The sequence below is a fragment of the Homarus americanus genome, unplaced genomic scaffold, assembly GCF_018991925.1.
Source record: "Homarus americanus isolate GMGI-L3 unplaced genomic scaffold, GMGI_Hamer_2.0 scaffold32757, whole genome shotgun sequence".
NCBI classification, from domain to species: Eukaryota; Metazoa; Arthropoda; class Malacostraca; order Decapoda; family Nephropidae; genus Homarus; species Homarus americanus.
The window spans coordinates 205,086-276,935 of record NW_024752489.1 but is presented as its reverse complement, the minus strand read 5'-3'; the positions used below and the strand labels follow the sequence as shown (position 1 = coordinate 276,935).

Below are 71,850 nucleotides of genomic sequence, written 5' to 3'. Positions count from 1 at the left end.
TTGTATTTGGCTTATTTCACCGTTGTAGTGCAGTACCTGTATGTGTTTTAATTTTAAACAGGTGCAGGGCTGAAATTGTGAAACAATTATGTAACTAATGTGGTATTCACATTCAGCCAAAAGCTCAGTGGTTAGTGTTGGTTCGTATTAATGTATACCCGCATTTGGCAAATAATTGAATCTCATCATTCATAATTTTTCTTTTGTCGTATTGTAATACTGGTAAAATGTAGGCTATGCACTATATGGTTGAATATAAGGTTGCGACCACGGACTGGAATGACAAATTAAGGCCTCTAAACTAATTTTTCTTCTATATGGTGTTTCAATTAAGTTTTCTAGTTGGTCTCGGTGTAATACTGATGTTATTTTGGTAATATTTTTCTTTGTTATAAGCGTCTTCTTTACTTCATTTTCAGTTACAAGGAAAATACGACGTATGGACTTTACAGAAATTTCTTTGACAGTTACAGAAATTTCTTTTGACAGTTTCAGAATGCGTATTTGCACTAAAAAGTCTAAAAAAAAAAAATACTAGCTTATATAAGTTGAGGATACGAGAAAGTTTTGTTGTGTAATATTTCTCTACTTTCTTGCCGTTTTCTACATTTTTCTAATTAGGTTAATGTTCCCCTTGATCTCCGCAGACAAGTAAAAAAATTGATCAAAGGTAGATAACTAGAAACAGATATCCCAAATAATCTAACGTATTCGTAGGTTGCAGTGGTGGTGATCATCGACCAGGATGTTGCTGATAGCTCTAGTGGTGTTGCTACTTGCTCGCTTTACCTACCGCGCGTACTCTGGAAGGTGCACCAGCAAAAGGACCCTCCGAGGCTTTACTGCCATCGTCACCGGCGGCTCTGCAGGTTCCTAAAATTTATCCATTTTGTTCATGTTTCCATTGTGTGTCTTGACTGTTTAGTTGATGCTCATTGTTTTAGATATAGTATACGTTTGTTCAATATTTGTTGTCCTCCCTCAGGTATTGGGAAGGAGGCAGCACGGGACCTAGCGGGGCGCGGAGCTCGTGTTATTCTTGCTTGTAGAAACCAGGTGAAGGCACAGATGGTGGCAGGTGGGTGTAGATGTCAAATGAGTGAAAGAACGTAGGTGGTTACAGTCCAGTGTAACCCATAGTAAGATTTACTTAACATTTAATAAGAAAAGTTTTAATTATTATTACAATAAAATAAAATAGAGGTTTGTACAGTACTGTACTGTACTTGGCAGACTTACCTGGGTAGTAAAGGCAATGCTGACTAAAAACAAACATATCTAACAGATGAAATCATGAGCGCCACAGGCAACAAGGAGGTGCTGGTGAGGAAGCTTGACACGGCAGACCTACAGTCAGTCAGAAGTTTCGCACAGGGGATTCTAGAGACGGAGGAAGCCCTCCACATCTTGGTGAGGACACCTCAGTTAAGAATACTTGAGTTTTCCGTTACTTTATGATATTTCGTAAATTATTTATAACGAGTACTGTACAGTATTTTTATTCCTATATCATACTGTACTGTACAACTTTTGTTCCAAAAAATAGCTGTACCTGGGCTTGGTAGATATACCTGTAGGTCTTGTGAATTATTTAGCAATAAAAGAAACTAAAATCTCAAAAGCCTTGATGAATATTTTTTTTATATGGGGAAAATAATGCCACAGTTCTAATTAAAAATAATGTGTCTGTCTCAGCCAGGGGTTTGGTAGTGGATTTAAAGTTCAAGTGCAGCAAATTTTTGTGGCCAGTTAATACCTAACAGAACCTGACCTTACCACCAATTAATTTAATTTTTCTTTGAGGTCGCAATTCATTTTGATTGTCACAGTGTTTTCCGTTTGATGTACAACTGTGATAATGCTTCACATGACACAATGCCAATGCAGATATAAAAAGCCAGATGTGTGTGTGTTTGTGTTTCAGGTGAATAACGCAGGTATGTATGGTACTGAGGAGCGGGAAGTGTCACCTGATGGACTGGAGATAACCATGGCTACCAACTACTACGGCCACTTCCTCCTTACCAACCTCCTCCTCGGTCAGTATCACACACCTCCTCTTCCTCCTCAGTCAGTATCACACATACCTCCTTCTCTGCCTCCTCAGTCAGTATCACACATACCTCCTTCTCTTCCTCCTCAGTCAGTATCACACACTCCTTCTCTTCCTCCTCAGTGAGTATCACACTCTTCCTCCTCAGTCAGTATCACACCCTTCCTCCTCAGTGAGTATCACACCCTTCCTCCTCAGTCAGAATCACACCCTTCCTCCTCAGTCAGTATCACACTCTTCCTCCTCAGTCAGAATCACACCCTTCCTCCTCAGTCAGTATCCCTCCTTCTCTTCCTCCTCAGTCAGTATCACATACCTCCTCCTCCTCAGTTAGTATCACACATACCTCCTTCTCTTCCTCCTCAGTCAGTATCACACATACCTCCTTCTCTCGTCCTCCTCAGTCAGTATCACACATACCTCCTTCTCGTCCTCCTCAGTCAGTATCACACCTCAGTCAGATCACATACCTCCTTCTCGTCCTCCTCAGTCAGTATCACACACCTCTTCCTTAATCGATATCAGACATCTCTTCATCCTCCTCCTCAATCAGTATCACACACACACACACACACCTCCCCTTCCTCCTCAGTCAGTATTACACACCTTCTCTTCTTCCTCAGTCAGTATCACACTTATCCTTTTTCTCCTCAGTCAGTATCACAAATCTCCTCTTCCTCCTCAGTCAGTATCACACATACCTCCTTCTCTTCCTCCTCAGTCATTCACACACCTTCTCTTCCTCCTCAGTCAGTATCACACACCTTCTCTTCCTCCTCAGTCTGTATCACACACCTTCTCTTCCTCCTCAGTCAGTATCACATACCTCCTTCTCTTCCTCCTCAGTCAGTATCACACATACCTCTTCTCTACCTCCTCAGTCAGTATCATACATACCTCATTCTCGTCCTCCTCAGTCAGTATCACACACACCTCCCATTCCTCCTCAGTCTGTATCCCTCCTCTTTCTCCTCAGTCAATATCAAACACCTTCTAGTCCTCCTCAGTCAGTAAAACACTTATCCTTTTTCTCCTCATTCAGTATCACACATCTCATCATCCTCCTCAGTCAGTATCACACACCTTCTCTTCCTCCTCAGTCAGTATGACACACCTTCTCTTCCTCTTCAGTCATTATCACACCTTCTCTTCCTCCTCAGTCAGTATCACACACTCCTTCTCTTCCTCCTCAGTGAGTATCACACTCTTCCTCCTCAGTCAGTATCACACCCTTCCTCCTCAGTCAGAATCACACCCTTCCCTCTCAGTCAGTATCACACTCTTCCTCCTCAGTCAGAATCACACCCTTCCTCCTCAGTCAGTATCACACTCTTCCTCCTCAGTCAGTATCACACCTTCCTCCTCAGTCAGTATCACACACTCCTTCTCTTCCTCCTCAGTCAGTATCACACCCTTCCTCCTCAGTCAGTATCACACTCTTCCTCCTCAGTCAGTATACACCTCCTCCTTAGTCCGTATCACTTCCTCCTCAGTCAGTATCACACCCTTCTTCCTCAGTCAGTACCACACCCTTCCTCCTCAGTCAGTATCACACCTTCCTCCTCAGTCAGTATCACCTCTTCCTCCTCCGTCCAACACCTTCCTCTCAGCAGTATCACACTCTTCCTCCTCATTCAGAATCACACCCTTCCTCCCAGTCAGTATCACACTCTTCCTCCTCAGTCAGTATCACCTTCCTCCTCAGTCAGTATCACACTCTTCCTCCTCAGTCAGAATCACACCCTTCCTCCTCAGTCAGTATCACACTCTTCCTCCTCAGTCAGTATCACCTTCCTCCTCAGTCAGTATCACACTCTTCCTCCTCAGTCAGTATCACTCTTCCTCCTATTCAAATCACCCTTCCTCCTCAGTCAGTATCACACTCTTCCTCCTCAGTCAGTATCACACCTTCCTCCTCAGTCAGCATCACACTCTTCCTCCTCAGTCAGAATCACACCCTTCCTCCTCAGTCAGAATCACACCCTTCCTCCTCAGTCAGTATCCTCTTCCTCCTCAGTCGGTATCACACTCTTCCTCCTCAGTCAGAATCACACTCTTCCTCCTCAGTCAGAATCACACCCTTCCTCCTCAGTCAGAATCACACCCTTCCTCCTCAGTCAGTATCACACTCTTCCTCCTCAGTCAGTATCACACATCTCATTATCTTCCTCCAGTCAGTATCACACCTTCTCTTCCTCCTCAGTCAGTATCACACACCTTCTCTTGCTCCTCAGTCAGTATCACACACCTTCTCTTCTCCTCAGTCAGTATCACACCCTTCTTCCTCAGTGAGTATCACCTTCCTCTCAGTCAGAATCACACTTCCTCCTCAGTCAGTATCGCACTCTTCCTCCTCAGTCAGAATCACCCTTCCTCCTCAGTCAGTATCACACTCTTCTCTCTCAGTCAGTATCACCCTTCCTCCTCAGTCAGTATCACACACTCCTTCTCTTCCTCTCAGTCAGTATCACACCCTTCCTCCTCGTGTATCACACCTCTTACCCTCAGTGGTATCACACCTCTTCCTCCTCAGTCAGAATCACCCTTCCTCCTCAGTCAGTATCACACCCTTCCTCCTCAGTCAGTATCACACTCTTCCTCCTCAGTCAGAATCACACCCTTCCTCCTCAATCAGTATCACACCCTTCCTCCTAAGTCAGAATCACACCTTCCTCCTCAGTCAGTATCACACTCTTCCTCCCATTCAGAATCACACCCTTCCTCCCTCAGTCAGTATCACACTCTTCCTCCTCAGTCAGAATCACCCTTCTTCCTCAGTCAGTATACACTCTTCCTCCTCAGTCAGTATCACACCCTTCCTCCTCAGTCAGTATCACACTCTTCCTCCTCAGTCAGAATCACACCCCTTCCTCCTCAGTCAGTATCACACTCACCTCAGTCATTATCACCCTTCCTCCTCAGTCGTATCCCCTTCCTCCTCAGTCAGTATCACACTCTTCCTCCTCAGTCAGAATCACACCCTTCTCCTCAGTCAGAATCACACCCTTCCTCCTCAGTCAGTATCACACTCTTCCTCGTCAGTCAGTATCACACCTTCCTCCTCAGTCAGTATCACACTCTTCCTCCTCAGTAGAATCCACCCTTCTCCCAGTCAGAATACACCCTTCCTCCTCAGTCAATCACATCTTCCTCCTAGTCGGTATCCTCTTCCTCCTCAGTCAGAATCACACCCTTCCTCCTCAGTCAGTATCACTCTTCCTCCTCAGTCAGTATCACATCCTTCCTCCTCAGTCAGTATCACACTCTTCCTCCTCAGTCAGAATCACACACCCTCAGTCAGAATCCACCCTTCCTCCTTCAGTATCACACTCTTCCTCCTCAGTCAGTATCACACTCTTCCTCCTCAGTCAGAATCACACTCTTCCTCCTCAGTCAGTCACACTCTTCCTCCTCAGTCAGTATCACACTCTTCCTCCTCAGTATCACACACCTTCCTTCCTCCTCAGTCAGTATCACACCTCCCCTTCCTCCTCAGTCAGTATCACACTCTTCCTCCTCAGTCAGTATCACACCCCTTCCTCCTCAGTCAGTATCACATCATTCCTCCTCAGTATCTTTCCTCCTCAGTCAATATCACACCCTTCCTCCTCAGTCAGTCAGTATCACACATCTCTCATCCTCCTCAGTCAGTATCACAGTCAGTCAGTATCACACCTTCCTCCTCAGTCAGTATCACACTCTTCCTCCTCAGTCAGTATCACACTCTTCCTCCTCAGTCAGTATCACACCCTTCCTCCTCAGTCAGTATCACACCCTTCCTCCTCAGTCAGAATCACAACCTTCCTCCTCAGTCAGTATCACACTCTTCCTCCTCAGTCAGAATCACACCCTTCCTCCTCAGTCAGTATCACACTCTTCCTCCTCAGTCAGTATCACACCCTTCCTCCTCAGTCAGAATCACACCCTTTCTCCTCAGTCAGAATCACACCCTTCCTCCTCAGTCAGTATCACACCCTTCCTCCTCAGTCAGAATCACACCCTTCCTCCTCTTACACAAAGTTTTTGCTCAGGTCTTGCTTGGGTTTACAGTATTTGTAAGGGGCAAGTACTCAGGGTTTCATAGTTACTCAACTCATTCAATCAGGATTGCCTTAAATGTTGGTGAATTTCTTAGTGAAGAATAAGTTTCTATTTAGTGCTGAAAAAAAATGTACAGTACAGTAGTTTGTTTCATATATCAAACTCCAAGAAGAATCTGTGTCACTTCTTCTACAGAAGCCAGTTTATCATCATAAGGTTTTCAAGTATCTTGCAATATAAAGCAAAAATGTTTTGTATGTGCCACTTGTAATACTGTTTTTACTTTGCTAGCCTCTATTCATATTCAGGTTGACATGTGTAAGGAGTGGTGGGTGGAAGAGTGATACTGTATATGACAAAAGTGTTCTCTTACCAGCAGAGCTCCTCAAGAAGAGCGCTCCCAGCCGCATCATCAATGTGTCTTCAGCTGCTCATTTGTTCACCAGGAATATTAACATCAAAGATCTTAACTTCGAGAAGAAATCTTATGGCGCCTTTTCAGCATACTCCCAGAGCAAACTGTGCAACATTTTGTTTAGCCTCGAGCTGTCCAAGAAACTACGTGGCTCAGGTAGTGTGGTTAAGAATCAGTAACTTATTTCTACATGAGAAAAAAGACAAGTGACTTACCAAAGGGATAATGAGTGGCTCAGGTAATATTCAAGAAGTGGTAGATAACAACTAGCAGTTATTACAGTATTATTGTCTGTAATAAAGGTGATAATTCATAAAACGATACAGTATATGTACTGTACAGTGGTCCCTTGGTTAACGAGCACAATCCGTTCCAGCAGGTTGCTCGTTAACCGAAACCATTGTTTCAATGGGTTTTTGGGTAATTGGTTCCAGCTCACCGAAAATTGCCTAAATTCAACAAAAAGGTAGAAAAGTACACTTACTTTGAGGTGTGTATGTAGAAGGCTCCTGGATGATGATGATGTTGGGAATTAGAATGGGGGTGGAGGAGAAGGGAGAAGAGAAGGCATTGGGGTGGAAGAGAAGTCACCCCATGGTGCTATTTCACCCATAAAATTTTAGTTTCTCTTGGTGTAATTCAAGATTATTTTCTTTAAATCAACACTGCACTGCATTATATATTGTCAACATGTAAAATGAATTTCAAAATGGCCAATAATTTGCTTGGAAACACAGAAAAAAAGCGTTTAGTTGAAGAGAGTCTCAAGCAATATGTTATGTCCACTGAAAAGAGAGAGAGACTAACGCCTGTTTGTGTGTTAACAGGCTGGATGGCGCGCCAGAAACTAGTTTCTTTACCTTCAATTACGTTTACTTTTATCCTCTTCGCCACTGATCGGCTCGCTAGCCACCCGGGCGATCGGTCACGTCTCTGTCACGCACTGTTGGCAAATACTGGGCATGCACCGGCTTCTGAATGTACCTGAACCCGCTCCAGTGTTGGTCAAGTCTTGTCTTGTCTTGAAAGAGCTCACACTCGGTGCCGTCACAACACACTCTGGTAGATTGTTCCAAGAGTTTACAACCCTCACTCCGAAAAAGTTTGCCCTCACGGTTTTCTGGACTTGCGGCTTCTTCAATCTTGAGCTGTGACCCCTTGTGGGGCGAGCTTCCGCCAGCTCCAAGTAAGGACACTCAACTGAGTAGTGCCCCCTGAGATGCTTATACACCTCAACTAGGTCCCCCCTTGCCCGTCTGTAGTATAAGCTAGGCAAGTTCAGGCGCTCCAATCTCTCAGGGTAGCTGAGGTGCTGAAGTGCAGGCACCAGTTTGGTGGCCCTTCTTTGAACATTTTCAACCAACTGACAGTCCCTAGCATATCTCGGGGACCAGATGGGGTGACAGTATTCCAGATGGGGAAGCACTTCACTCCTGAAGATCGTTACGAGGGACGGACCGTCTAGATATCTGAACGACCTTCTTATAAGACCCAATAATTTATTTGCCTGATTTACCTTCTTCTCACAATGGCCCGAGAACTTCAGCTCATTGTCAACATACACACCTAGGTCCTTCTCACACACAGTCTCAACTAGTGCAGTTTCTTCATCCCGTTGGGACATATGATATGCCTCCTTACCGTTGGTACGCCCCAGGTGCATCCTCTTACACTTCGTGACATTGAATCTCAGCAGCCATTTCTTCTACCATTCCTGGAGCCCACAGAGGTTATGTTCAATAATTGTTAAAATGACTAAAAAATGTTAATATTAAACTTTTAAAATTATTGAATAGTATAAACTTCTTGATATTTACTGAAATAGTAAGGAATTTAAGCCGTAAAACCGATTACTGTATTGGCGGACTAATACTACAGCTGGTGGACCGCCAAATGCAAGCGAAAACATGTTGAGGTCGGCTTGTAAAAAACTTGTCAATCGAGGGATTGCTCGTTAACCGAAGTTAAGAATCTTATGGAAGGTAAATCGTAAACCAAGGCGTTCGTTAACCAAGGGATCACTGTATTTGATGTACTTCATCACTCTTCCCCAGTACTGTACTGTATAGTATTTGTGAAACAGGTAGAATTGAGGTTATGTGTACCTGTATTAATGTTTAATTATTTTAAAGTTTATGTATTCAGACCAACAATTATACTGATGCTGTTCAGGTGTGATGGTGAACAGCCTGCACCCCGGTACTGTGTCAACAGAAATCTTTTTGAAGGAGGAGAGGACCCGCAGCTTGCCCATAAAAGTGATTTGTCACTTACTTAATATTATTGTCAAGGTTGCTGGCAAGGTAAGTACTATACAGTACTCACCCATGTCTTTAGACTGTAGTTATCTAATGTTGTTCACCATTAGAAGGATAAAAAAGAAAAAAGAAAATTACATATCTCTTGGTCACTACAGTGTTAAAATTACAATAAAGGGTAATAATTATATTCACACATGTATGAATTATACAGTATTTGTAATCACTGACCCCATAAAAATTATTCCATTTTAGGGAATGAGTCAAGATATTTCAGTACAGTAGTTAAGTTCCCCTGTGATGCCTCTATGTTATCCATAGTCAAAAGAAGTGTTATCAGTACAGTATACTGTATATAACATCTGTCTTAGTAACTCCATTATCTAGAATTTAATCAAATATAACCTACACTTTTTTGCAGGACAGTGAACTGGGGGCTCAGACCATCATCCACTTAGCTGTGTCAGAAAAAGTGGAGCAAGTGTCAGGCAAATACTTTGAAGACTGTAAGGTATAGCTGTCAAAAATTCAGTACTGTACTGTTATTGCCTGAACAACAAAGTTACATCTCAACATAACTGTCTCTTACAGATCTTGTGGTAAAATTATTTACAGTAGGAAATAATTCCTCTATCATAAGGCCTTTTAACTTCTGCAGTATAATAATTGTTAATTTTGGCTCTTTTAATATTACAATTGTACTTTTACCATTGGTTTTACAACTTATACATCAGCAGCCACAACAATAATACAATAATTGGATTACAGTGTAGTACTTCTTCCTGTAATACAGTACTATCAATAGAAATATATGTACTACTGTATTACAGTACAAGTAGTACTACTACCACCACTACCACTAATACTGTTGCTGTACCCTCTCCAGGAAGTGGGAAGCTCATGGTTGGCTCAGGACAAAGCAGTGGCCAAATCACTGTGGGAAATAAGCGAAGTAGATGTACAGCTTCGCCCCTCAGAAATGTACTATTAGAATCAGGCTGTATGAGATGTATTTGGTGAAGGGTGTATGGAGACTATATGCTGTGTGGAAGAATTTATTGATTTATTTATTTTATACTTTTAATGGGGAGCCCACCCGGGCACGGGTCAATGACCCACACCAGGGCCTGGAGGACAAAAATATAACAATAATAATAATAATAATAACTAACAAAATCTATTAAAAAAATAATATTAAAAATAAATAATAATAATAATAATAATAATAATAATAATAATAATAAAATACCCTGCATCATAAAAAAAAAAGATCAACAGTAAGAAACGATGTACTGTACTGTATGTATGTTGTGTTGTCAAAGTAGGAGAAACAATTGAGACCCTGCAATTGTGTGTAAATGAGGCAGAAAGTCAGATCAGCAACCTGGGACTTGGTCAATTTTTGTGATGCCATATGGCAGCAAGGTATACCATTAAACAACACATTATGTTTCCAATAACTTACCAGGCGGTAGTACCTCCGTTTGATAGCTGCCTACTACCTGTTAATTAAATAAATAGGTAAATATTTCATAATAAATTGTCTTTATGTCAAAGATAAATGCTAATGATTGCAAGAAATCTTATTTGCATAAATTTGTCAAACAGTAGAGAGGAAACAATAGTATGAGTAGAAGTAAACTGTAAGAAAGCTGGTTCAAATAGTTGTTGGATTTTATACTGAATAAGGAAAAATATGGAGACTTCCTGGATTTCTCAGGATCTGAAGAATTTTTGAAGAACAAGATGGGAGGCTGTCCCCTGCAGGCCACAGATGCTGCAAAACCTATAAGACAAGCACGAAATCTTAATTTACTTAAAAACTGTACTACAATATAAAGCAAAATGTCTCATAAAATGTTCTTGACATCTGTACATTCTAAACAGAATCCATGTACATGTATACAGTATTGTGTAAATATTTTTTTTTTAATTTAACACATTCTAAACTGATACTGCACTGTTAATTGTGTGACCTACCTCAGGAAGCAAAATGCTCACTGCAGGACAAACATGGACTCTGTATAGACCGAGTCAGGTCATGAGACTGTGATGGCCATGTAAAATTTAGACTGCCAGAAATCCCCAATGTTTAAAGAATGATAACCAACCGGCATGAGATATTACGAGGCCATGGAGTTCAAGAACCAGTCTCGTGATCTCGAGAGATGACTGGGGGTCCCAAAGGCTCCAGCTGTCTCTACCTAGTGCACCACTGATGGTGTCCAGCCATGGGACCACAGGTTCAATAGTGTCATTGTGGCTGACCATCACTTGCACACACTTTTGCAAACATAAGGTGAATATATACAGTACAGTATTAGTATTTAGCATATTTTTATGCCCCCCCCAATATGAATTAAGGTGCATAGTTCACTGATTACAACTAAGTACCTAGATAAAAAAAAATTCTTTAGCCGGTGTAATGTAATTTAAAATTTGCTTCACATTAATACAAAAGTAATTTGGTAATATCACCATTGGTTCTACTAACATTATCCTTGTAAATGAATTATAAAGACAGTACAGCACACAAGAGCTACCACAAGATCCATAATTATTAGTCTTTACATAGGTTGATATGAAAAAGGTACAGAATAAAATATCGTAACGTACCGTAGTGCTACTCCTACTCTTCGGTCACACAATTGTCATTTTTCTCAAAATGCCTTAAAAATAATGGTTAGGCCACAACTCATCCATTTTATCTAGTGTACCTTATTGTAAACTATCTTCCTTTGTTCTTAAATAATTAATCATCAGAAATAATGTCATCTTCTTTGTGATCATTTGATAGTCTCCCACAGGAAGTATGCAGTACAATGCTGGACCTTGAACAGTATACTGTATACAGTATAGATGTACTGAGGAAATAACTAGAGACAGGCTTCAGTAAGATGAATCATTATATAGTCCTCCTTTTCTGATAAGCATTTAAGTAGCTCCATTATGTACTTAATGAAACAGTTTTTACTGGTTGTGCAGCAGATTGAAGGTTCAGTAGATGCTGACAGTCAGATTTCCATTGAAATAATGTTCAAAATTATGCTGACTGTCAGGACATGCAAGTGCTAAGAATATGCATGATAGGCTACTGACTGTCAGAGAACACTGAATGGGCATTGTTTATTTCTGACTGTCAGGCCAGTCTGGATGAGGTAGAGGACTACTGTATTTACACTATACAAGTAACCAAGAATGTGATAAGGAGCTTAATTGAGAAGGATGTCTTGGTATGTTTATACCTGTACTTCCAGATTACTAAAGTACCGGTATGAAATTCTCCAGGATGACAAAATTATATTGTCCAGTGATTTTATTTGAGCTTAACACTGCCATATAATGTGCATTTTTTATGTATGTTCTAAAGAGTCTCTTAAATACAGTAGTAATGATGAGGTTTTACTTAACTAGGAAGTTACTTGAAGATGGCTGTGAAAACCACTAATGAAGGCTGATGCTTTAACAAGGAGTGGGAGCAACACTGACAGCTTGCTGGATTCATTAATAAGAACCTTGAACCCACCCTTTCTCTACCAGTTAAATAACTTCTTCCTTGGCACATTCCTGTCACTCTTTACACATGTCCTTCACTGCAAAACCCTACAATTTTCCATTAATCCAGATAATCAAGATAATAGAAAGGTCGAGGACTTAACTTTTACCAAAATATGTTCAACCTTTACAAAGAAATTTTTTTCACTGGCACACACACACAACTGAAAAAGTTATCCCATTAACTGTTCAACTGACCGGTGAGTTGGGTGTTAACTAATACAGAAACACTTGACTTCCTTAAACTTCTGTGCTGTATGATTATAATTGTGGCAGGGTGGAGAAACCGGTTTGTATTAAATCGACACTTTGGGATATGAGCAGTGTTTATGTTTGGCCTCACCCAGCAGATGGTAACTACTGGTACAGGTCTGATGACAGTGAGATAAAGGAGGAAAATGTGTGCAAGTTTCAAATAGTACATATACTATGTGTGTGTGTGTACATCTGTGTAGTTGTGAAAGATGATGCCTTTTTTTAGTCGACCCTTTGGCTATGTATATTATTTATAATTAAAAATTAATATGAATCAACCCGAGGACACTAAATCATTATCTGCTAGCTCTATAACCTTTTTGCAAACTTCACCAAAACGTCTCATAAAATGGTAAGAACTCAATAAAAAAAGCTCCAATTGAAACTCATTTTATTACAATGAACCCAATATTTGTGTAGCATGGCTAAAAGACTTTGAAAAGATTACAGTTGATTAGAAAAATAAATATACTGTATAATATAAACTTGGCAACACTCAACCTTCAGTTTTTGTCTGAGATCACTCAGGTTAATCCACGATCCTTGACTTTTTTAATTAAAAAGAAATAAAGGATTTACCTCTTTTTTTATCGGGAACATGCCAATATTTCTTTTTGCACATTCCATCTGCAGATACAAATACTGTATATAGTGTACAGTACTGTACTTAAAACATCATATAAGAGACCAGAGGTTTGAGAGTCACGGCAGGATCATGAGCCACAAGTTAATGTCTTAAGTTGTGTGCACTATGGTTTAGAGAATACAAGTGCCTCCATTATTCTATTCCTCCAGCTGTAGTACTATAGACACTGAAAACATTATTATATAAAATAAGGGGAGGCATGAATGGGAGCAGGTATACATGAACACCAAACTGAGACTGGAAGGTCAATATGAAAATTTTCAGAATAAATTTGTGTAAAGATGTAAATTACCAGCAAGTTCATCCTTGGCTGAGTTTTTATAAAACTGAAAGCAACATTGTGAATAGGATTTAAAATTTGAGAAGTTAGATATCTAGTAGTCACCTCATGGCGATTGATATGTTTTACACATTGCAACAAGTAAAATCTCTTGGCATATGTTAAAAGTATGTTTTCTGACTACCGAGGAAACAAAAACATACAATGCTAATAACACTTCTTAAAATTATTGCATCTCATTTCAAATATTTAACATCTCACAAAACAAACCCTGAAGATCCTATAATACATTACTGTACATATACTGTATTGCAAGAAAACTTGATACTGTATTGTACAATACTGTACTTCTTAAAAAGAGAGAGAGATTTTACAAAACATAAGAATGAGATCCAGTGCTACACATTCAATTTTGTAATCTGAACTGTCCCAATATGAAAGAAAACTTAGGTATCAAATGTCTAGTTTGTAATAAGGATAATATATAATACAAATACTGTAAAGCAGGGTAAAATGCCCATCAAAAGAATAAGGGCAAAAAATCATTAATATTGAAAAAGTTAAACAATCATAAGTATATTTAGTTAAACCATAAGATTTTAAAACATAGTGGTAATTATTGAATAATATCCAATTGACATTTAAACATACCCATATACTGTAAATACCCAATACCTGTACTGTATTGTATTACCAAGTATTTTACCATCAAAAAGTCTACTGAAAATTTACTTCAGAAATTTATGAGAGGCTCTCATAGCTAAATTACTGATGCTGAACTGAACAAAGATAATACAGTACAGTACATTAAAACCCATACTTTGCTTGTGTCTGCATTTTTGTCATACGATTTTGTGCCCAACTGTTTTTCAGTTCTAGCTCTCGTTCTTTAGCCTGGTGGGCAAGGTAAGTGATCTGGTGTTTCTGTTTTTGCTTTTGTGAAGGCAGTCCTTCTCTTTTCTTGCTGAAACTATGGCAGGGTTTCTCCTCAGTCAAGGCCTTGGTCATCCATTCATCACGTGTCAGCAGAGCATCATCAGCACTGACATCTATAAAGTTAATGGCTTCACCCTTGCCTCGCCGCTTACCAGCCAGCCGAAGCATTGCTTCATCATCAATAGCAGTCTGGCTTCCAGAAAACATCTCCACATCTTGTGGTGGATAATAAACTTCTTCCTGAGACTGTACTGATGGATAATGAGGGGTATTAGAATAGTCCTCAGAACATACAGTATGTTCTCGAGGTAAAGCCTTACATTCTCCAGACGTCTGTATCACTGGCGGTTTTCTAGTTATGGGATCTACCTCTGGTACACTAGCAACTGCTGCTGGAATTTTATTTGTTGCAACAGTTTCAGAAGCAGATTCAGATAGTGAAAAGAAATCAGAAGGTCCTGCATTACCTTCATCATCAGAATCATTTCCACCAACTGTAGTTGTATTTCTTGGCTGTGATTTAGGTTTGGGACGGCTTTGCACTGGTACAGATTTTTTAGTGAGAATGTGAGGTACAAGAGAACGTTTTGTTTCTTTGACAGATAAATGTTTGGGTTCTGGCAGTAAAGAGAAGAGACCTGTTCCTGTTGACGATGGTTTTAGTTTCTTGCGTTCAGGTTCCTGCTGCTCATCCTCATCCTCATCATCTGCAAACTAAAACAAAAAATAAATACATAATATTGTATAACTTCATCTGAGAGGGTGGTCTTTCTTCTACACAACATCCACCACTTGGAACTTTGTTGATAGACTACAGTACTGTAATTTTTATAAATTAGGCATAACAAACTCACCAAACCCAAACTAAAATTGCCTAATTCACAGATAATCTAGGTATATTATGCATGGTTAGGTGTTGGAAAATTGGATTAAACACACCTGTATATGGAATTTCCATATACAGCTTGATTTTATGAAACCAAACCCTTCCAAATATCAGGGATTACTGTATTTTATTTTAGAAGATTAAAATACATTACAAAATAATTGTATTATTTTAGGCTAGTTTAAGTTATGAAAATTAGGTTTCGTTCATTTAATTAACAATAAATTTTAGATTGTATCAGTATTAGGAACTTCAGTTATGTTAGCAGTTGATGGGAGTTTCCGAGATGCATCGTTGATAATTTTTTGTTCATAAAATGAACCAAACAAACCTACTAACCTAACATACCAAACCCAACTTAATCTAAAATACTAAAAATTCTTCAATTTTAATCTTCAAAAGTAAATAAATAAATCCTTTCTTAATGTTTGAACAAGAAACCAACTTGGTGGATACTTGGAAATTTGTGATTCTCGCCTGACAAACGTAAATATATTTCTTGTGCCAGGAGGTCCAAAGGGGTGGAGCCCCCCAGTTAGGAGGTTAGGTTAGGTAATTTTTAGGTCATTTGTGAGGCAAATGTCATAGAAAAGTGTCTTAGAATTGTCTAAACTATTGATCGCAAAGTTAAAATTTCTAAGATTACCAAGTTGTCTGAAAATTTACCGAACAAAGTTATTGAAGTACTATCTCCGTTAGCCAGAATCCCTCAAACCCGGAACTCTCCGTTAGCTGGAATCCCTCAAACTCGGAACACTCCAATAGCCGGAATCCCTCAAACCCGGAACTCTCCGATAGCCGGAATTGAAATTATCTCAGAAAATCATTCCCAAAGCCGGAATTTTCCAGAAAATTCCGGCTTTGGGAATGATTTTCTGAAGGGCACATTTTCCGGAAAATTCAGAGACAATTTCCCCGATACCCAGAAAATTCCGGGGATGAAGGATATTTTTCCGGATTCGAGAGAGTCATCTCGTTACCCGAAATCTTTCATTCCTGGAAGAGCTGTGCACCAATTGTTCCGGCCAACGGAGATATCACTATATATATTGTAGGGGTGTGCCCATTTCGGTTACCAACCCGTTTCGTCACTTCGTTCATTCCCATCACCATTTCAATGGCAATACATTCCAGAAAATTCTTACATAATTAATACTGTACTTCAATAATTACACAAAAATTTCACTAAATTTGCCAAAATAACTGTTGCGTGGGATAGAAAATAACCAAAACAACCCGTTTGCAAAATTGTATTACGAAATTATGCCTCAGCATAACAATACATTGGATCATGCAAGCACCTCACTCAAACAATTTATTAAAGACTAAAACGAAACAAAAATTAAAACATTGTTATTACTCATGCAAGCTTGGAAGACACTGAAATTTTTTTAGGAAATTAGAAGTGGTGATTTTTTTTCTTCATATTCATCCCACAGCTTCCAAAGACAGACGTGTTTGTCATGATTTGCTTTTCTTGTGCACGATTTTAGCTTTTGCTCAGCAAATAGTTGTACAGTAATTACAAATCAACCATTGAGGCTTCTCTGTGAAGGAGAGGGACAAGGAGGTATAGAGCGAAATTGTTCTTTGCTGCTGGAGGTTTATGCACCGGTGCCAAATCACCTTCATTTGTTCTGTATTTTGTTTATTTACCACTGTTTTAATTGTTTTCTTTATTAAATAATTAATATTCATGTATAATAATAACTTACTATTTGTCAGTCTAATACCAACGAATAATGGTCTGTTGGTGGTGACGAAACAGATTTGGTATTGGTGACGAAATGGGTTTTTTGGTGACGAACCGAGTTGGTGACGAAATGGGTGTGTCCATACTATATATATATATCACCATAAGGTATTATTTTACTTTAGGACATAGCACCCCCAAAAGTTATAAACTACTGAAACATTTAGTTCTTGCTATTTTGAACCCCATATATAAATGGCGGAAATGGACAATAGCGACACAATTGAATTTAATTGATTTTAAGTCGTTTTCAGTCTTCGTCTCTGTGAGATGATGTTATCGGCACATCACACATGCACAATGTTGACTGATGTCATCCAGTCGTGACCAATGAGGTATCGATATCATCACGTGAATTTTTCTCGACCAATCACATTTGATTTTTCTCAAAGGAAGCAGCCTGGGTATGATTTTTAATTTCATTGATCAGTGTCACGATAGCCGTGGTGAAGGTTGGTTGTCGTTTGTGCTCCTACGATTATTTTAAGTTTACTGCTGAATTTTACGAGAAAGATGATCATTCCATCCAATTCTTAAGTATCCCTGGTCCTTCCACTTCTAACTTAGGTATTATACTCTCGGACTTGGCGCGCCCCAAAGTTTTAACTACTGAAACATTATAGTTAGTTTAAGCAAGGCCTACTGGGGATCTAGGGCTAGGGGTTAGGTTAGGTTAGTTAGGTTAGATTTTGTTAGGTCAGATGACTCGTTTCCGTTTTCTCCCCCACCCAAAAACCCCAATTTCCCAGGGGACAAAAACGATCAATTTCCGTCAAAAATGAAGGTCAGATTCGTTTAAAACACACCAAAATACACTGGAGAAACATCTTGGTCAACCCCTCGGGACTCATGTCCTCAAGTAAAAATTTACCCACTACAATTTACCTCAGAGAGAGCAGGCACAAAAATTTGTACTTTTCTTTTCTCTTTTTTTATCTTTGAAGAAACTGAGGTGGAACTTGAAGATCTGTTCATCTCATTGCTGCTGCTGCTACTTTTAAGTTCCTGAATAACCTTCCAAGTGTCTACAGTTGGAACATCTGTCAACTCATCAGCTTCCTCGCCAATTTCAACTCCATCACCTATACTTGTAAGTGGCTTGGCTGCTGGTATGGATGCCAATAAACCTGTTTTTTTCACTTCAATATTATCATCCTCGTCGACTATACTATCAACCCCGCTGTCTAGTACTAAGTTAGGCTGGCCAGAGTTAGACTTGACCTGGGAGAATGGTGTTCCATTGACACCGTTATTTGTTACTTGTGGCTTAAGTTCTTTCTCTATTGAACTTTCCAAATGCTCTTCACCGTCTTCGGAGTCACTGCCTAAGTCACTATCGTCACTATAAGCAACAAGAGCCATTATAAAGAATATTTTCTAAATAAGAAATTGCTGGTGTGTTCTGCTATTGTTTACATTCCTCGCCTGTTCGGTTACTGACTTAGCTTTAGTTTCATTAATGATACATCATAAAAAATATAACATTTGACAACTATTTTATAACTATTAAAATCCATTGTGTATAAATAAAATTGTAGAAAAAATAATTTAATAGATGGTCACAATGAAAAATAAAATAAGATCATGTAGTCAAAACCAAGGAATCATATAGAATTTACTGTGTGATATTGTATGTGTGTGTCAGTATGTATGTGTAATAATAATAATAATAATAATAATAATAGTAAACGGTTTATTAATAGAGTTGCAGCCGGTGGCTGAAAATATACAGACTTACATTTGATTTAGACAATGATATAATGTGCATTGAATACATTTACAGGGCTGTACAGTACATAAATCAGGAGTTGTTTATTATTTTAACAATAGATGGGATGGTGCTGTTCTGATATCTATCGGTGTGGGCTCTTATGGGCTGAATTTTGTTGTAGTGGCGGACTGCGCGAGGTGGGTGGGGGGCTGCGGGTGGCAGGAGGTGGCGATGACGAGGGTGGTGCAGAAGTCCACTGCCAAACCTTTCCAGTGCTTGGTGGTGGAGGTCACTGAGGGATGGCATTTCCAGGGTGGAGAGAGCGTTGATGTAGCCTGAGTATTCTGCGCCGAGCATGATTCTCCAGGCCCTTTTCTGTTCCTTCTCTAGCTGACGTTGTTGGGTGGAGTTGACCAGGCTGGTGTGTGTGCATGCATGTTTACACATTAAGAACGTCAACTTTTGCTTTTACTTACTTTTATCCTCTTCGCCACTGATCCGCTCGTTAGCCGCTTGGGCGATCGGTCACGCCTCTGATTACTTTTCCTTTACATTTATCCTCTTCACCAAAAGATCGGCTCGCTAGCCGCCCGGGCGATCGGTCACGTCTCTGTCACGCACTGTTGGCAAATACTGGGCATGCACCGGCTCCTGAATGTACCTGAACCCGTTCCAGTGTTGGTCAAGTTGTAGTGGATTTCTCCCCTACAAACGCTGTTTGTCGCTGAGTAGCCGATCCCGCGAATTCCCCAGTGTATGACTCGTGATCTAGGTCAACCAGCGCCGCCGTACATCACGGAGGTCAACCACTAAACCACGCCTATCTCCGCTCTTTAAGACCTGACCTCGTGGTGACCACTCTCTTTCTACCTACACCAACCAGCCAGCAACACCTCCTCCTCCTCCGCCTGCCTGGCGGTCCTCGCTCCCGCCGGCGAGCATGGCGACCCACAAGCTGGTCCTCCTCTGAGCACCCTCACCAACCAGCTCTCTCTACTCAACGCTTGTAACCATGCTGCCTTCCCAGCACCAAGCTGCATTGTACATCCAATACAACATGTATACAGAGAGCACATTGTGAGTTTCCTTTCTCCATCCCATCCTGAGTGTGAACCAAACATCTCGTACCCCATACTGTGACCCCTTGTGGGGCGAGCGTCCGCCAGCTCCAAGTAAGGACACTCGACTGAGTAGTGCCCCCTGAGATGCTTATACACCTCAACTAGGTCACCCCTTGCCCTTCTGTAATATAAGCTAGGCAAGTTCAGGCGCTCCAATCTCTCAGGGTAGCTGAGGTGCCGAAGTGCAGGCACCAGTCTGGTGGCCCTCCTTTGAACATTTTCAACCAACTGACAGTCCCTAGCATATCTCGAGGACCAGACGAGGTGACAGTACTCCAGATGGGGAAGCACTTCACTCTTGAAGATCGTTACGAGGGACGGACCATCTAGATATCTGAACGACCTTCTTATAAGACCCAATAATTTATTTGCCTGGTTTACTTTCTCGCAATGGCCCGAGAACTTCAGCTCATTGTCAACATACACACCTAGGTCCTTCTCACATTCAGTCTCAACTAGTGAAGTTTCTTCATCCCGTTGGGACATATGATACGCCTCCTTACCGTTGGTACGCCCCAGGTGCATCCTCTTACACTTCGTGACATTGAATCTCAACAGCCATTCCTTCGACCATTCCTGGAGCCCACAGAGGTCCTTCTGCAGCTCTTCACTATCAGCTTGGTTCTTAATGTCCCGAAATAACAGCGTCATCGGCAAACATTTGTATAGAGGAGTGTACAACGCCAGGCATGTCATATTTGAAACAAACAAACAACAGCGGGCCCAATGTACTGCCCTGTGGTACCCCACTTGTGACAGGTACATTCAGGAGCCGGTGCATGCCCAGTATTTGCCAACAGTGCGTGACAGAGACGTGACCGATCGCCCGGGCGGCTAGCGAGCCGATCTTTTGGTGAAGAAGATAAATGAAAAGGAAAAGGAATCAGTGACGTGACCGATCGCCCAAGCGGCTAACAAGCCGATCAGTGGCGAAGAGGATAAAAGTTGAAAAGTAAAAGGTACGGATGACGATTTCATGCCATTAATCACCACACACTGCTTGCAGTCATGTAGAAAGTCTTCTATCCATGATAAGGACATTTCCCCGAATTCCGTACCCTTCCAGATTGATTTTCAGCCTTTCATGGGGTACACCATCGAAAGCCTTGGCAAAATCTAGGTAAATATTGTCGATATTACCACCCCGTTCCAGAATATGGGTCCAAATATCCAATACCTTGAGCAATTGTGTTAAGCAGGAGCGCCCCGGCATAAAACCGTGTTGGCAATCCTTTACGAGATTGTTTCGTATTAGATGTTCCATTGCGGCATCTCTGATAATACTCTCAAGTACTTTACATATTATGCTGGTCAGGCTCACCGGTCTATTATATAGTTGCTCGTGGAGTGACGATCGCCCTTCTTGAAGATAGGCAAAGACGTCAAGGTAATAATATTACCTTGACGTTCTTAATGTGTACACACATATACATACTGACACACACACATACAATATCACACAGTAAATTCTATATTATCAATGATATATAGTAATGTGAAAACATGAAACACAAGCTCACTCCGCTGGTTACCATGGATAATATATTGGATATGGTACTCCCACGCTCCCGGATATGGTACTCCCACGCTCCCGGATATGGTACTCCCACGCTCCTGGATATGGTACTCCCACGCTCCCGGATATGGTACTCCCACGCTCCCGGATATGGTACTCCCACGCTCCCAGGGCTTTTAGTTAGCCGCGTTGCCAACAGATAGCGGTAATCGGAGCTCAATGGCTCACTTTTTTTTATCGGTAAAGGTAGATACTTTCCTGTCTTTCTTATTATAGTCCTTTCTTGGCACAAATCTCCAAGTAAACAAACGAGTTAGGATGACAGTCTTAACAAACCTTTATCTTATCACCAACACAAGGACAGTCTTAACAAACCTTTATCTTATCACCAACACAAGGACAGTCTTAACAAACCTTTATCTTATCACCAACACAAGGACAGTTCTCAACTGTTCATAAGCTTTACTCTCTAAGGTTGTTTCAGGACGAAGTGTTGTGAATTATTATTTTTCATTCATCAAAATCATCAAAACAATAGTAAAAATAAAGAAAACCAACAAACAACTTTTAATTATAATAGTTTCATAAACATTTATCATATATAATTTTGGTCTATTGAGTGTTAGTACAGGAGGACTGGGACACCTGTGATGGCCACACTAGATAACACACCTTTTCACCTGAGGCTCCAACCCTTCACATATTGGTATTATTGGACATAACCTGATATTTGAAAGTTTAGTTTTTTAATTTTTTTGCATGTTTTTACCCCACATTTTTCGGTAAATTTGTAGTTTCATCCCCAATTACTGTTCGGCCATAATTTTTTGGTTATCCTGTGGTATATGGTCTGATTTATACGAATTTGACCTTCATTTTCATCTACCCTAGTTGAGGCTGAAACTGCAATAATACCCAATTTTCCTCTACTGTACATCAAAGCCCGGTAATTATTCAGGCCTAACCCGCGGCCGAAATTGATCAAAAACTATTATAAAAACAATGGAATTTCACCTTTTTTATAGTGGACAAACCAAACAAACCAACCTAATCTTACCTGGCATTCTTACTGAGCCCCCTGGACCCCCCCAGTAGGGTCCAACGAATTACCCAAATGTACCCAAACCTATACTAAATCAGGGTGAAATCTTAACGAATATCTGTTATACATACACAAAACATGTCTAATAATATTTTTAGTGTAATTTTGTAAAAATAATTTGTAAGATGAAATAATAAACAGCGAAAAACTTTCAGTATTGGCGAACTCTAAATTCCAAAGAGTTCGTCAACAAAGGAGATAACTCAGATCCATCGTCATGCACTTCGCTAACCTAACCTAACCTAACCTAACCTAACCTAACCTAACCTAATCTAATCTAACCTAACCTAACGAAAAGTAAATCCTATGCCTGTTTATTATTTCATTATTTTGACTACATTTCAATGAAAACATTATTAATCAGGTTTTATTGATGTAAAACATATATTCGTTAAGATTTTACCCTGATTTAATATACTTTTGGGTACTTTTGGGTACATTTGGGTACTTTTGGGTAATTCGTTGGACCGCCCCGGTATATTAAACAGAAAGAACTTACCATGATAGGGTGCAATTTGAGGCATTTTCTGGACGTGAGATGATGCGGTTGCATCGGTGCTTATACAGCCCAGGCGGCGGAATGATTTATTGTGATGGCGGGAAACGTTGAGCCACGGCATTAAGGAAGTGATGAACAAATTTCTTTCTGGTCTGAAAGCACAGGAATTCCTGTGGTCTTTGAACAATTGAAGGGTTCTCGTTGTCTTTATCCCTGAATTCTCAAATTACGTCCATATAAGACCGGCCACAACCTTCACACGTCATGCTGAAAATGAAACTGCCGCGAGCCCAGGGAAAAGCACAGCACCAGAGTGCGGCCTCATTACTGCCGGGAAGACAAATTAGTGCGCTTCTAGGCACCTAATTATCAACAAAACAAAAAATGGCACAAGAAATGATCATCATATCAGAACTCACTGATGAAAATAATGTAAGAAAATAGACAGTAATAAAAATAACTTCTGCGGGTTATTCATATGTTAACCCAAAGCCCTTCTCATTTTGTGTGATCAAATTACATTTCTTTAAATTAAACCGAAAAGTAAAAAAAAAAAAAAAAAACGAAAAATATGATTCCCCAACAAAAATGCTATACAGTCAGTCCCCGACTTACGACTGGGTTAGGGACCGACGACGAAGTCGTAAGCCTTATTGGTCGTAAATCGAAAATGCGAAACTCCCACTTTTACTCTTGCCAGCCATTTTAAAGGGAATTACAAATGAAAATTTTGTCATTACACAGCACGATCACTAACGTCGGGACTCGAAAATACGTAATTTGGAAAAATTTTTGTATGACTGCGGCGGTCGTATGTCCGGTTGGTCGTAAGTCAAGTGGGTCATAAGTCGAGGAGTACCTATATAGTAAAGTATTTTTTGTTTTTGTTTTTGCTGTCTCCCTACATACAAATTGTAATACCTGTAGTGGAGCTCAGTGGTCATTATGGTATATTTACCTTTTAATATTATTTAGTTTTTGCTCTCTGCCTATATAAGAATCAGTACAGTATATTGTTCTGTGAATGATCACTATGAAATATTGATCACTATCACCTACTACAGGTCCATATTCCCTCATCCGCAATTCCGAAAACTGAAAACCTCTGAAAACCGAATGACGCCGAACATGACCTGACGCTACTGGCGCTTGACCCACACCGGGTAGTCACACCTGCGTCTGCTGCTCTCTGATATTTTTTGTAGTTTTGTTTAATTTCACCTTGAAAATGTCAAAAGAGCTTCAAATACCCTTATGGATAACAGTGAGAAGAAAAGGAAGCATCTCTCATTATTGATAGCACAGAAAGTGGAGTTATTACAGAAGCTTGATCATGGTGTACCTGTGTGGCGTCTTACTAAAGAAAATAATGTGGGAACTACCACCGTATATGACTAAAAGAAACAGAAAGACAGGTGTTTGAAGATTTACACTGACAGTGATGACCATAAGCCAATGAAAAACTCTCACAATATTCATTGGCTGTCCTTATGTTTTAGACTTTACCACCATTGGCGAGTAGAATTTTTGTTTTGCATTCTTAAGTATTATTTAAAACATATATGAACAGTAATAAGTGTTGCTTCCATATTCTTATGTAGAGGAATGACGATATGTTTTCACATGTACGCAATTACATACGTTGACGTTCCCAATCCGTCTTGCTTTTTTCTTTACTATTAGTGGTTAGCTACTTCTATTGTTCCATTTATTAACATTAAATAACATATATATTAATTTTTTTTCATTAATTTTACTACATCTACAACCAGGGTCGTATTTTCTTCAGTTTCAGATTGATAACTGACATTATGGGTGTAAACACTGATAACAACAATGTTGTCTCGTCTCCTCTTGTGTGTTTTAATATTGTACGTAGTATTAATGAATTGTATTGTTCATCTAATATACTATAGGAATAACCGTGGCTCTGTCTGTCTGTCTGTTCTGGGCAGCCGAAACGGCACAATCGTTTTTCATCAAACTTGGTGGAAAAATTGCAAAAAATTCGTAGAGTGGAACAAACCTGGTCCCATGTCGATGGTTTCTTTAGGAAGGCATTAATTAACCATTTTATTTACGATGGAAAAGATGCACGTCTACGGACTTGGCGCACCCTCATTCGCTGTACGGTAGCCAAGCACGAGTGTTCAAACTTTCACTGGGCACGAAGGGCTCGCGATCACTTGTTTTGCCTATACTGTACAGTATAAAGATTAATTCAATCAAATACATATTCAGTAATAAACAACAATGAATCTTTTGTACATATTCTTTGTAAGATAAGTGACTCTGTTTCCTTGAGTGTTCATGTATACTATGGCGTTCCAAATCCATCTCGCTTTTTCTCTTTGCCATTAGTGTCTTTACTGTACTGTACAAATAACCTGTAATACTATTTATAGTCTTTTTATATGCCACTCAGTGTGAATATTCATAAAGCTCGTTGCAGAAATATTAATGCGTTTGCTTACGGGGTGCTGCCTCAGGCCCCGCTAGGGTGTTACCATAATATATGGTACAGTGAGTTCTGCTATCACGCGTGTTTTGACAACTCGAATTGGCTCTAATGCGATTTATGAATAGAAAAACGATATTTGTAAAACGCGAACTCTTGTTTGCTGTAACGCGATTTTTGCTTACTATTTCTCCAATTTTGTAGTATTAATTGTGAATATGGTAAAGAAGAATATCTCCAAGAAGCGTTCTGGTGATAGAATTCCCGGCGATGATCGTAAAAGAAAAGATATAACACTTGAAGAGAAGCTCGATGTTATCAACCTCAAAATCACCCTTCTCCCCCATCAAGTTACATTCATATTTTTTCAAGGTAAAGTGTTACATTTACTGTATGATTTCATTATTAGATATGAATGTAACATTTATTTAGACTGTGCTATCCTTTGTGTTAGGCTAACTACTAAATTTTTTCGATTTCGAGTAATTTGCACCTAACCCTATTTTCTTCATAAGCCCTGTTATTTCTATTACGCGATTTTCTACAACACGATATTTTACAAGAACACAATTATCGCGTTATAGCAGAACTACCTGTATATGTACCGTACTGCCGTTGTGAATTCCGAAAAATTCTGAATTCCAAAACACATCTGGCCCCAAGGGTTTAGGATAAGGGATTGTGGACCTGCACTACCTTGTTATCGGATATAAGATGAAACAACAAAAAACTTACATAATCTACTTATTGAAGGTGGATTTTGGCTCTATACATTTTATTAATTTTAGTCCTTAAACTAGCCAGCATACGACTGTCAGATGAAAATTAACTTAGAAAGCTACAAAAAAATTTAATAAATAATCTTAAATGTGCTTACCTGATTATTGGTAGTAGCAGTGTTTGTTAAATAAAATGTATCCAGTAGGTAAATGCGCATGACCTTGGTGGGTGATGTTGACCATATAAACAGTAATGTAAAGAAGACCCACAGCTATATAAGGTTACTGATACATTTTTCTTTGTTCTTTAATTTTTTTCATTATAAATATCCAATAAAAAAAACAAAAACGTTATGGTCGGGTTGACGAAGGGGAGCTACATGCTACCCCATTAAATTCCAATACAGTGATCCCTCGGTTAACGAGCGCTTCGGTTAACGAGATTTCGGTTAACGATTCACCTTCCATAAGATTCTTAACTTCGGTTAACGAGCAATCCCTCGATAACGAGTTTTTAACGAGCGCGCCTCCACATGTTTTCGCTTGCATTTGGCGGTCCACCAGCTGTAGTATTAGTCCGCCAATACGGTAATCGGTTTTAGGGCATAAATTCCTTACTATTTTAGTAAATATCAAGACATTTGTACTATTCAATAATTTTAAAAGTTTTATATTAATTTTTTTAGTAATTTTAACAATTATTGAACATAATTGAAGTACTGTATAGGAAGCTATTTTTTTGCGCGCCAAACAGCCTGTCAACACACCATACAGGCGTCAGTTTCTGTGTCTTTTCAGTGGAGGTAACATCTTGCTTCAGACTCTTCAACTAAACGCTTTTTTCTGTTTCCAAGCAAATTATTGGTCAATTTGAAATTTATTTTACATATTGACAATATATAATGCAGTGCAGTGTTGATTTAAAGAAAATAATCTTGAATTACACCAAGAGAACTAAAATTTTATGGGTGAAATGGCAGCATGGAGTGACTTCTCTTCCTCCACAATGCCTTCTCTTCTCCCTTCTCCTCCATCCCCATTCTAATTCCCATCATCATCCTCATCATCCAGGAGCCTTCTACATACACACCTCAAAGTAAGTGTACTTTTCTACCTTTTTTGTTGATTTTAGGCAATTTTCGGTGAACTGGAACCAATTACCTAAAAACCCATTGAAACAATGGTTTCGGTTAACGAGCATCCTTCTGGAACGAATTGCACTCGTTAACCGAGGGACCACTGTACAGTATTATTAGTTTGTATTACTGCCACACCTTCACCTCAAACACCGTAGTGCAGTGTCATTTGCAACAATTATTTTTTTTTTAACTGTGGTTGTCAACACGAAGACTCCCGCCGATGGAAGATGGTGTTTAAAGCTACAGTATAGTACTGTACTGTACACTGTACTGGGGTTGGTCTCATTAGTCGCAGGTGGGATGGGGTTTGGGTGCATTGTCAAGCTTGTCTTTTATATTGTTTGTTTTTCCCACCAATGCTCTCATCTTATATATATATGAAGGGCTGTGGCTACACCTTTACAAAGTTTTAGATACGATTTCATTGGTTGTAATATTATACTGTATTACCATTGCTTAAATCTGAAATGTATTATGAATGGAAGTCAATTCTTTAAAGTACATTAAGATCTCCGTTAGCCGGAACAATTGGTGCAGAGCACTTCTGGGAATGAGAGATTTCCGTGTAACGAGACGACTCTCTCAAAGATGGAAAGAAAATCCCTCATCCCCGGAATTTTCCGGGTTGCGGAAAAATTTTCGTGTTCGTTCCAGAAATAGCCCATTATATAATCTCTCGAACCCAGAAAAAAATTCCTTCATCCCTGGAATTTTCCGGAAAATGTGCCCCTCGGAAAATCGTTCCTAAAGCTGGAAATTTCCAGAAAATTCCGGCTTTGGGAACGATTTTCCGAGAAAATTTCAATTCCGGCTATCGAAGAGTTCCGTGTTTGAAGGATTCCGCCTAATGCAGATATTACTGTATAATTCTTTTTAATTATTTCTTAGGTAAATTGCACACGGCATAATGGCTGTGTGGCAAATTCTTCTGACTGTAGTGGGGATACTAGTAGGAGTTATACGGTTTGTCTACAATTTTCAAGCTGGACGCTGCAAGTCCCAAAAGAAATTGGAAGGAAAGACTGTTATTGTCACTGGGAGTTCTGCAGGTAAGTTTGGTAATTCATCAGAATATCCTCCGATGTTGCTACTTTTGGTTCTTATTACACCTACACAGTGAAAGCTGGACATTTGTTATTGCTCTGATATCCATTTGTCCATATACTGTACTGTACAGTACAGTATATTGGAATGAGTTGTTCATTTTTATGAAAAACACATGCAGTACTGTATTTTACTGGGATCTATAATATGGCACTTTCTGTATTTTCTATACAGGTATAGGAAAATCTGCAGCTCAGGACTTTGCTAGACGTGGAGCACGAGTGATCTTAGCCTGCAGGAATTTAGAGAAGGCTCAAAGGGTTGCTGGTAGGTTTTGTTGCATTTCCATGTTGGTGAAGGATGAAATTAATAGTGTAGTTGTAACCTTGTCCAAAAGACTACATACAGTGGTCTACTGGCTTCCTAACTTATATTTATTAAACACTCGTCATGTACTTTATACTGTACCATTAACGGGTTATTCCGTCTTGCCAGCCTTTTCTTGTTATATTGCAGAGCAACTACCTGTAGAATCATATCTTTTGCTGTCATTTAGTCTCTTTAACTGCATGAATAAATTTGTTCTGCTAAGGTGTTCCTCTTTCACACTACAGGTCTAAGATTTCCACTGGACTTCTCTTGTTACTGCACAAAATATAGCTTAATGTATCAGGTGCATATCCATTCTACATAAGCCATTTAGGTTATCTTTTTGTCCTCAAATATAAGGGAGACTTAGTTCATGGGAGGTGATTGGTTGGTCTTTTGACAGAGACTTTCCATAACTTTCATTACTCCCATTTATATGACGCTTACCTTGTATTTTAGACAAATGTTATATTCACTTATGAGAGTAAATGAACAAGTAGTTAAGAGTGGTTTTTTTTTTTTTTTTTGTAGAACCTCATGGAGATCTCTGATGGATTAGACAGCTTGGTTTTGCAGTTTATAACTTTGGATTTTGTTGTGACTTGTGGGGATTTTGTTACTCTTTGTTGATACAGGTACATGGTTTTCTTTAATAATGTGAAGTAAAGATTGTATATTGTTCCTAAATAAGTTGGCAGAACAATAACATATGTGCAGTATGTTGATTTATTAGACATGGTAGCTACAAAGCCTTTAGTCTCAGGAAGATAACTGTTGCAACTGATCTCCCCAGTTTGAGGCTGATGTGTGTGTGATGAGGTGTGGATGTGTGCTGTACACATTAGGTTAATATATGATTGGTGGCTTTCTAAAGACAATGATGCTCCTGTATTACGAGGAGCCACCTGGCTCCAGACTCTGCATTTTAAGAATAATGTTTACTAAGTGTAGACTGAACTGTTGCAGATGAAATTATCAAGAACTCTGGCAACAATCACGTAGTTGTCCGTAAACTGGATACTTCAGACCTCAGTTCTGTGCGACAGTTTGCAAATGAGATTATCAAGGCTGAGGAATCCCTGCACATTTTGGTAAGTTAAACAATTCCTTTGAAATGTAATGTACAGTACAGTAGTTTCCCCTGGTCAGGTTACTCTTTAATTTTAGCCGTATTTTCTGCCATTTTGTTCAGGATACCTCATCAGCCCCTCAACTGTTTCACCTATAATTATAAATCCCTAATTATTGTCATCATCATCATGTAGTGTGCATTTTTCATAATATTTTCCCAAGGTAACAATGAAAATAAACAAAACTACTGTAATTCTTTTTTTACTACCCATGTGCTTATTTATTTCACCTAATTCATTATTATTCTATAAAACTCACAGCATTATAAACTCTACAAATAAGCTTTCAATGTGTCACAATTTTCATACAACCCCCGTATAACTTACTCCTCAAACTCACTGGGAACAAGTAGACCCATCTTCACCAGCACATTCACTCAGCCAGTTGCCTCATTATCCAGTTTCTCCTCACTTACTCTCATGAATGGAACCCTTTTGTAAGTTTGGGAATGCCTGTAATTTGTTAGTTTCTGGGTTGTTTTATATTGAATTCATAATTTCTTTTATTATATAATCCTTAGAATATATTACTGAGGTAGTTACTTTAATTTTTCAGGTGAACAACGCTGGTATAGCGGGGGAACCCAAACGAAAGTTTACAGCTGATGGTCTCGAGTTGACTATGGCTACTAATTATTATGGCCATTTTCTTCTTACCAACATGCTTCTCAGTATGTAGACATTTATGTATATTATAGATATAAGGCACTGTAATAGTTTTTACTGTTACCAAGGGTAACAATTTTATCTTGTATAAATAATAAATAATATTAAGTGATAGTGGACTGTTTTGAGGTGAGATCTTTATGGATGTAGAACACGAGGACAGATGTATAGGTGATATGAGATGTTAATGAATTTCATTTAGACGCACTTGCTCTGGTGAGGGAGACTTACTCTACCCTTGAAGTTATGTGAAGGCAAGAATCATATACTGTACTGTACAGGCTTTTCATTCACAGAATTGTTGAAAAAAAGTGCCCCCAGCAGAATTATAAATGTATCATCTGTAATGCATAATTACTGCAAGAAGTTAGATCCTGAAGATCTCAACTTTGAGAAGATGTCCTTTGGAAGAATTAAGGTCTACTCACAGAGCAAATTGTGTAATGTTCTCTTCACACTTGAGCTCTCAGAGAAGCTTCGTGGCACAGGTATGTAAACAAAGATTTTTATTTATTTCACTCCAGATAGTTTGTCTAGGATATAAATGTGTAGACAAATATTAAAATTTATCAAGAATGCAAATACACCTGTAGGTAGTTGTAAGTTCAGGCAGAATACAAACATGCTTGACAAGTCCACCTGTGGCACTGGGAAGGCCTAACTTTAGACAGTGGTGGAAGACATCATATATCAAATAAAAAATAAATAAAAAATATATGTACATATACCAACTGAACATAATTAATGTATCTGAGTCACAGACCAAATCTACATTCAAATATTCAAAAAAAAAAAATCAACTAAACTAACTAAAGTTGAAATAATTTATTAGAAAAAATATACTTTCCACAATTTATGTACAGCATTGAAGAAAACTTGAGTGCATCCCAAATGAAAAGTGGCCTATCCAGACATCCAGAAAATGATAGCCATCTGGTTGACACATCATTGCAGCACTAGACAGTGGCTTACAACATATTTTCAGGGCTCCTTACAGAAGTCGAACTATTCAATTATGACATCTCCTGAACAGTGTTTTTCTTCTTTCTAGCTGTACAGGAGTGTATTAATGTACTGGTATATGATTGTTTACTGAAAAATAAATGAAAAATTAAGTCATATTGTTTTTCAGGAGTCACAGCCAACAGCATGAACCCTGGAGCAGTATGCACAGAAATATGGACTAAAGATAATTCTGTTATTGGATATGTACAATTTGTGCTGTTCAAGTTGGTAGGAAAGGTAAGGGAATGGCTTATACTATTAATATTAAACTCCCTTATCCTGTACAGTATTGTGTTAACTATTGTTGTCACACTCTTAATTGTCTTGGAAACTATTTCTCACTAATTATTAAAAGCATTTGTAATGAGAATAATTTAACATCTTTCTACTAACCATCTAAATTAAGCTAATCTCTTCTCATGTAACTTAACCAAACTCTAGAGCAGGGGTTCCCAAGCATTTTCCAGTGTGATCCTGTCAAGTACTGTCACCTTATGAGGGCTTGAGCTGCCACCATTTATGAGGGCTGCTACTGCCACCAACAATTCCTTTTACTGTTATATATCACCATTGGTAGCGTGACGATAGGAGGCTCGTGGGTAGGTGTAATGATAGTATCAAGCAATAGGGAAGAAATAACGGTAAATACTGTAGGTAAATAATATACACAATTATACAAATACAAAGTTTATTTAAACATGAATATGAAATTAGAAGAAAAAATTGGTTTGTACTAACAGACGAAATCTATTACTAGGCCCTCAGGCTCAACATACTCACACCATTACTGGGTGGACATATTCAATACACTTCCAACCCTACTGGGTGGACATACTCAATAGCACAACTATGATAGTCACTTAGCACCATAAATACTAGGCAACTGCCACTACAACACTCAGTCGTCAGGAGTGATACTCAAGCAACAGCCATGGGGTCCAGCCACCATGGAGTACTATCTGACGAACTCTGGAGATCCCAGTGGGTTAATTCCACCACACAAATATAACCCTACTGAGTTAGACACTCATCCACCAATGATGGGGGCTGGTAGTGGTGTGTGGCTTGGTGGTCCGGGGTCACCTCGTGGACCGAGCGTTAGGGCCAGACGAGCCAGCTATGGGGGCTATAGGTGGTCTGAAGTGTCTGACGGCCGGGTCTCACGAAGGTAACTGATCCTACTGGACCTCGGACATGTCCCCAGACATAGTGGATACAACATCCACCCTACAGACACGGCCTAGGCTGCGTTAGGGACCTGTATGGATGAAGGGACGGGCACTTACTAACCGGTGACAACAACAACACGTTTCAGGGGACGTTAAAGACGTAAATATGACTTTACTCAGAGCATATCAACTACGTTACTGTAACACTTGCACAATCAACTATTAATTGGGTCAAATCACTTAAAGAAGGGCAAATTACAACACAGCGTGGAATGGCATACCTGTATGGATGAAGGGACGGGCACTTACTAACGGTTAAAATGCCCGCGTGCCCTCACTCAAACCAGACCAGGGAGTCCACCTACTCCTATTCCGATGAATTAATTTACGGTACCCTCTGACGTTGAAATTGAGACTATGAACTCATTTTCATTCTCTACTATTATCTTCACTAACAATGCTCTGACTCAGCTATCGAAAGCAAAATTAAATTGATTACAAAGGAATGGATGGCAACAGGTCCCAGCATACAGCGTCTGCTCCCATAGACAAAGGCGGGGGAAACAGAGAAAACGGGGGACGTTTCCACTGGGGGACTCGGAAGGTTTTGTGGACGTTTGAGCGTAATATGAATCCTTAAGGTTTTCAGGTTAGCTCTTATCATGACCATTACAACCTGTCCAGTGCGACCCCAAGTCATTATATACAGTATATAATTATGAAGATCCTTAGAGTAAATACGGACATATTGATACCTGTATACATATTTAACTGTAAAAACAAGTAAGGAAAATGTATTACAAATTGAGAAGTCTAAAACTAAACACTGGCAGAAACAGGCCTCTGTCATGTTTAATATGTGACATTATATGACCATTTAACGTTCTGTACCTGGGGACATAATTACATGGTTAAGCAACACAACATACAATTTTCTTAGTTACATCTCTGTCATACTGTACGTATTTTGTAGGTAACTTGTGTGCATCATCATATAATTAATTTTCATTACAAGTTACATCAGTCAATAACTCATATGGAATCCGGTCATTTCGCCCACACTATAGAGTCGGTTCTCCCACAAGTCATTTTACCTACATTTAGAGTTGATTCACCCACACTATCAAGTCGGTTCGCCCACACCTGTTTTATTGAGGCTTAGTAATGTATTAATGTAAAGAACTGAACTTTGTTGGGTCGCTTAGTGAACAGTGATCCTTATTTAAGGAACAATGGTGACTATTTAGGGAACATTGATGCCTCTTTTGGGAAGAGTGATGACTATTTAGGGAACATTGGTTGGTACAGTGAGTTCTGCTATAACGCGTGTTTTGATAACGCGAATTTGCTCTAACGCGATTTATGAATTCGGAACAATATTTGTATAACGCGATCGCTTGTTTGCTATAACGCGATTTTTGCTTACTATTTCTCCAATTTTGTGGTATTAACTGTGAATATGGTAAAGAAGAATATCTCCAAAAAGCATTCTGATGATAGAATTCCCGGTGATTATCGTAAAAGAAAGGATATAACACTTGAAGAGAAGCTTGATGTTATCAACCTCAAAATCACCCTTCTCCCCCATCAAGTTACATTCATATTTTTTCAAGGTAAAGTGTTAAATTTACTGTATGATTTCATTATTAGATATGAATGTAACATTTATTTAGACTGTGCTATCCTTTGTGTTAGGCTAACTACTAAATTTTTTCGATTTCGAGTAAACTGCACCTAACCCTATTTTCTCCATAAGCCCTGTTATTTCTATTACGCGATTTTCTATAACACGATATTTTACAAGAACACAATTATCGCGTTATAGCAGAACTACCTGTACTTAGGAAACATTACTTGGTACCTACTTAGAGAACATTGCTGGCGGGAGATGTGCGAACGTGTTACTTTTTAATGAGGTGGACTCATTTTCCCTGCTTGAAAACCTTCTCCACAAAGAGGCCAGATTAACTTCTGTACATATAAGGCTGGTATCAGAAAAGAAGCTCTGAAGGATCCAGTGAAGAAAGTGTAGGGAGTTGCAGGCCAAAATATTCGTTCTTTGAGACGAATACTTGAGGAATGAGAGGTCAGCTTGCCAACTTCTGAGAGCTTGTGCCCATCTCAATGGGCCAGTCAGCAGCTGATATGTGACCAAACATCCTAAATCTGCTCTTTGTTACTTCTATGATTGACATTTTAAACCTTTATAGTTTGTGTATTTTATATAGATTTTTATATATGAAAGTCACCGAATAAACAACCTGAGACTTAATTTGTATATACTGTATTACATTGTTATCTGGTACATGACTAAACATAAATAAAACTTGACAAAGTGTGGGCGAACTGACTTCAGGTGTGGGCAAGCCGACTCCTAAGTGTGGGCGAATAAACTCTAAATGTGGTTGAATGGACTTGTGGGCGAATCGACCGTAAACCATTCATATGTAACGTGTGTGCATTATCATTTAATAAATTGTCTGTTAATTTGGGGTATAATTATGTGATTAAACAACATAGCACACAATTCTCTCTCTAAGTTTAAGTTTGATATACGGTTATGGTGATAATTTTTTCTAAACACCATTGACGAGAAAGCTGCCTCACAGACTTCCAAATTATACCAGAACTTTAATAGCTTGATTTTTAACCGCTGAATGTCAATTTGATAAATAACCCAAAACATTGATGTCATCATAGATGGCAAAAATCACCCTTGCCTCTTGTCAGCCTGTAACTGCTATTTCGAGGACAAAAGAGCCACACTGTTTTACATCTGTCTTGAACAGAAACTGAGCAAAATCCAAAGGTTCAGTAAGCAACTCAAGGAATCTAGCATTGAAATTTGTTGCCATTTTTCGTCTGCATCCATGGGAAGTACAGCGTGCATTGAGCTGAGAACTATTCAAAGGAAGGGGTGTGAATTTTATTCTGCGTACGTAATGTGTCATCAGCGTTCGCCTTCCCAGGACTGACCTGACTTGACACAAGAGTAACTGCATTATTCCCTTGACCATAATTTATGGTCCCGACTTAACGAGACAGCACCTGTTGGCCACTTCCTTCAGTCCTTGACACCTGGACTATGAGCTTTATGGGACTCCATCAACCCCATGACCTCTATGCAAACCCTTATGATGCATCTTGCGACCCCGTGTTTGGGAACCATTGCTCTAGAGGGAACTGTCATTATTGAAAGCAACTGTGAGTCATCTTCTCAAAGGCAAAAAGCATGCTGTAATAAATCAGATTTAAATTAGCACAAGTACTGTATTCAGAGATGTGGGCTGGGATCCACTAATCTCTTCAGTCACAAACCTCTCTCTCACTGACCATTACCACTGCTCTCAGTTTCATTCATTAATTGGTTTGTTTTAATGGTCATCCTTTATTATTGTATACTACTGTATATTAATAGAATGTTTATATTATAATCTCTTCTATAGTAGTTCCCTGAGTAATCCCAAGGTAAGGTACCAAAAACTGGGTGGAGGGTTAGATTTGCTCTGGGATGAAGTCCACATTTAAAGGGAAATAGGGGTTAAAGGGGGTGAGCCTATATTTTTGTCAATACCTCCCAATTAAAACATTTACAGGATATCCTTATGCTGTACTGTATATATATTAAGGCCTTGCTTTTATGCAGTACAGGATATATATAGGTGTGATTTCCATTATAATTAATGAATGAATACTGAATAAGGCATTGCTATTCCCAGTCTTGCCCAGCTGATCTAACACTGCATTGCTTTTAGGTACTAAGTTATCATTATAAAATATATGAATCTGCAAACCTACATACAGTACAGTCAACCCCCGCTTTACGCGGTCCCACTTTACGCGTTTCCACGTTTACGCGGTACCCTGCCGAACACGGAATGCTCACTTTCCGCGGTGTGTGTACCCTTTTACGCGGAGAGCGGCGCGAGCAGGGTGCGCACAAGGTCGCCCAGTCATCAAAACATTACCGAGTTCTTCACCCGCCACCCACCACAGCCGGCCCAAGTCAGTGATAGTGATAATGATAGTGAGGATATGGACTTATATGGACTTTGAGGGGTTTGACAAAGAGGCCCTGCAAGCCTCTGTGGTGGATAGTGATACAATTGATACAAGTGATACAGGTGAGGGCCAATAATCTGCCCTCTGCCTCGGAACTAACCCCCCATCCCCGTGTGCCCAGCCATCTTTTCTACGAATGTAAGTGTTAAAAACCTAACATTATTGATATTTCTCTTAATTATTAATTGTGTGTGCATACCATCATAAAATTTAGAAGTTATTTTTACTACAACGTAGGTATTGTGTCTGAAAAAGTGGAGTTTGGGGGTCGGCCCAGTCTCTATTTCAATTAATCCCATATGTTATGTTGTTCACTTTACGCGGGCCGCCGTGGGTTCAATTGACCGCGTAAAGTGAGGGTTCACTGTACATTGAACGTATGTCAAGCAGGCACTCACTAAATGAAACAAGAGAAAGACTTTGAGTTTCATTGATCGTGCACTTACATAGTAAATTTAATTGATATCCTTCACACCATTTCTTTTCCTCAGGATTGTGACTTGGGAGCGCAGACTATTATATACCTGGCTGTTTCAGAAGATGTTGATGGTGTCTCTGGCAAATATTTTGAGGAGTGTAAGGTATGAGTATTGCACAGTACAGTATTTTGTTTTGTTGTAAGGAGCCCAGAATCAAGACTACAAGTATTTTCGTTTGTCATCATCCATTCACTCTTAACTGCTGTAACATCCACATAAACCATTTTTCAATATTGTACTGCTGCTTCCTGTGTGGCCTTTTCCCTTACTTCTAGTTTGTCCTTAACGTCATCTTTCCATTGCTGTCTAGGTCTTTGCATCTCACACTTACCATGTACATTCACTCCTGAAGATATCTTTATGGAGGGCTCACACGAATTTCAAAATGAACACTGTGACGACTGTTGTCTCGGTACAGTTGTCAAAATCCTTCATCTGTTGTGTTATATTGTGTAACACAAAATCGCAAAGATACAATTTAGACCGAGTGTATACTTTGGATTTTTGCAGTCATTTCACCATTCTTTAGTTGCTTCTTGAGTCTCCTCTGAGCCCAACAGCTTCAGGGAAATGGCAGACAGATTGTATAAGTAAGATGCTATGTAGGAAAAAGACTAAGCTAGAAAACTGACAAAAGAAATTTCTCCTATACAATAGCTTTGGATTAAAAAAGATAACATGGATCATTACCACTACAGGTGATACATGATTGACCAACTACTTTACCTAACTAAGGTGTACAACTTCAAAGGTCATCAAATAGTGTGAATTAAGTTTTTGCTTAAAAAGGAATTTAGTACATTTCAATTAGAAATGGGGTTGTTGGTGGGAGTAAATAGTTAAACTTACTGGGGAAGTTCACTTTGTTCTGGATGCCATTCGTGTCAAGTTGCTGTATCTTGATTTTTTTCCTGCTTTTGGCTGTGTTGTGTTAAGGGTGGGAGGATGATATAGAGGTTGTTGGTGAAGGTGCAGCCACAGGTCAAAATTTGTTTTTTATTGACCTTTACCTTATTGTAATGTGAGTACTGTGTTCCTTATTGGCTAGGTATATATTTCTGGTTCAGGGTTGAGTTCTGTCTCCTGCTTGCAATACAAGGAGGGTCTTATGTGGTGGATTGCTTATATCCCTTAAGTGATTTTATTTTCTGGGAGCATGGGAGTGTGTGATAAAATTATTATACTGTATAATCCTTTTCTCTTGTAGTCATTATGTATTAATTTTCTCTTCTAGGATAGTCAATGTTCCAAACTTGGAAGACACCGTGGATTTGCTAAGAAGTTATGGGAGGCTAGTGAACTGGATGTTAAGTTACAGCCTGAAGAAGTACACTATTAATCATGGAAAGAATCACAAATCAAGAATTATCTTGATTGACTTGGAAACTCGGGTTACCTGCTTTTCCTCTGTTTCAGATGTACAGTTGCGAAAATGTGTTCCTACACCCCCTGTGGTAACCCGTGACCTATAGCAAACCTATCCTCCAATCATGTCCATCATTACACGACCAATACCCATTCATTCTTAAATAGTGATACTACTACTGTGATGTTGCCGTTTGGAGACACGGGTTACCACAGAGGATGTAGGAACACATTTCTGCAACTGTATCTGAAATAGATAACTGATTCTGACAAATCCAAACTTGTTTCTTGGAAGAGGTTGATTACATTTATAAATGCTGTCATTAATTTAGAATTGTTATACAGTAGAACATCGATATAAAGCAATTCAATTTAAGATTATTGATTTAAAGCGACACCCACAATTAAGGACAATGTTTTAATTTAAAGAGAATCTTTCCTATTTTGCGCGAGTCAATCTGGCGCATCATATTTAAAATTTTGCGCCTAATGTTTCTCCGGGCACGCTACACTGTCCTAAGGGCAAAGCTGTACTGTACATGTACTAAGAATAATGTACTAAATGATAAGTAAAATTTTTGTCTAGTGCAAACTGTGGCATATATTTAAATTAATCACCATCTTATAAGAATTCCAGCAATGTAAATTATTTTCTCCCCGGTCACTTCTGTGACAATTTACAGTATAAGCAAAAAACATAAACTCAAGTTAAAGGACATAAATAAAAAGTAGATACTTCACTACACCTTCGGTGCCAACTGTCAAACAGGTCACTGTCACTCATCCCCCTCATATATATATATATATATATATATATATATATATATATATATATATATATATATATATATATATATATATATATATATATATATATATATATATATATATATATATATATATATACACACACACACACACACACACACACACACACACAGGTGCTCCCCGACTTACAACGGGGTTAGGGACCCAAATCCAGTTCGTAAGTCCGACATTATCGTAAGTCCGACATAATAAAAAAAAAAATAAATAAATAAATAAAAATAAATCATTTAAAAAAAATCTACAATGAAATACAGTACAGTAAAAGTAATAAATAATGAGGAATGGATACAGTGTGACTGAGACCTTACCTTAAATGTAGTCAGCTGAATGCACACGGGGCCCCCATAATTTTCTATTTACAGGATACATGGAGACTATATTAATTGGATGAAGCAGAAGAGGAGACAGGGCTGGGTGGGTCATCAATGTCGCTTCCTTCAGACAGGTTTATGTACGGTGGAAACTTGCTGGTTGAAGGTATTGGATCATCTTGAAGGAGTGAAGAGGCAGCACTGGTGGGGCGTGAGGAGACAGCACTGGGGGACTTCTTGAAATAGATGTCCAATTTAGACTGCACAGTTTGCTTTTTCTTTTCATTATAAATTTCTGTGTAGCAAGCAAGTGCATCTTGGATCATTCTGTCAACTTTGGCATAACGCTCATAATTTTGATCCATGCCATCAAACATTTGCATTCCTTTATTAATTGTAGCAAATGCCTCTGCCATATGTTTCACTGAAAACTTTTTGGGGGGTACAGGTTCTTCTTCTACATTGTCTCTCTCTTCTTTCTCTGCAATTTTCTGTGCATCTAGTTCAATAAGATCCTCGGTACTGAGCTCTTCTGCTACACTATCAACCAACTGTCCAACATCTTCATTATCAGTTTCTAACTCCAGCTGTTTACCTAACTTCACTATCTTGTTACTAATATCCAAAATAACTTCATTTTCATTAAATCCTTTGAAACTGTTTACATATCTTTTCAGGATTTTCTTCCATATTCCATTCATGTAATGTTTTGTAACCTGATCCCATGCTGCACTAATGTTCTTTATACATGACAAAACGTTGTACTCCTTCCAAAACTGTCTGAGCGTTTTCTCACCTTCAGTAGCAGCAACAGCCCGAGCGAAGGTCGTACGTAAATAACACGCTTTAAAGGCAGCAATAGCACCTTGATCCATGGGTTGGATGATAGAGGTAGTGTTAGGTGGAATGTACACTACCTTAACATCAGGGTGCATGTCGTCCAGGTGTGGTGGGTGTCCCGGAGCATTATCCAAAATAAGTAAAATCTTGAATGGAATCTGTTGTTGCAGACAATACTCCTTGGCTCGTGGAATGAAACAACTCGTGAACCAATCCTCAAACAGTACTAGGGTCATCCAGGCTCTCTTATTACTGCGATAAAATACTGGCAGTGTGTGCTTGCTGACATGTTTAAAAGACCTGGGGTTCTCTGAATGATAGATCATGAAGGGCTTTAGCTTGAAACCAGTAACATTCCCCCCCAACAGAAGTGTAATTCTGTCCTTGAATGCCTTGAATCCGGGCATTGTTTTCACCTCTTTGTGGATGTATGTCCGCTCAGGCATGCGCTTCCACAATAATCCAGTCTCATCCACATTGAATATTTGCTCAGGCAAATAATTCCCTTCCACAATCACATCAGCTAACTCCTCCTTAAAAGTTTCGGCAGCACCAACATCGGCACTAGCTGCCTCTCCACTCACCTTAACATTGTGTAGACTGTAGCGTTTCTTAAATCTATCAAACCACCCATGACTTCCTGTAAAGGTTTGATCACATTCATCTGCCTGCTCCTTCAGGCTTTGGAACAGGCTTCCTGCTTTAGCCTGTATGGTTAGAAGGCTTAAGGGTACATGCTTCTGTATCTGGTCTTCTATCCATATCACCAATAATTTTTCCATATCGTGAATAGGACCTTGTCTTCTCTTTGATATTATAGTTCCCTTTATATGTGTTGTTCCTTTCACTACATCACGAATACGTTCCTTGTCCTTCAGAATAGTGGATATAGTCGAGTGTGAGAAACCCAGGTCGCGTGAGATTGTTGCTACTGTTTTTCCATTCTCATGCTGTGTTATTATAGTATCTTCATTTTCATCTCAAAAGTAATTGCCTGTCTCCTTTTCTTTGGAGTACCACCAGCACTCTCACTTTTACGCTTTCCAGTCATTATAAAGTCAATTAAATACGATAATAACGAAAGTTCACAGCGCGATCAGTATAAAATACGATAGCCAAACACCAACTAAGCGCTCCACTGAGTGAGTGTACCCACGAGGCGACCCGAGACCCTCTCGCCCGGGACGGAAACGTTTCGGTATAGAAAATGCGCGCGTCATTTGAAAATATTTTTGGTCATGACGGTCGCAGTCGTATGTCCCGACGGACGTGCGGTCAGAGCAGGTTGTAAGTACCAATGGACGTAAGTCCATGTGGTCGTAAGTCGGGGACTACTGTATATATATATATATATATATATATATATATATATATATATATATATATATATATATATATATATATATATATATATATATATATATATATATATATATATATAATTTATTTATTTTTTTACAGGGATTAGCCCACCCGGGGCTGGGGGAAATGTAATAATAATAATAATAATAATAATAATAATAATAATAATAATAATAATTCCGATAAGTAAATAAAAAATAAATAAAAATAATAAAATAATAACAACACTGCAATAATAAGAATAATAAAGAATCATAAAGAAATAAAATAAAAAAAGATCAAGAGTGAGAAACAATATACTGTACAGGGTATATGTATGTTGTGTTGTCAATGTTAAGAGAAACAATTGAGACCCCGCAATTATGTGTAAATGAGGCAGAAAGTCAGATCAGCAACCTGGGACTTGGTCACAATTTTTGTGATGCCTATGGCAGCAGGGTCTACCATAGACAACACATTATGCTTCCAATATCTTTCCAGGCGGTAGTACCTCCCTGTTTGGTAGCTGCCTATCTACCTACTACTTTTAAATGTCACAGACTAAAGTTAGGAGAATATAATTTGTATTGCTGGAATCCTTGCAAGACAGCAAATAATTTGAATATACAGTAGTACCCCAATTTACGCGGTCAATTGAACCCACAGGGTACTGCGGAAAGTGAACAACAGAACATATGGGATTATTCCAATAGAGACTGGCCCGACCCCCAAACTCCACTTTTTCCGACAATACCTATGTTGTAGTAAAAATAACATCTTAATTTTATGATGGTATGCATACACAATTAATATTTAAGAGAAATACAGTCGCCAGGTTAATGTCCATTCAAATAATGGACTCGACTCCCCCCCCCCCCTCTCTTCCCAAGCTCCCTCCTTGAGAAATGTTTGGGTGAAAACACTCGATTTTAAGGTATAGTAATAAATAATACCTCAGACTAAAGTTAGGATAATATAATTGACATTTCTGGATTCCTTGCAGGTCAAGGAATATTTTGAATGTAAACTTCATATATTTTGCACAACTGATAAAATATTTGCTTTGTGTAAACCAAATTATTACATTAGATCTAAAATTTGTATGTCTAATGCAAAATCCATGATGTTTATATTCAAAATTATCATCATATTGTAAGAATTCCAGCAATGTAAATTATATTCTGGCCGGGTAATTTGTATGAATTTTATGAGCTAAAACAAATATCTTAACTAAATAAAAAATATTCATCACCCAGACACTATCTGTCAATCAAAATACCCCACCTCCGGCTGCTCCCCCTCTTCACATGATCGCTGGGTCCCTCCCTCCCTACCCCCCACCTTCCCTCCCTACCAGAGAAATGTTTGGGAGAAAATAGTATCTTTACATTTTTAGTAATAAATAATACCTCAGCCTAAAATTAGGATAATATAATTGACATTTCTGGATTCCTTGCAGGTCAAGGAATATTTTGAATGTTAACTCCATGATGTTTATATTCAAAATGATCATCATATTGTAAGAATTCCAGCAATGTAAATTATATTCTGGCCGGGTAATTCGTATGAATTTTATGAGCTAAATAAAAAAATTATACTTCACCCGCGTATATGAGTAGATGCACCGCGTAAAATGAAATTCCGGTTCTGGCGAGGTACCGCGTAAATGTAGAATCGTGTAAAGCGAAACGGCGTAAATCGGGGTATTACTGTAAACTTCATATATTTTGCACAAGAGAAAACATTTTTTGCTCTGTTATAAAATTCTTAAATTAGAAATAAAATTTGTATGTCTAATGCGAGCTACAGCATGTTTATATTCAAATTAATCACTATCTTATAAGAATTCCAGCAATGTTAATTATATTCCCTCATGCCAGTTCAGCGACATTTTATAAGAGAAAAACTTAGTCATTATTAAGGACAGATAAATAAGCACTAGATCTTGGCATCAACTGTCAAACATATCACCTCGCCTCCGTCCCCCCCCCCCTCCCATCTTCCCAGCGAGTAAACAGACCATTTCACATCCCTTAATTTTAGCTGTGTTGATTTATGAGTGTTTGTTTTAACATATTACTACAAAAAAAAAAAACAATGTTTTATTTATTCTAGGAGATGGGCTGAGGTGCATCTAGGTAGACTCGCAGTCTTTTTAGTATTTTGTGTTTCTCTCAAGTACCAAACTAAATTATTCCATTGAAACAATACTGTACTTTGATTTAGTGCGAATTCAGTTTAAAGCGACCTCTCTTGGAACGTATCTCGCGTTATATTGGACGTTCTACTGTACTATGCAAATGGCCCTCAACTTGCACCTGTTTTGGAGCTGGGTATCACTTATACATAGTCAAGAAAATGTAACAATATTTTCTTGGCACAATGACTGGATTCACTTTTATATGGTGTAGTATGGTTGCTGGAGTCTGAGGAATGCACCATGTGTGCTGCCTCATCACCCAAGCCACAATGTTCCCCCGGCTCATATCTCAGTACTGACACATGCTGTGTATTATATTAGTTTGTCTGCCTTTGTTGAGCAAATACCACACGGTCCATTCACCTTTTCCTGCACAGAAAATATTTAACCTGCACTCTTTTCCAGCATTATAATTCCAAATATGTTAATAGTTACAGGTTGACAACCCTTTATCTGAAATTCCGAAAACCGAAAGTTTTTTTTTTTGTGGGGCAAAACTTTTTTTTTTTAACAGGGATTAGCCCACCCAGGCATAGATAACTGACCCACATCAGGGCCTGGGGGGCGAAAATGTAATAGTAATAATAATTATAATAATAATTATTCATAGTAAATAAAAATTTTAATAAAAAATACACCAAAATAAAATAATAATAATAAAATATAATAATAAAATTAAGAATAATAATAATAATAACAACAATAATACTGTAATAATAATAAAGAAATACAAGAATGAAAAAAAGATCAAAGTGAGAAACACGACCTAGACCTATGAATTATTATTATTATAATTTTTATTATATTCCCCCTCCCCCCCAGGCCCCAATGTGGGTCAGTGACTTGTACCCGGGTGGGCTAATAATAATAATAAAAAAAACCTAACCATTCTGAAAACCGAAAAATTCTGAAATCCGAAATGCCTCTGGCCCCAAGGATTTCGGATAAGGGATTGTCAACTGTATTACCTTTTAATTACCTCATTATTGTATGTATTAAACTTCTTTATCAAATATTTCAAGTTTATTATTTATAATTACTATAAAGTATTTTTTTTTATAAGAATATACTGTACAGTATAGTATAACTATACAGTACTGTACTGTAAACACATCAGGTTTATGACCTGAACACATATCTTGTGTAGACATGATACATAAGTCTTTTGGCTGCATCTGGATCACTCTTGGCAATGCCTTCCAACCATCGCTCCAATATCAACTTTGTGGGCAAATGAAAAATCACCCGAAGCCACTTGTACAGTGCTGGGCTCTGAAGATAAAATGCCAATGCCAACATTTTCTCTCGCACACTAAATCTGAAAAGAAAAAAAAAAAGAGAAATGAATGGCCTGAACTTGCGAAACTTTCTATTTTATGTCTGGTGAAGGACAAAGACGTGACCTATGTCATTATCCTCACTTTACCAGATAATGTTTCTATAGCCATGAAACTAATATAGCAGTGATATTGATTGTCTTGGTCAAACACAATACTGCATTCTGAACAAATAATTTACCATTTACATTTAATGTATTCAGTACTGTAATCAGGCAATTGGAGAAGTATTTTGTCCATACTGTACAGTACTATAATACAGAGTTAAGATGTTAAAACTCATTACTCTTCACTGAGAGGGTTTAGGTCACATGTTTATCCTCCCCAGTCATAAAATAGAATTTCATAACTTCAGTCCATCCATTATGGTTGATATGGGATATCAGACACAACCCAAAAACTCAGGGCAAGACAGAGATGAGTTTAAATAAGATCTACCTGATGCCTTGCATGTTATTACAACCAGACTTGAGCTGCAGTGTGAAGAACACAAGCTGGTCCTCAGTCAGGAACCGTGAGGCACCATACACAAGGTCGGCCAATGTGTACACTCTTGGTCTCTTTCTTAATTCCTGAACTGCACGACAATACCTCTGTCGCAACGATGCCACTTGTTGATTGTACGTCCTGTTCAAAAAGAAAAGGTGTACCTCGGGTTCATTAATCAATACATATTTTACAAATACTGTACAGTAAGTTTTTTTTTCTATAAAAATTTATTTTACAGTTTAAGTTTTCTTTTTTCACTCTTGCAAACCTTTTCTATAAGATGCCGGGTGACTGAAGTCAAGTGGCTGACATAGACTCTTGCCTCCTGTTCTCTAACTGCCATAACAGATGTAAATAGTATTTCTCTATTGCTGTATTAACTTGAAACAAGTAAGGTATATTAATGTGCAGATTTTTGTTTTAAATCTTTCTCTTTACACACAAAAATAAATTTTTTATGTTTCACTAATTTCTACCATTTGCCTTGGAGACTCCCCATGAAAAGTACAAGGTGATGCATGTGGTAAGAGAAAAATGGCCACATTGCTTTAACAAAACCCCTTTCTTGCAAATAATAAATTTACATAAAGTGCAGTAGTTACAGTACTATAGCATATTCATCAGGCAACTGTTAAATTTTCAGTAAATGCTAGCACAAGAATTGTAATACCTGTACAATTTTTCTTTATAAATTCAAATTAGTGCATAATTATGCCCTTGAGTGTTGAAAGAATGGTATTCAAAATTAAAACTTTTTGTAGTACAGCACAGTAATATTCCAGTTGAAACCTTACCTGTTCAATTGCTTGCTCTTTATCCTCCTCCCTCGTGACGAGAGTTTTGGTTTAGTGCCATCCACTTCTATGTCTGTCTCCAGTTTTTCTTCATCAATTAATGTAGGTTTAATGTGAGATGTTGATGGTAAGTCTTTACTGTCAGCTTCACTTTCTCCATCATCCATTACCTTAGGAATCAGGAGAGGTATAGTGCTTGTTTTCTTGCCTGTTGTTGTAATCACATGATAAATAACATTCTCTTCATCATTCAAAAATGATGTCTCACCTGTATCTACTATCTGTACTTTGGTTTTCCCACTTGGACCAATCATAGCCTCCACTCTATCTTTTATATCATCCCCTTGCTTAGCTATTTCAAGCAACTTTGATTTATTTGAGCTGGAGGGAGAGTACATATCTTCTTCATTATCACTCATTCCTTCAAGCATATCTTCATCTGGAAAGTCTTCCTGTAATGAGAATTTCTTTCCAAAAACACTAACATAGCTGGTAAAAAGATCGTCGTCAAATGTCAAAGATGGCTCGGCTCTTCTGCCCCGTCCTCTGCCTCTACCACGGTTTGTAAATTTTGAAAAACCTGTCGTTAGATTCATATCCTCCTCATCTGACGTATTAAAATCGGCAACGTAATCATCTAATACCTTAGATCTCCTTTTCCTTTTTGGTTTGTTGTCAGTGTCAGTCTCAGCATCTCCAGGATCTTCTGTACTATCGTATATCAGTGGCATTGTTGTACTAGTTTTGCTGCTCATCTTCCCAGTCTGGGGGCTGGAACATGAAGCTTGGGAATGGCTTGCAACAACCGATTCCGAATCCTGAGACGGTGTTGTCCGAGGTATGAACGTTCCCTTTCTTGGACGACCGCGTTTCCTTCTAAATACAACTGTTGGGCTTGAAAGATTTTTACTTGGAGATGCAGTTGTCTGAGCAGGTGCTTCTGAACCACATATGCTCTCTTCAATTTCCTTGAACACATTCTCCATTACACGATATGACCCACTTGCTTGTTTCTCTAATTTTCCTTCTTTAAGAAACTTTTCCATCATATCAGATGATATATTCATTCTGACTTTCCTGGGACCAGTCATTGTGCTGGTATTTCCCTCAGCTGTGTTTTGAGTCTTGGAATTTGTGAATGAATCCACAAAACTACTATAATTATCCTCTGCCTCAGATACTGGTTCCATTTTAATTGATTTCTTTTGTTCAATCTGGGCACCCTGGCCTGTACAACAGAAAATATTTCATCAACACTAAATCAGAATTTTTCTAAATGTTTTGACAGAAAACCCAAAGGGAATTATAAAAATGTGGAAATTAATGAGATTGTGGTTTATATACTGTAAATTACCTTACAAACAGAACAAGCTACTGTGACTCTGAGTGATGAAATGAACATAGATATGTCTAGAGCTTAACTAAGGCTGAGTTAAATAACTTTTCAACTATCAAGCACTGTAAAAGGAATCCTAATGTACTGGCATCATTAATACTGAATATCAGCATGTAAACCATATTCCTCTTTCATTAAGATTTCTGTACACCCTCATTCATTTCACACTAAAGTTGGAGAGGAATAACAACAAGGGGCAGACAGAAGTTTCCCATACTTGAATCTTGCAGTAGCTGATGACAACTCGGTAAATCATCTGCATCCTCCACAGTCATCCCGATAACTCTTGCTCTTTTGCCTGTTGTGAAACACAGTTGGTCCTCATCCCCCCAGTTCTCTGTCACATCCTTGTCATTTTCAGGGTTTCCTATAATTGCAGAACAAAAATACCCTTCTATTAATATTTACAAATAATTAAACATGTGGACTCAAACTTTCAGAGATTGGAAATTTCTGAAATTTGTGGGCCTCTCCTCCACAATACTGTATATGTATAATATGTACACTACTGTATACTGTATATGATGTGTGCTTTCCTTAATAAAATAAATTGTTTCTATATCTATGTTATAGAGTACCTCATATTTTGAGGCAAAAAGAAGCATATATCACAGGTTTACTGGTACCACAAAGAAACTAAAGTGCTATACAGTACACATAACAGGAGTAAGTACCTTACCAATGTGTGTAAATTCTTGTATGTGTGGTAGAGCAGATGGCATGAGCTCTGGTTGGGCACTGTTGTGAATGATATCTCTTGAATGGAAGTGATCTGAGCAAATCAACAAGTGAGAACTTTCATCACCTTCAGATATGAACTCACTTAGCTGTTTTAACCAAATTGATCGTCTGTGAAGATAATATATATTTTTAAATAGCTTCTTGGGTGTATTATCTGAAAATGAATAGTCTGGAATAAAGCAAATATTTACCTATGATTTATCCGAGACTTGATGAACCAAATCTACCAACAATCCTGCCTTAAACAAAGATACACCATTACCCCTCTCCTTCAACATGGTTTTACTGCATTTGGTAAATATTTTGCAGTGACCATTGACAAAACTTTATATTTATTCTTACAGAGATAAAACAAAAAATAAATAATACTTCACTCTGAAGCATTTTAGTTGGAAATTTGTATTTATATATTTTTTACTTAGATTTCACTTAAAGAAATACAATTTTGAGCACAAAAGGTGGGCAGGCTTTGAACTAAAAGGAAATTCTGGGGTAAAAATGCAAAAACTGACGAAACCAAACGACTCAAATATAATATGCATTTCTAACCTAAGCTAAAACAAGACATTTTTTTTTTTTGTGCTTATTCTCTATCTACAGTCATAAATCACCTGTAGTGGGCGGGGTATGAAGGATGAGGGAAATTGCGGGGTAAATATTTATTTACCATAAATATACTTCCAAAATATCTGCCGTGTCAGCGCGTGTCGTTCCTGTTTTTGTTTCTGTGCAACAATTGACTCGCCCGATCTGAGCAGCCTCACGTCCACAAAAAATATAAAATTACACCATGCCACTTCAAGAAAGTTGCTTTCATTGGTATCAGATATTTGTTTAATATGGTGGAGCCACTGGCTACAAAGTTAGGTAAGGTTTGGTAGGATTCTTTGGTTGGTTAGGTCAGGATCTATTAGGTTCTCTGCATTGTTGCATCATTTTTATTACTTAGTATCATCCCAAACATCTGTGGAAAAAGTTAACAAAATTAAACGACGCATTCTGGTGTTTGCCGTTTGTTCCATGATTACCTGTAATATTTACCCTGCCTTTGATTATTACTCAGTTATTTCCTTTACGAGTTCATGGACTCACTTAATGGTTTCCAACCCCTCCTTACCTCTCAAGTTGGTCAGGCACATTAAAGTAGACAACGTCAGTCCTGTACGTGAAGTTCTTACAGTTTTTGATGCAGCAGCCTCGACTTCCTTCACACTCTAACTCCGCCAGACTTGCTAAAATTGCCTCCTCTTCTGAACCATCCATATTAACAGTATTTTGTATCAGTACTGTGCAGTGTTAAGGAGTAATAACTGGCAGCTGTTGTCCCAAGCCCACAGATCTCAGCTTCTGTTTGTGTCGTTTATAGTATATATTTTCCTGTGAGGTGCTCGCTCTCCCTTTGATAAATAATTAAGGTTCATAACTTTTCTTTTGTATTACAAATACTAATTCAAATTTCATTATAAATTTGAGGTAAAGGTAATTTCAACGTGGTGACTGGAGTTGGTGTCTAAGATAGGTGTAATAGTGTACACAGAATAATTTCCATATGGTAAACACATTAGAAAGTGGCGGTGTAAAGTAAATGTGAACAAACAATATCTTTATATTGCAGCTGCCTGCAGTTTTCAAGTTCATTAGATATCATTGCTTTTTTTCTCTTATCAACGCAAGTAAAATAAGCTGAGGAATGTTCAACGTACGTTTTTTTTGCCCCCCTCCCATGCCTTGCCGTGGAGTTGAACAATGAACATTGACGAAATGTGAATAACAAGCGATGTCAATATTGTTATTAATGTCCATTCTGTATCTGTATTTTTCTTGCTAAGCAAACTGTTTCAATATGTATATCAATAACCACTGAATATTCCCCTTTCGGATGGTCACAGGGTTGGGGTGTGCACTGGAGAAGGCGGTATATTTTATTCATATATAACTTTCCTTTTCGGGACTTTTAAATAAAAGAAAGTATTTCATGCTGGATTTTATTTATCTTTCTCGAGAATTTATATTGTCGGGTACGAGTTGTTTGGTTCACACTCAGGATGGGATGGAGAAAGGAAACTCACAATGTGCTCTCTGTATACATGTTGTATGATGTACAGTGCTGTTGAAGTGGCAGCGTGGTTAAGTGATGTAGAGAGAGCTGGTTGGTGATGGTGCTCAGAGGACCAGCTTGGGTCGCCATGGTCGCCGGGGGAGCGAGGGCCGCGGTCGCCGGCGGGAGCGAGGACGCCAGGGCAGGAGGAGGAGGAGGTGTTACTTGAAGACTGGCTGTAGGTAGAAAGAGTAGGTCGATACGATACGAAGTCTTTAGTTAAGAGGTGAAAGAAGATTGCTGAATGAAGAAAAAGTGGTAAACTGGAATGTTGTGCAGGAGTAGAAAGAATCTGGGCTCAACCAGATCGCTTCATCTTTCTTATTGGTGTTTTGTCTTTGTTCTGCTCCCCTTTGGTCAGTCAGACCTTGTATTACTATTGGTTTATTTATATAATGCCGCTTATTATTATTATTTTGCTGGTTGTTGAGTTTGGCGGAGCCTGCCCAGGGTCCTGTGTAAATCCGGGAGGGTAGCTCAACATTTTTTTTTTTTTTTTTTTTTTTTTTTTTTTTGGCAAGTAGTTTTTAAGTGTTAGTTTGTGTTAGTCTTAAAGCTGCACACTGTATGGAGAGGCCCGCCAGGTTCTTAGTGGAGCCGGTTGGTCACTTCATCTCTTTATTCCTCCAGTAATGTTTTATGCAGAAATGTGTATAATATACAGGAGGTGGTCTCAACTACTCTTCCGGCTGATATAACCGAGAGTGTAAGTAAATTCACTATTATTATTAGTATTTACTAATATATTATTATATATATATATATATATATATACATATTATTACATATTATATTATATACATATGGTATATATATATATTTTTTTTTGAGTTAGTGAGCCCGCCCAGGTTCCTGTAGCTGGAGTGGTGAATACATTTTTTTTTTTTTTTTTTTTTACTAAGATGTTAGTTCAATGTTACCGTTAAATGTTAAATGTTAAATATTAGTTATAAGTTGAATTCAGCGTTGTTGACTGTAGAAGGTGGAGAGGCCTACCAGGTTCTGTAGGAGCTGGTAGGTCACCTCATCTTTATTCTCTCTATTACTGTTTTATATGTATATTGTGGGGCAGGAGGATGGTTCAATTACTTTCTTCCTGGCTGATTTAAACCAACTGTGTTCTGAATCCTTCGTTGTCTATATTATTTATCCAGTTTTGATAGGTTTCTGTGTTAAGTTCAGTCACTTTTTTCCAACATTTACAGCTTTGTTGTGTATATTCACATTGATTGCTGGCGATGCTCGCTCTCTCTGGTGGTAGCTGTTCATTATTGATGTGGTCTGTATATTTATGTTATATATAAATCTGAGGGCTATATTTTGTACTGTTTGTAACCTTTAATGCACGTTTTACTGGTGTTCAATGGATGGGGTGAAATTTATAATTGATTTGACAGTAATATAAATCTTTCTTTTGTTATTAATGCTAAGGTTCTTAAAGCGTTTTATTTTTGATAATCTTATTCCCTTGCCTGTCGTTCTTTATCTTTTTTAAGTATGTTATACATTCTTTTTGGCTCTTTAACTAAGCATCCTACCTTCAGCGTCTTCCATATGGGTATAGTTCCTGGTCGACTATTACTGGACTTATTTCTGACCTGGCTATTAGTATTATCTTGAATTTGTTCTTATTTGTCCTGATTTTCCATTTGTTCTCAAATGATTTTATGTTTCTTTTATCGCTCTTACCGTGTGGTAGAGGCCATAAATTGAGTTGATTTTCCTGCAGGGATACTATTTTGAGTAATATCATCAGCAACATTACACATTATCTACCTGTAAAGGGGGTAGGTTGAGGTGTGTCTGAAGCATAAATTGTATATAGTGTTGAGCAGCAGACTCCTTGAGGTACTCCACTTCAAGATTAAACATAGTTCCTAAAAAGTTTCCAATTTAATAGAAGTTTCCCCATCATCTAAATAGTTACACAATATTCTTAGCAAGTATTCGTTAAGTCCCAGTTTTAATATTTTATATTTCAAGCCTAAATGCCAAACTTTATCAAAGCCTTTAGAAACATCCCTTAAAATTATATTGATCTGGTTAATTCCCTATTTTTTCTACATTAAATATTCGTTGGTTGTAGCCATTGCAGTTAGGTATTTCTATTGGGCATAAATCCATGCTTGTCTGTTGTTAGTTTTCCCATGTTGTGTTAAAAAGGCTATAAGTCTTGAATTTAATATTTTTCCAATAGTTTCGGTACTTTTAATAAAGATATTGGCCTGTAGTTTAATATTTCCTATTGTCCTTACCCCTTTTAGAATAAATATCATGCCTAGCATATTTTAGTTTGTCTGGAAAGTAACAGTTATTAAGCACATGCGTTATAAAATGTTTAATAGTGTATTTAAAATGTTTTCACAGGTATCTGATCATTGTGTAATAATCTGGTGAGCCCAGGGCTTTTTCCTTAAATTTCCTCATAGACAGTGCATCATTTCTCCCATGGTTATTATTTGATTATTAGGTAATAAGTTATAGTCTATATATTGCCTTTAGTGATCTCTATGCATTTGTCTTCCATTTCTTCTTCTATCCTTTCTTCGTGTTCACTATCAAAATCTTCTTATTTTCCTCATCTGATATTTTAAAACTTTACCCATTCCCTTTGAATGCTGACTCTTGTTCATTTTCCTCGTGCAATTTTTTGTTCCATTTTGGTCTTTAATGTATGGTGTTTTTTGTTTGTTGTGCCCCGCATCAACACCAGGTGTTTATGGAAGTCCAAAAATGTTTTTGTGTCTTTAGTCAGTGTCAGCCGCCATTATAATATCATTCCATTTTTTATTGTTTGCTTCCTTACATGCGTCTCTTTACTCTACATCTGTAGTGCTATATCTGTGTCGTATATAGCCATCTACAGCCACTGCCGTGTCTTCATATATACCTGTTTATTTCCATTGTATTAGGTCTGGATTAATTTAACTTCTTCTGGTAGTCTGTTGTTGTGGTAATGTTCTAAAGTGTGGTGCAGGAGTGTGTTTTGGTTATAGATGTTTTATTGCTGAGTGCAGTCTGTCCATTTCTGAGTCTATCTTCTGTTGTTTTCCTGTAGGTTAATCGAGTGGTGGTGATTACTTCTGTCGTCTTTGAAGCTGTCCCAGTCTGTTTTGCCTATTTTCAGTCTCTTTTTTATTGGTATCTGTATGGGGCTTGTTGGACAGTAAGTTAGTATAATTCGGCGATGGTCACTGCCTGTAAGAGGTCCCTGTATTATATGGTAATTGAAAAAAGGCTTTGTTGTTGGTAAAAATTTTGTCTGGTGTCGATTGTGTATTGTGATTCTCCAGGTTGGTGCTAGGACCCAGGATGATTGATTTTCCCTAAATTGCATTAATTGATTACGGGCGTTTCCATAATGACGTTATTATTTGTATTGTCAAAAAATCCTATGTCTGGCGTTAAAGTCTCCTAAGATGTACATCGGATGACTATTGTTAGCCAATTTTAATAGGTCTTCTATAGGTAAGTAGGGTCGTCTCGGTGGGAGATAAGTAGTAGCAATAATTACGTCTCCTTGAGTTGTATTTATTTTTATTGCTAGAAATTCATCCTGGAAGTCATCAATTAGTTTAAATTTTAAGTTTCTTTTAACCGCTATCGCTACTCCGTCATTTTTCTCGCCCGATTTATTTCTTTGGTTTACATAATAGTTAAAGAGTTTTATGTTGTTGTTTTCTGTCTCACCGTGACTGTTTATTAGTATAATGTCAGGGTCAATTTCTTGATATATATTACTTAGGTTAATTCTCTCGGTCTTCCAGTTTCTTACGTTGTGTTGTATTATTCTTAAAGTTCTTACTGTTTGTCTATTGTCCATTATTTCTTATACTTGGATTGTGGCAGTTGGAGTGGAGACCTATCATCCTGTTTCCCACTTCTGACTCTTCTAAACTCTGACGGGTCTACTATTTTAAAGTCTTTGGTCGTAATCTTTAGTTTGTCCGTAGTAATTAGTGACCAGACATAATCTTCACTTAGGGATTTTTCTTGATATGTCCACTTGTATATCCCTCCTTCACAGTTTTTTACTATTGTCCCTCCTGTTGGTCTCGATGTTGGGATTCCATGTTTTGTTGTAGTGATAACTTTTAATCCAATTTCTTCAGCAGATTCAGGTTGTATATTGTGATCAGTTTCCATCTTATCTTCTCTCCTCCTACTCCTTTGTCTTATAGTCTGTCCTTTTGTTATTTCTATCTTCTCTTTGTCACTTCTAGTCATTTGTCTGGGATCTCTATCAGTCACTTGTGTTCCTTGTGTATCAGCTGTTGCTCCTTGCTCAAACCTTTGTTCGTCTTGATGTAGTCTTTCTCTCAGTTCGCTTGCATATGTTGTCTGAAATAGTTTTTCGGATTGTGGATTCTCTGGAAATATCATCTCTGGTAGGTTATTCAATTTAAACATTTTCCTTAATTCCTCATTGTATGATCCGGGTGCAATGATATTGTGCAAATGTGCATGGATCATACTAATCATTACCTTATCATGTATTGGCTCACTTAGGTTTAATATGGTGGATTCTGGTCTATGAGCCTCTTGGACCGCTCTCTTTGCTATTTCGACGTATGTCGTATCCTTCTTGTCTTGTTCCTTTTTCCTTGTTTCTTGTTCCTTGTACTTTATCATGTGTTTTTATTGGGCATGCCATTGCTAACGTCCTATGTCCTATGTATACATTCCCGTTTCTCTTACAGTTGAGACAGCCAACATGTGTATTCTTACATTCAGTGTAGGTATGGTCGTCGCCTGCACAATCTGAGCAGTACTTTTTTTCTTTTTCCGGACAGTCTCTCGTTGTGTGTTCTTCATATTTGTAGCAGGAGAAGCAAGTTTGCAGACTGATGAATGTCTCCTTCTTTATTTGATGTGGTGTGACTGACATGTTGAATATTAGAAAGCCCTGTTGTAAAACTTTCTCAGCCATTGACACTTCTTCAAAAGTAATCTTAAAAACATGAGTATAGTCCTTTATCTTAATGACTTCTTCAATCTTCATCCACCTATTTTGGCGTTCCAGTTCTTCTTTCAGGTCTTCCGATGTCTTCCTCCCGATCTCTTGATCGACTTGACGAACAAAAACTGATCTTTTTGCTTTTTGTTCTGGTGGCATGACAACAATAAGGCCTTCATTGTAAAATATATCTCTTGCTTCTTTTGAAAGGATTTTATCTGAATCAAAGTCATCTTTACAGATTACTTTAAAACCTTCATTGGTGCTGAATATTCTAGTTAGTGGGACTTGCAGTTTGTTGTAAGTGATTTCTGCCACTTTTCCCCTTCCAATAGAGTGTCCCTTATCTCTATGTTTTATTCTAATGCTTGTTGTCATCTTCTTGATTACATCTAATCCTACCTATAACACAGGGCTCCTGCCTGGGAGCAGTGACCCCGCCCCCCCCTCTTGGACGGGCGTCGGGCTCGTAGGGTTCTGCACCCAGGTTACCTGTGACTATAGTTATGTCTAAAAAGTTGCCACCTACCGGTGACCCCCGGACAAGGGGTGCCCTGCACTATCACAGGTTCCCTTGCCGGATCGACCGTATCGCTAAGTCCCGCCTCCCGTTCAAAGAACGGAGTGCATGAGGGGGATGAAAAAAGGAAAGAAGAGGACTTAGAGAGTAGAAACAGCCTACCTACCACGCCACGTTCGGTTAGCCAATCAGAGCACCGCAGTAAACGTGCATGTATCACGCCACCGTGGGGCACCACTGATTGGCCAATCCAGGACGTAGACGCACGGGTAGTAGTCAAAATTTGGGTAGGCCAAATATTTGTTTTTTCCAAAGTTGGAATTTCCCGTACAATCTGTGATGGTAATTACACCGTCACTATGTTGAGTAAGTACAATCACTAGGATTGAGTGTCTTATCACAACAAAGTTGCAGACTCAAACATGCAGCAAAAGAATCAGGTCTTCGCAGCTCCGGGTCCAGCAGTCAGAGGTAGGTCACCACGAGGTCAGGTCTTATATAGCGGAGGTAGGCGTGGCTTAATAGTTGACCTCCGTCATGTAAGGCGGCGCTGGTTAACCTAGACCACGAGGCATACACTGAGGCATACACTGGGGAATTGGTGGGGTCGGCTACTCAGCGACAAACAGCGTTTGTAGGGGAGGAATCCACTACAATATTACTTTATGAAAATATTGTTAGTCAAATTAGTAATGAAAATAAGATCCATCTCATAGGTTGCACTCAATTCAGACGCTTTTATACTTTGCAGACGATAGACTGTACACAATTGAAATGAATCGACCAAACGTAACTCACTTTAAATAAGAAGACAATTTTTTTCGTTAAGTCATGAAGGTTAGGCTGGGTTTGCTCGATTTATTTTGTGTGTTTTGAAAGGAGTAGAATTTACATTTCTCTGGTCGACCATAAAGAAACCATCATTTGTAAAATACATCTCCTCGGGTGGATACGGGCTACTCTTGAGGTTAGGAACAACTTTTTATCTTTACCAAAAGTCTAAAATATCAAATTTAGATGCACAATATTACTAAGCTAATAAGCAATACATGTACAATATATACTTCCTGTAGCGGGTATAAACTAAACTATTTATAGTGGCAGACGATGCTAACTAACCTAACCTTTCGTAACTTAATAAAAAAAATGTTATGCAATCAATGGGTAAGGTTAGTTTAGGTACGATTAATTTGTTTTACCATGAAAATAATTACATAATAATGAACTTTATGTTACCGCTGTTGGGCCGGCTATGACATGTTTCAACAAGTCACTTTGCTTGGGACACTTTTTATTTTAAGTGTATAATTATTCTCAGAATTTAATCACTGGGTAAGGCAAAACTAAAAGGTATGTGGAATATTTTTTCCATATAAAAAATATTTTAATGCGTAGTTTAGTGTACACTTTACTTTTAAAATTTCCGTACTCTTTCAGTCCTGTCTATGGTTAGAGAATTAGTCGTTCTAGACGCCATCTGTCAGCCTTATTGACAATATACACGACAGTTCATAAGTCTATCGATACATGGTGAATACAATATATTTCTCGTTTCAATCCAAGGACTAAACATTGTCTCTTATCCTTGTTTTAATTAATAGAATATAAGGTCCAAAGATACACTATTAAAGAGAGGAAAGCTCCAGCTAAAATATATATAATGTGTAGGGATAGTTGCCAGATACCTCAATAATAGCGACATCTATTGGCTGCGTCCAAACGGTATTCGTGACGTCATACTCGTTGATGTAATGTCATGAGTGATGTTTTTTTTTACGTATTCCATTTATTTTAGACATATCAGTCTTCATTTATGTATGCATGTATGTATACATGCATACTACAGTGCTGACAGTGGAAAAATTCAAAACTGTATCCATAATCTTCTAAAAATCATCCAAAAAGGATCCACTTTTTTTCTTTAATAAAGTGACGAATTTCTTAGTGTCTATGACAACAAAGTTAAACTGAAATATAATGGTGTCATCAATAATTATACTGATTATAAAATGACTATTCTTATCATAGAAAACGGCACCCCGGAGCTCGTGTCGTCACTCACTTGTACCCACACAAATTAAACAACAACAATTATTCATTGATCTTGCTCAGTTTTTGGGTGTTTATCACAAATTATAAACGGGGATTATATCATTTTTCATCGCTTTTTGTAGGATAAAGAACTGAGAAGATGAATTCACTTGTGTAAGAGGAAAGACTTTATAAATTCTGAAAATGCCTTAATATGTAGCTTGTGTTTTGAGGCCTGTGTGCATTTGAGGAGAACTTGAAATATAAACTGCTTGAACTACCAGTACCAAGGACAGTTGTAAAGATTAAGAATGAAGCAATACCAATATTACAACTACCATGTTCAAAAGGTAAGACCATATTACTTCAGTTACAACGGTGTTATAACATAATGTACCACTACGTGTCCTAAATTAACCAACCCTACCCCACAGTAATTTAGAATAGCGGTGGTTATATAACGAATTTTATGATTTAGAGTTTTGGAATCGGTAGTTTAGACAATTTTAAGACACTTCTTCTATAGCGTTTAAGTCGGAAATTGCCATTTTCTAATGTTAGTGCACCGGTCTATCTAACCTAACCTAATCAAGGGAGCGGTTAGGTTAGTCTAGGTTTGGTTGGTGTTTGGTGATTTTATGTTTTTTTTACACATATTTCTAATACCCAAAGAAAGAAAGGTGCACTACTGTAAATTGATCAGGAAATATTTATTTTTCGAGTATTTTAATCAATAAAATTACGCAGGCTAGTTACCATGCTAGCCAGCTCCTTTTGATGTATTTGTCAATAAATGTTTTGAATTTAAATTTGAATCGATAAAGTTAAAAACAATATTACTTGTTTAAGGTGGACAAGACTTTGAAGTATTAGAGGGAAAATGCGGGGCAAAATACTAAAAAAAAACACCAAACAAACTTTTGAAAAGCTGACTAGACCTTGGCTAGTATGTTATTATTAAGTTATTAAGTATTGGATGGAATTCAGCATTTATTCGGTATTTATTTATTGATAAGTTAGTTAAGTGTTCCTCTGAGCATATGATTAGCTAGAAAAAATAGTTCTGAATTAGGATAAAGACATAGCACAAAGGTAACTGAAAATAATTTTAGTAGGTCTACATGAAAAAAAAAAATAATAATAGCTGATCTCAGTGCCTTTAATTAAATCTCGTTTCTTGTGGTAGTGGTATTGATGGTCATTGAATGCTATAATATGGAATATATTGTTCACTGGTAATCTTACGGGAGAGCCAGACTGCTGCTCCAGTTTCAAGAGCTGAAAAAATAGAGGAAGAAAAACGTATTTAAGCAATCCACTTTTATTTTCATGGTCTCACTGAAATAAATTTTACACACATAGATATTATGAAAATTGTTAGTAGAACTCAAATAGTAATGACAATGGCTGAGGCTTAAAGTTAATCTTCGTATAATAATAAGTTCCGTTTTCTATGATGGGTGAGCAGACCTTGGTTTTTATGACTGGTTGATTGGTTGTATCAGTTCCGTATGATGGCGTTATAGTGTAATACATTTTCCACTGTGTTTAGAAGGTCGGTAACTTGCAGTAGTGATCAGCAGCAGCTTATACTCGTAATATATTGTATGTACGAGTGGAAGTTAATTCAAGTAGCACGGCGTTATATTTTATCTCCCCGCCGCTGATACGCTCTTGTTATTGAATAAGAATATCAGTGAATTGTATAAATACTTTATTGGCGAATTAACTAATGCAACGGAATGGCAGACGCTGCAAGCTGGTATTTAAAGCAAATAGAAGTCATCGTAAATATATGCCTGTCGTATTAGTAATAATTAATGTATTGCCTAAAGTTCACTGTGATAACTGCATTCCTCGCGCGCCTAACACCGTTCTTGTGCCTCCATGTTGGGCCAAATATCGGGAAACTGGATCATCCAAATACACTCCACCAATGAGCCAATATTTGGTTGTGTTTATTCAACCCAAAGCCTCTCTCTGCTAGCCTAACTGAATGACATTTCCCGAGTGTAAGGGATGTTGTTAAATGCGATTTAACGCAGCTGCTGCCCAATACTTGATCACCTTAATTTACTATTTAGAAGAATCGTCATTCAATGTTCCCCGATTTGTAAAAGATATAAGAGAAAATACAGTTTTGTGAAATAGGTTGCGACATCTTAAGACTTTCTTCCTGTATAGTCTTCACAGACAGATTGTCAAACAAAAATTATGAAGAAAAATATCTATATTTTTTTCCGAAAACAGCTTGCCCAAGTAATGGAATTTATCCTGGGCTGTCTCAACCCCGTCAGGATAGTCAACATGCAAACCGGACTGAATCTTCTACTTGGAGAAGGAATATATACTTACGTTTCCTACATCAGTGTTAAATATCTCTACTTCCCTATCTTGCCACCACCGTCGATTGCTGGAACCTCACTCAGTCTTAATTATTACACCTCGGTCTCTATTTACTCCGGATGGTGCCCGTAGCAGACGTTGATCATGGCCTTTACCCTGGAGGAATCTATTTAGTAGTTCCTCCGTCACGGGAGATTAAACAGAGTGAATAAAGTGTGATCTTCAAAATGACTTTCCGACTCATTCCTCCACTAAGGCTAAATGTTTTCCTATAGTTCAACAGTTGACGTCTCTTGGCTTTTGTTCTTGTGGATTTCGTCTCATGGTGGTGCAATAAACAGTGATATTGTTGACTCTCACCAAGACTGCCTGTGGTGTTGCTCTCCTTGATGCTGGGGCTACACCTCCCTACTCTTAGAATAATACCGAGGATAGTACGAAGAGTGCGGGGAGATGTGATAGAAATATTTAAATGGGTGAAAGGAATCAACAAAGGAGATATAGATAAAGTTCTAACAATATCCGAGCCGGATAGGACTCGTAGCAATGGATTTAAGTTGGATAAGTTTAGGAAACGGCTGATAGTGTCCATTCAACACTGTGATTAGTTTTTCTGTCAGAGCTGATATTCATAGAGCTTACTGATGCACCTGATATAAAATGCACAGGAAGTCGGTAGAATTCCACAAGACGGAGGGGGGGGGAACCAAGGAGTTTACTATCCTTGTCCTTTTGGGGAAATTTATTTATAATGTTCGTATACAGTATTTAGAGGCCAGGACAGGGGTCAGGGGTGACAGTATACTGTTTTCGGAGACAACTTTCAACCTAAGCTAACATAACGTAACATGCAGCCAGACCTAACTAAACCTTACATAACAACATAACGTAACGTAACGTAACATAACGTAATCAAAGTGTATGTAACTGTGTCAGTGTGTTAAGAGTGTATGTAAGAGTATCAGTGTGTTAAGAGTGTATGTAAGAGAGTGTCAGTGTGTTAAGAGTGTATGTAAGAGTATCAGTGTGTTAAGAGTGTATGTAAGAGAGTGTCAGTGTGTTAAGAGTGTATGTAAGAGAGTCAGTGTGTTAAGAGTGTATGTAAGAGTATCAGTGTGTTAAGAGTGTATGTAAGAGAGTGTCAGTGTGTTAAGAGTGTATGAAAGAGTATCAGTGTGTTAAGAGTGTATGTAAGAGTATCAGTGTGTTAAGAGTGTATGTAAGAGAGTATCAGTGTGTTAAGAGTGTATGTAAGAGAGTATCAGTGTGTTAAGAGTGTATGTAAGAGAGTGTCAGTGTGTTAAGAGTGTATGAAAGAGTATCAGTGTGTTAAGAGTGTATGTAAGAGTATCAGTGTGTTAAGAGTGTATGTAAGAGAGTATCAGTGTGTTAAGAGTGTATGTAAGAGTATCAGTGTGTTAAGAGTGTATGTAAGAGAGTATCAGTGTGTTAAGAGTGTATGTAAGAGTATCAGTGCAAGCTAAGAGTGGGAAAAGAGTATCAGTGTGTTAAGAGGTATAAGAGTATCAGTGTGTTAAGAGTGTATGTAAGAGAGTGTCAGTGTGTTAAGAGTGTATGTAAGAGAGTATCAGTGTGTTAAGAGTGTATGTAAGAGTATCAGTGTGTTAAGAGTGTATGTAAGAGTATCAGTGTGTTAAGAGTGTATGTAAGAGAGTGTCAGTGTGTTAAGAGTGTATGTAAGAGTATCAGTGTGTTAAGAGTGTATGTAAGAGTATCAGTGTGTTAAGAGTGTATGTAAGAGAGTGTCAGTGTGTTAAGAGTGTATGTAAGAGAGTATCAGTGTGTTAAGAGTGTATGTAAGAGTATCAGTGTGTTAAGAGTGTATGTAAGAGAGTGTCAGTGTGTTAAGAGTGTATGTAAGAGAGTATCAGTGTGTTAAGAGTGTATGTGGGTGATTGTAAGTTAAGAGGTATGTAAGAGAGTATCAGTGGAGAGTGTATGTAAGAGAGTAAGTGTGTTAAGAATGTGTAAGAGTATCATGTGTTAAGAGTGTATGTAAGAGAGCATCAGTGTGTTAAGAGTGTATGTAAGAGTATCAGTGTGTTAAGAGTGTATGTAAGAGAGTGTCAGTGTGTTAAGAGTGTATGTAAGAGTATCAGTGTGTTAAGAGTGTATGTAAGAGAGTGTCAGTGTGTTAAGAGTGTATGAAAGAGTATCAGTGTGTTAAGAGTGTATGTAAGAGTATCAGTGTGTTAAGAGTGTATGTAAGAGAGTATCAGTGTGTTAAGAGTGTATGTAAGAGAGTATCAGTGTGTTAAGAGTGTATGTAAGAGAGTGTCAGTGTGTTAAGAGTGTATGAAAGAGTATCAGTGTGTTAAGAGTGTATGTAAGAGTATCAGTGTGTTAAGAGTGTATGTAAGAGAGTATCAGTGTGTTAAGAGTGTATGTAAGAGTATCAGTGTGTTAAGAGTGTATGTAAGAGAGTATCAGTGTGTTAAGAGTGTATGTAAGAGTATCAGTGTGTTAAGAGTGTATGTAAGAGAGTGTCAGTGTGTTAAGAGTGTATGTAAGAGAGTATCAGTGTGTTAAGAGTGTATGTAAGAGTATCAGTGTGTTAAGAGTGTATGTAAGAGTATCAGTGTGTTAAGAGTGTATGTAAGAGAGTGTCAGTGTGTTAAGAGTGTATGTAAGAGTATCAGTGTGTTAAGAGTGTATGTAAGAGAGTGTCAGTGTGTTAAGAGTGTATGTAAGAGAGTATCAGTGTGTTAAGAGTGTATGTAAGAGTATCAGTGTGTTAAGAGTGTATGTAAGAGAGTGTCAGTGTGTTAAGAGTGTATGTAAGAGAGTGTCAGTGTGTTAAGAGTGTTTGTAAGAGAGTATCAGTGTGTTAAGAGTGTATGTAAGAGTATCAGTGTGTTAAGAGTGTATGTAAGAGAGTGTCATTGTGTTAAGAGTGTATGTAAGAGAGTATCAGTGTGTTAAGAGTGTATGTAAGAGAGTGTCAGTGTGTTAAGAGTGTATGTAAGAGAGTATCAAAAAGGGGGTTACAGGTATGTAAGAGAGTATCAGTGTGTTAAGAGTGTATGTAAGAGAGTATCAGTGTGTTAAGAGTGTATGTAAGAGAGTATCAGTGTGTTAAGAGTGTATGTAAGAGTATCAGTGTGTTAAGAGTGTATGTAAGAGTAAAGAAATAACAGTGAAAATTACATCGAAATTAAACTGAGGCGCTACCTTAACTAGATACGTTCTCCAGTTAGGTGATAACATTAATGAACAGTTATAGGGAATAATTACCTTACGCCTATTATGCATTCGAACTGTTGCTAAGTAAATATATCTAGTTAATGCATGTGTTAGGTTAGGTTAGGTTAGGTTAGTTAATGCATGTGTTAGGTTAGGTTAGGTTAGGTTAGTTAATGCATGTGTTAGGTTAGGTTAGGTTAGGTTAGTTAATGCATGTGTTAGGTTAGGTTAGGTTAGGTTAGGTTAGTTAATGCATGTGTTAGGTTAGGTTAGGTTAGATTAGGTTAGTTAATGCATGTGTTAGGTTAGGTTAGATTAGGTTAGTTAATGCATGTGTTAGGTTAGGTTAGATTAGGTTAGTTAATGCATGTGTTAGGTTAGGTTAGGTTATAAAGCTAATTACATTCCTCCATCTTCAGTTACGAGTAATATTAAACGTGCGAACCTTTAAGAATCTTGGTCTGTTATATTCACCTTACTGTGAACTCTATACCATGAAGGTTTAATTGGTGGGTGTTATGTTCCCGGACCAGCTCTGAAACTCTTTAACATCACAAACCGGAAAAATGAGAGTCACTTTTAACAAATTGTTGAGCGTAGAGTGAGGTGCCTTTTACGAGAGTGGAAGAAAAGACCTGACCCCGAGGTCTGGCAGCGCTGAAAAAGGAGATAAAAATATATACCATAAATGCGGTACGATATGTTGAACCCAAAGTCAAGAAATACAGAGAGCGATAACTTAGTGGTGTCATTAGTAAGCTGAGTTAGTCCTCGTCAGTGATGCTCTCGCTTCGAGGGTTAGCGTGACCTTGTCTTTTGACCAAGGTTGACCTAATGTGATGTGTAACTGGAGGATAAACTAAAAAGATTGTGTGTGTGTGTGTGTTTATGGGAATAATTCACAAGTGTTTAGCGAGTTTCCGTATGTACACATGGGTTTTGAGGTAGGATAGGGGTTTCATACTTACAGTAAGGTGACTATAGGGTGGAGGAGAGGTTGAGGTATTGTCATTTTACTGACCTACACAAACAGCCGCAGGTCATGTGTACATCCGTTAGCCAGGCTATGATTGGTTAGAGCAAGTGACGTCACCCCAAAGGCTTAACTAAGCTGGGGTCCTGTTAGGATTAAGGCCTGCTTGACCAGTCACCTGTCACTCTGGGTATTCTGAGGATGGTTAGGTTTTCAGCTGTGGCAAGGATAAGTGGGGTAGAGTCAGGATGGGGCAGCGGTCACTGGAGACGACCCTGCGAGAAGGAATAATCTCCGTTGCACCCACCAGCCATCCTGACGATACTGAGATACAGTGTATTAATGATTGGCATGACATTCCGCATTCTGTCAAGGACTGTGAGCACAGCGGGAGGGCAGGAACCCGGTCCCTGGCAGGTACACTGGTTCTGTACCCTGGGCGTGTGAGAAACGCTCCCGTCTGCCGCGGACTTAAACCCGCCAAGAGAGAAAAACAACAACAAACAATAAGACTACAAATGGATATTAATCAGGAATTCGGGGGTTTGTATCTTAGGTGGATGGGCTGGTTATGTAGACGGATGAGTACCAGGGTGTTTACCGAGGAGGCGGCACCTGAGTGTTCATTATCAACCTCCACCTGGACGGCCGCCTCAAGTTTCACTTCTGGTCTACACAGGAATGTAAAAAAAATACAAAATTTACCGTCTCCATTGAGGTCGCTGATTATGTTCTTCCGTATATATGAAGTGAAAACTACAACACTGTCAACATGTGTCGGAGAGAACCTATAGTGCCTTGATACACGGTGTACTACACGGCTGAGGCGTCTTAGACCTGCCTACCTCTTGAATGAACATTACAGCCATCAGCATTAAGATTTACTTTGTAGTTAATGACTTTAATCTACCATAGTTTACCATGAAACGAGGACACACTACGCTATTTGATGATGATGATAACAATAATAATATTTAATAATAATAGATAAATCAGTCAGAATCTTTCAGTGATGAAGGTAGGATGTTACTGAAGTGTATTGAGCACACACACACACACACAGCGACACAAACACATCCACATACATACATACATACGTTTAATTTTCTCGTGTTTTAATACTCCGAATAAGAGAACCTCTCTAGATCATAAACTAAATTGCGTGTGTGTGTGTGTGTGTGTGTGTGTGTGTGCGTGCGTGTGTGTGTGTGTGTGTGTGTGTGTGTGTGTGTGTGTGTGTGTGTGTGTGTGTGTGTGTGTGTGCGTGCGTGTGTGTGTGTGTGTGTGTGTGTGTGTGTGTGTGTGTGTGTGTGTGTGTGTGTGTGTGTGTGTGCGTGCGTGTGTGTGTGTGTGTGTGTGTGTGTGTGTGTGTGTGTGTGTGTGTGTGTGTGCGGTGTGTGTGTGTGTGTGTGTGTGTGTGTGTGTGTGTGTGTGTGTGTGTGTGTGTGTGTGTGTGTGTGTGTGTGTGTGTGTGTGTGTGTGTGTGTGTGTGTGTGTGTGAGTGAAAAATAGCAAATGATAAACAAAGACGAATCGAAACTAAAAACCAAATGAAAGTAGAATGAAGAGGGACGGAAAGGAGAAGAGGTGAGGAGAAAGATAGAGAAGATAGAGGAGAAGGAGAAGAATAACGGATGGTCGAAGAAAGAGAAGGGGAGGAGAAATGAAGATAGGGAAAGTGGAAGGCGTAATAATGTTGAGGGAAAAACAAGTATGGAGGAAAGTATAAGATAGGGTGAATGTTGTGTCTCTCTCTCTCTCTCTCTCTCTCTTTCGTTTTCTCTTTGTCTCTTTTCTTTCTTTATCTCTGTGTTTCTGTCTGTCTGTGCCCCTCTCTATCTCTCACCGTCACTTAACATGTCTGTCTTTATCTTTCTGTTTCTATGTCTGTCTGTATGTTTGTTTGTCTCTGCCTGTCTGTCTGTCTGTCTTCTCTGTCTGTCTGTCTGTCTGTCTTCTCTGTCTGTCTGTCTGTCTGTCTGTCTGTCTTCTCTGTCTGGCACATACAACCTGTCTGTATCTTTTATTTCATAGTCAGAACAAAATGACGAATAAATAGATCGGGTAAAAAGTCATGTCCACCGCTGTTCTTTTGGCATAACCGTGACGTTAGCAGCTGGAGGCGTGACGTCAATGACTGGGGTGCGTGACGTCAATGGCTGGGGTGCGTGACGTCAATGGCTGAGGTGCGTGACGTTAATGACTGGGGTGCGTGACGTCAATGGCTGGGGTGCGTGACGTCAATGGCTGGGGTGCGTGACGTCAATAAGGGTGTGGCGTTAATGGCTGAGGTGCGTGATGTTAGCCGACTGGGTGCGTGACGTCAATGGCTGAGGTGCGTGACGTCAATGGCTGAGGTGCGTGACGTCAATGGCTGGGGTGCGTGACGTCACTACCAGGTGGACTAAACTGTCAACTTGTCGCGACTCGTGGCCACTTCCACCCCCCTCCCCCTCCCCTCCCCTCCCTACCTCCTTCCCCTCCCCCCTTCTCTAAGCTGTCACAGGAGGGGTGGAGGTTGGCAGAGGAATCTCTCATTTTTAATCTTTGACCCAAATATTCGTGCTTTAATTATTTTCTAAGCTTATTATGCTTTATATTAATGACGTGAGGTACTTACTCTACTAAATAATATAAATCTATGTATTGATAGATTTCATGTTGATAAAAGGAACTGAGGTGTTTAAAGGAAATTATGTGTAAAAATCATTGATCGATAATTATTTACTTCTCACGGAAAGCTGACAATGGGTAATGGCCTTAAACGAGGGGATTGGTTTATTTGTTACGAGGCTAACCAGGTGTGTGTGGGGGGGGGATCATTACCACCGTGTGACCGTGTTAATATAAGCAGTCATTCGCCTTTGTGGTAAGTTCTGGGGTGGACGCACAGAAAACGCACCTCACCCACCTACCGGCTCGGGGGAGAATGGGAACTCAGAACCAAGATGCTTGAACCCGACTGACCTTACACATAAATAATCCCGCTAGGTCAGTCTTCCATGCTTTACCCCTGCATGTACCGTCAACATCAATAATTTGGTGATTTCTCCATGAACGGGTGTGCGAGTGGTGGATTTTGGGCGTGATTGGTACGAGAGGGAGGGAGTGATTGCACCTGCTGGTTCTTCTGCCAGTGCTTACAGCCGACTCAGGTGCGTCACCCCCCTCACCCTATAACCCATCTGTCTCTCGTCCGCAGCCCCTCTACCTCCTCAAGATCACCCAAGGCACAATTATTTAAAAACGTATTATCTCGTTATAAAACTGTACAGTAACAAATATTATCTATTTATATAGAAAGTTTGTGTAATCAGACCAAGTATCAGCGTCTGACAATGAGAAAAAACTCCCAAAAGCCTCGGTATACACTGGCGTGCTCGTCCCAAGCTGTAGTGTGGCGATGTCTAGCAGCGATCTGAGAGTCGGAGCAAAGGCTTGGTGCGTGCGTGGTGCATGGAAACTTTTATTTTTCTAGTATTTTGTACGAGTTATGTGCAGTGATAAAGCGTGTATGGCGGCGCGATCAACACGTGAAAGTGTCGCGGTCTGGTACGAAGTGAAGGCAAGTGACGTGTGAGGAGCAGCGCCCAGTATGAAGGGATAGAAGTGTAGTGATGTTGGCTGGGAGGGTCCGTGGCTGCAAGATGTGAGCGAGAGAGAAGGCTAGGTACTTTAATGAAATATGCGCCCCAGGCCGTCCCTGAGCCTTGCCAGTGAAGCCCCACCGCAACTTCTCAACTTTTCTTTGTTTCTTGTGCAAGTGTAGATAGATAGTGGGTGCGGTGTGTAGTACCGGCGCTGGCCACGGCTCTCGTCTAGTGATACAAAGTCTACCGTGAGAGCTTGGAAGTAATTAAATAATACCTAAAAAAAAAAAAGAAGCAGAGTGGCGTGATGTGTGCTGGAAAAGGGAGGAATATGCATGGTAGTGCGTGAAAGGGTTGCAGCACATCTCGGGAAGCAAGTGGGGATGTGGAGCGGCTAGGACTTTACTGTGATGTGATGTGTGATGAATGTTGCCACCACTGACACTCGGCTTGGAGGTACTACTTGAGTGTAAGGTGTGTGGAGGCCGCGCTCACCGCCACCGACGTTTGACAGTAAAGGACATAAGGGTTACGGTAATTGGACCAGGCTGGCAGGACGAGGTAAGATTATTAATACAGTGTGTACACCTCTACTTCACCCTCCCTCTTGCTGTTATTATTACAACCAACTTCACATTACACTCTACTCCCTCCTTCCATCATTACTCTTATGATATACATGTGTTCTACCTGTTCTATCTATGTATACCTATAAGGAATCATGTATTTATATAGTTATAAACGTTCATACTTCAATAGGGTAGTTCGCCCGTTACATGCCTTAGATAGGTCTCCACAGTGTGTTGAAATCTCCCTCAAGTATCGTAATTGTAAACGTGTCAGGCTTTATTTTCTTATTTGTATCACATGATGATGACAATAACGTTGGGATTAAGAAGAGAAAGACTGAACTAGAGCGGTATTAAGAAGACTGAACTAGAGCGGTATTAGGAAGACTGAACTAGAGCGGTATTAGGAAGACTGAACTAGAGCGGTATTAGGAAGACTGAACTAGAGCGGTAAGAAGACTGAACTAGAGCGGTATTAGGAAGACTGAACTAGAGCGGTATTAAGAAGACTGAACTAGGCAGTATTAGGAAGACTGAACTGAGAGCGGTATTAAGAAGACTGAACTAGGCGGTATTAAGAAGACTGAACTAGAACGGTGATGAAGACTGAACTAGAGCGGTATTAAGAAGACTGAACTAGAACGGTATGGAAGCTGAACTAGAGGGTGATAGAAGACTGAACTAGAGCAGTATTAAGAGACTGAACTAGAACGGTATTAAGGGCTGAACCTGAGCAGGTATTAAGACTGAACTAGAGCGGTATTAAGAAGACTGAACTAGAACGGTATGAAGAAGACTGGAGGCGGTATGAAGACTGAACTAGAGCGAATGGAGACATAGACGGTAAGAGCTGAACTAGAGACGGGGTGATAGGAGGCTGAACTAGAACAGTGATAAGAAGACTGAACTAGAACGGTATTAAGAAGACTGAACTAGAACGGTATTAGGAGACTGAACTAGGCGGTATTAAGAAGGCTGAACTAAGGCGGTATTAAGAAGACTGAACTAGGCGGCATTGAAAGACTGAACTAGAGCGGTATTAAGAAGACTGAACTAAAATGGTGATGGAAGACTGAACTAGAGCGGTAATAGGAGAAGACTGAACTAGAGCGGTGATAAGAAGACTGAACTAGAGCAGTGATAGGAAGGCTAGTAGAACGGTATTAAGAAGACTGAACTAGAACAATTAAAGAAGACTGAACTAGAACGGTATTAGAGGAGACTGAACTAGAGCCGTGGTAAGAAGGCTGAACTAGAACGGTGATAGAAAGACTGAACTAGAGCGGTATTAAGAAGATCGAACTAGAGCAGTATTAAGAAGACTGAACTAAGGCAGTATTGGAAGAAGACTGAACTAGAGCGGTATTAGGAAAGACTGAACTAGGCGGTATTAAGAAGACTGAACTAGAGCAGTATTGAAAAAACTGAACTAGAGCAGTATTAGGAAAGACCAGACTAGAGCGGTACTAAGAAGACTGAACTAGAGCGGTATTAGAAGACTGAACTAGAGCGGTATAGAAGACTGAACTAAAGCGGTATTAGGAAGACTGAACTAGAGCAGTATTAAGAAGACTGAACTAAACGGTATTATGAAAGACTGACTGGGCGTACTAAGAAGACTGAACTAGAGCGGTATTAAGAAGACTGAACTAGAGCGGTATTAGGAAAGACTGAACTAGAGCGATTAAGAAGACTGAACTAGAGCAGTAGAAGACTGAACTAGAGCGTTATTAGGAAAGACTGAACTAGAGCAGTATTAAGAGAAAGAGACTGAACTAGAGCAGTATTAGGAAAGACCGGACTAGAGGCGGTATGAAGACTGAACTAGAGCGGTATTAGGAAGGACTGAACTAGAGCAGTGATAAGAAGACTGAACTAGAGCGGTATTAAGAAGACTGAACTAGAGCGGTATTAGGAAAGACTGAACTAGAGCAGTATTAAGAAAGACTGAACTAGAGCGGTATTAAGAAAGACTGAACTAGAGCGGTATTATGAAGACCTGACTAGAGCGGTATTAGGAAAGACTGAACTAGAGCGGTATTAAGAAGACTGAACTAGAGCGGTATTAAAAAGACTGAACTAGAGCGGTATAAGAAAGACTGAACTAGGCGGTATTCTGAAAGACTGAACTAGAGCGGTATTAAGAAGACTGAACTAGAGCGGTATTAAGAAGACTGAACTAGAGCGGTATTAGGAAAGACTGAACTAGAGCGGTATTAAGAAGACTGAACTAGAGCGGTATTAAGAAGACTGAACTAGAACGGTATTAGGAAAGACTGAACTAGAGCGGTATTAAGAAGACTGAACTAGAGCGGTATTAGGAAGACTGAACTAGAGCGGTATTAAGAAAGACTGAACTATAGCGGTACTAAGAAAGACTGAACTAGAGCGGTACTAAGAAAGACTGAACTATAGCGGTACTAAGAAAGACTGAACTATAGCGGTACTAAGAAAGACTGAACTAGAGCGGTACTAAGAAAGACTGAACTATAGCGGTATTAGGAAAGACTGAACTAGAGCGGTACTAAGAAAGACTGAACTAGAGCGGTATTAGGAAAGACTGACCTAGAGCGGTACTAAGAAAGACTGAACTAGAGCGGTATTAAGAAGACTGAACTAGAACAGTATTATGAAAGACTGAACTATAGCGGTA

At 38.8% G+C, this 71,850-nt stretch overlaps 4 protein-coding genes and 1 long non-coding RNA gene across 10 annotated transcripts in view; 3 read left to right on the top strand and 2 right to left on the bottom strand.

Moving 5' to 3' along the window:
- Nucleotides 1-9,895, top strand: part of LOC121855120 (retinol dehydrogenase 11-like) — an 11,772-nt gene extending 1,877 nt beyond the window's left edge. Inside the window, exons 2-9 of the mRNA XM_042349982.1 lie at nucleotides 718-869; nucleotides 986-1,078; nucleotides 1,286-1,410; nucleotides 1,925-2,039; nucleotides 6,474-6,665; nucleotides 8,682-8,812; nucleotides 9,189-9,278; nucleotides 9,654-9,895. Of these exons, the coding sequence (XP_042205916.1) occupies nucleotides 746-869; nucleotides 986-1,078; nucleotides 1,286-1,410; nucleotides 1,925-2,039; nucleotides 6,474-6,665; nucleotides 8,682-8,812; nucleotides 9,189-9,278; nucleotides 9,654-9,758 (975 nt within the window). The 5' untranslated portion in view covers nucleotides 718-745 and the 3' untranslated portion in view covers nucleotides 9,759-9,895. The remainder of the gene's footprint in view (nucleotides 1-717; nucleotides 870-985; nucleotides 1,079-1,285; nucleotides 1,411-1,924; nucleotides 2,040-6,473; nucleotides 6,666-8,681; nucleotides 8,813-9,188; nucleotides 9,279-9,653) is intronic.
- A 3,058-nt stretch (nucleotides 9,896-12,953) lies between these two features.
- LOC121855115 (proline-rich protein PRCC-like) lies at nucleotides 12,954-18,505 on the bottom strand. The gene is made up of 2 exons (XM_042349974.1): nucleotides 17,964-18,505; nucleotides 12,954-15,153 (listed from the first exon to the last, which is right to left on the bottom strand). Exons 1-2 carry the CDS (start codon nucleotides 18,438-18,440, stop codon nucleotides 14,311-14,313), a joined length of 1,320 nt encoding a protein of 439 aa, XP_042205908.1. The 5' UTR covers nucleotides 18,441-18,505; the 3' UTR covers nucleotides 12,954-14,310.
- A 3,064-nt stretch (nucleotides 18,506-21,569) lies between these two features.
- Nucleotides 21,570-39,008, top strand: LOC121855116 (retinol dehydrogenase 12-like). 5 transcript variants are annotated; one of them, XM_042349976.1, is made up of 9 exons: nucleotides 21,570-21,672; nucleotides 28,232-28,392; nucleotides 28,622-28,714; nucleotides 29,723-29,847; nucleotides 30,443-30,557; nucleotides 30,849-31,040; nucleotides 31,685-31,794; nucleotides 37,280-37,369; nucleotides 38,502-39,008. In XM_042349976.1, exons 2-9 carry the CDS (start codon nucleotides 28,251-28,253, stop codon nucleotides 38,604-38,606), a joined length of 972 nt encoding a protein of 323 aa, XP_042205910.1. In that variant the 5' UTR covers nucleotides 21,570-21,672; nucleotides 28,232-28,250; the 3' UTR covers nucleotides 38,607-39,008. The 5 variants fall into 5 exon arrangements, with proteins under 5 accessions (XP_042205910.1, XP_042205911.1, XP_042205912.1 ...); XM_042349977.1 differs by having other exon boundaries at nucleotides 21,642-21,666; XM_042349978.1 differs by lacking the exon at nucleotides 21,570-21,672 and adding an exon at nucleotides 21,693-21,726.
- A 6,196-nt stretch (nucleotides 39,009-45,204) lies between these two features.
- On the bottom strand, nucleotides 45,205-50,293 carry LOC121855119. 2 transcript variants are annotated; one of them, XM_042349980.1, is made up of 6 exons: nucleotides 50,027-50,293; nucleotides 48,848-49,017; nucleotides 48,386-48,535; nucleotides 46,773-48,000; nucleotides 45,928-46,116; nucleotides 45,206-45,470 (listed from the first exon to the last, which is right to left on the bottom strand). In XM_042349980.1, the coding sequence occupies exons 1-6, from the start codon at nucleotides 50,170-50,172 to the stop codon at nucleotides 45,272-45,274; spliced, it is 2,082 nt and encodes a 693-aa protein (XP_042205914.1). In that variant the 5' UTR covers nucleotides 50,173-50,293; the 3' UTR covers nucleotides 45,206-45,271. The 2 variants fall into 2 exon arrangements, with proteins under 2 accessions (XP_042205915.1, XP_042205914.1); XM_042349981.1 differs by lacking the exon at nucleotides 48,848-49,017 and having other exon boundaries at nucleotides 45,205-45,470; nucleotides 50,027-50,197.
- Nucleotides 50,294-68,336: 18,043 nt separating this feature from the next.
- Nucleotides 68,337-71,850, top strand: part of LOC121855118 — a 114,238-nt gene continuing 110,724 nt past the window's right edge. The window contains exon 1 of the long non-coding RNA XR_006086718.1: nucleotides 68,337-69,189. This is a non-coding gene — a long non-coding RNA (uncharacterized LOC121855118). The remainder of the gene's footprint in view (nucleotides 69,190-71,850) is intronic.

Coding starts and splice junctions, on each gene's coding strand:
- LOC121855115 (XM_042349974.1), bottom strand. CDS start 18,440: ATGGCTCTTGTTGCTTATAGTGACGATAGTGACTTAGGCAGTGACTCC. Junction 15,154..17,963: donor TTGTGCCTGCTCTCTCTGAG/GTAAATTGTAGT, acceptor TTTTTGTTTTAG/TTTGCAGATGATGAGGATGA.
- LOC121855116 (XM_042349976.1), top strand. CDS start 28,251: ATGGCTGTGTGGCAAATTCTTCTGACTGTAGTGGGGATACTAGTAGGA. Junction 28,393..28,621: donor TGTCACTGGGAGTTCTGCAG/GTAAGTTTGGTA, acceptor TTTTCTATACAG/GTATAGGAAAATCTGCAGCT. Junction 30,558..30,848: donor TCTTACCAACATGCTTCTCA/GTATGTAGACAT, acceptor TTTCATTCACAG/AATTGTTGAAAAAAAGTGCC.
- LOC121855119 (XM_042349980.1), bottom strand. CDS start 50,172: ATGGATGGTTCAGAAGAGGAGGCAATTTTAGCAAGTCTGGCGGAGTTA. Junction 48,001..48,385: donor TCAGCTACTGCAAGATTCAA/GTATGGGAAACT, acceptor TCTGTTGTACAG/GCCAGGGTGCCCAGATTGAA. Junction 45,471..45,927: donor AATAACATGCAAGGCATCAG/GTAGATCTTATT, acceptor TTTTCTTTTCAG/ATTTAGTGTGCGAGAGAAAA.